Here is a 72,089-nt window from a genome sequence, read left to right as displayed (position 1 = left end):
CCACATAACTTGACCCCAACACAAATCGATTTTTAATTAGTGGGGACCGCTTCGACTAATCTAAAATTCAACAGCTCCATCGAGAGTCAGTCACACTCACACTTGAAGTGAAATTAACTACAAACAATGTCATCTTAGCCTAAACGTAATGTGATTGCATGTTCAACAAATCGTATACAATAGCAATTACAAAACCAGACACAACACCAGTGAGAGATCCATCTTCGTCCTCTAACCTATTAAAACACAATCAACCGTAATAAATTTCAAACCCCAATTTATCATGACTTACATTCGAATCCTCCTTTAGATTCTCACCCGTTCTAAGCCACTTCAACCCATTCGTATCTCTTTCCACTTCTTACCATAATCAAATCCTCTATTCTCATCTCCCTCTAGTAATAGCAGGAGGACCTCACATCTTGCAATATTTCTGCATGAAAACTGAAACCCATTGCATGTGATCCTTATGCACCTGTCCACCTCCATAGCTCTCTCATGCAGTTTCTCCCATCTGTAACACCAACCCCTGCTTCATAACCTAATAAAAAGAAATTAACAAAACTAAGAATATTATCAAAATAAATATTTTATTTGTCCTACCGCATATTAATTTGACGCAACATCAAAAAAGCAACAAAGACACAATCTTCAATTAGAATTGGAATTCCCATAAGAAACTGGAAAAGAGATCATGTTGGTAATGAATCTAATGAGACAAAAAAATTATGTTTACCATAGTATTAGTTTCAAGCAATGAGTTTCACTCCATCCACAACTCGTCACTTCATAGATTAAGCTAAGCCAAGCAAATTTGAGCCAGTATGTACATAGATGCCCTATGAAAAGGTGTTTTGGCACTTTTGGCGTACTATGGCGTGGCAATGGAGAACACTGCTGGCAAAGCATTTTGGTCATTATATTCCAACAAAACGTATAAAATATGAAGGCAAGCAAATTCAAAACAAAAAGGTTCTAAACGGTATCATACCACCAAAAGCTAATCCTTATTAGACCACCAAAACCTGAGCCATATGATTTCTCTTACACCAAAAAAAATCATTTGTAAAATAAATTCATGTATGATATTAAAACTTCGAAGTCATGACTGAATGTAAATGTAATATAATAAGGAGCATCTCTACCTAATTAACTTACCGTAATACAATGGAGTCTTCGGTCAAACTACAAAATTAATGCTGAAAGCCATGTAAGGAAATATAGAATCGCAAGACCAAAACAATTCAGTCTTAATGCACACTCCAATTACTTTGTATTTAAAAGAGTTCCAAAATCCTTAGCAAGATGTGGGCACAAAACAAAATTAAATTTCGAATTAATACGAACTATGACTTCAAACTGAGTCGTCTCAATACCTACATTAGGAAGCATTTCTCTGACAAATCCTCTAAAGTTAGATTGCCAAATCTGTTTATTTCACCAAAGCCATGATCAATAAAATAACCCTCCTACTACAGTTCACTAATTAATTCATGGCCTTTCATATGGCACCCATTATACAGGGCCTTGCTATGAAAAAATATAATGTCTAATTAGTTGGCGACAAAGCGAAACTATATCAATAAAATGCAGTGGACTATAATAGTGATTACATAACATAAACATAAAAATATCTCACATACCTTGTTCAAAGATAAGTTTTCGGTATATACATCTGGATTGGGTTTCACTGGTAATGGTTGTTGAAGACAAATGCTAATGAAAAAATTGGAGTTACAATTGGAGATCTCTTGGAGTTGCAATAGGCAGTTCCTAAACGTGGTTTGAAGGGGATAAAACCCTACGGAGGATTTGTGGATGCTTTTCCGAAGGCCAACTCTTCATTTTCAAAAAGGAGAGGGGGGGGGGGGGTGTTTCGGGGGTGGGGAACCAGCAGGTTTTTTAAAAATACTAAGGAGTACATTTTACAAAACCAATGAAACCAAAGATGTCTTATTTCTAAGTTCATTTAGTATCTAACTTATATTCAACAATGTCCACCCCACAACTTACCAAACGAAAGAAATATTAGAGGAAGCAGAATAAAATGATAAGAAATATTGGCATATGAAAATTCTTTTCATCTTTCATTCCCAATGAGAGGTTCCAGGAGACACAAAGCATTCAGTTGTAGCTTTACTTCAACTCCGTTCTTTTTAGAACCTTGTATACCAAAACAAACATAAATTTAGTGATTCATCACAGTGAGAGTTCACAAACATAAATCAAAAAATAAAGTGGGATTGCACCTAGAGAGGTAATATGTATTTAGAACAAAAACACGTTGTTTGTTTGACTTCAGAAATTTCAAATTGATTCTCACCTACTTGCCCACTGATAGTTGTCTAATGCTTTCATTGAATATTCGGCATAATTTCACACATTTTTAAGGCACAAATAGATCTTGTTGCTCTAAATATCCTACTTTAAAGATGAATAATCCGATTTCTAATTTGGATTTGAGAGGCTTCGTTCCAATCATAGACCGATTTTAGATGTTTGACTTGCCCTTTTCAGTATCCAGTCCGGCTACTTTTTTTCATGATTTTAACGAACACTTTTTTATGCCCACAAAAAAAAAAGGTTTCATTTTTAGCACAGATATCACAGCAAATTCCATATACTTTTAGCCCCACCCCGAAATTAATTATTAGTCTACTTGAATTACCTGTTTGGTTGGTTAAAATTGGGATACACATCCATTCCGCCTCTTATGACCTCGCCGGACCCTTTAAACCCTTTACTCTCTCTCATTTCTATTTTGAAAAAAAAGAAGGAAGAAAGTAGCTGATTGGAATTACCACAGAGGGAAAAAACCATATTCATTAGATCAGCCTCCCCTCCCTTTTTTGAACAACATCACTAAGTTTTGCAAAACACTCTTATTATGAGAAATTCATCAAAGATGCCTTTTATGTTAAAAATCACATGCGAGTACACTTATCAAGTCTCCAATAAAATAACCAAACAAACTAACCATTTGTTAAGGTTAATCTTAACAAAGATAAAATTACGGAAGAAGACCATCGGCTATACTCCAATTAAAATTGCGAAAGATAAAATTAGAAAGGAAATAGAGCTAATACTACCTAATCAAGAACTTAAATGTTTAGACAACCAATATGAGTTCTTCACCAAAACTTTTTATCACACATAGCGATCACGTCTTTTTATCAAAGATGTGTTTTTTTTTTTTTTTGTCTACATTCAAAAAATGAAAAAGCAGATTTAGAAGAAATAAAAAATCTCACCAAACTAACCGTCTACCTTCAATATAGTAAAAATTCATAAGCATGCGAATGGATAAATGTAAACAAAAACTTTAAGTGTACCTTAATTTTCCTATAAACTTGTTAGGTAAACCTGCTGCAAAACAAACTCAAACATCATAAATTAATTTAGAAATAATCCCTATGTAATCGAGTTTTGATACGATTAAAAAAAAGACCTGAACAGAAAGACCCAAACGGGAGCACCGGAAGAATAGAACTTTGTTGCCATCGACGTTGTTGGATGAACTCATATTCATGTTGCAAAAATGTGAACAAAAAATCCTAACTAAAGCTCATATTCATGTTGCAAAAATGTGAACAAAAAACCCTAACTGAAGAGGTAAAGGACCTCTCAATTTTTGAACCACGGTTTAGAGAGAGAGAGAGAGAGAGAGAGAGAGGGAGAAGGTTTCAAATTTTGAACCAAAAAGAGAAGGGAACAAAATTAGGTTTTGGAAAAGGAAATAAAATTAAATCAAAATCATACCTCATTACTGATTCATATCTAATTCTATATCAGGGAAACATTTAAGACTAAAAAAGGAATATAGAATGGAGGGCAGAGATTTATGCAGAAGGAGGGGATAAATCTAGAGCGTTGGTTGTCTATTGGATTCAAACACAGCTCTGTTTTATTATATAGATTTGAATAAAGCATGCAGAACATAATCTCAATTACCATAAAACGTGGCATTAACATAAACCTGGCATAATCAAAATAAAACATCTCATAGACATAAAATCAACAATATTTTTTTAACTTCCAGGCTCGAATCCGTAATGGGCGTAATACCGGCAGTAGCATGGGGAGCAACCCCAGCAAAATAAGGGAAATGATATCAAATCCAAGGGGATACCCGACAGTATCCATCGATAGGTGCCAAAAGCAACTTACTGCCCATAATAACTCACTACCCACATATAACTCGCTGCCCAGATATTGCCACAAAACTTTTCATTTTCTTTTTAAAATTAATCCCATGTTCCTTTAAAAATTTCTTTTCGCAAAAAGTCGTGTTCAATATGAACTATATACAAAACGTCTATTTTTAATAATATTTGAACATTACATTTTATAAAAACAAACATAAACAATCCAAAGAATTATGTAGCCGGAGTATATCCGTAACTTACCTTGCCCCCGAAGCACAAATTACCGTACAAACAATCATTGATTAGTTTACAGCACCTGTCATATCAATTTACTATTAACATTAATTAACTAATTTCTAGTATAATCTTTTTAACAATCATAGTATACAGAATTTTCCCAAGGCCCATAAAAGTACTCGGAGACGGTATAGTCATGTGGTCTGTACCCGAATATTTTTACTATTATGCCTCCATCAATAGTATTGCTGTATTGGTAATTGATAATTTGCTACTACTATCATATCATATTAGAGAGAGAACAGGAGGGTGAGAAAGGCTACGAAAGAGATAGTTAAGATTTGGAGATGTTTGGTGGTGATAACGGTATATGGTAGTACGAGAGGTGAAAAGTGGTGGTGATGTCGGTGGTGGGTGGTCCGGATGTGGTCTCGGGATGGCCTAGAAGTGGGCGGCGATGCATGATGGTGGCGCGCGGGTGTTGATGCCGAGAGTGAGAGAGTTGCAGGGTGGTGATGGTGTACGGTGGTGTACCGAAAAAGAAACAAGTGTAGCTCTCCTGCGTGCAAGTGCCGTGGCGCGGCGGCATTAGCTTTGTTGTTTGGCCGAAAGGAAGAAGAAGAATTGGGGAGGAAATTGAAAGAACAACATGGCTGCTCATATATATGTATACATATATTTTTACTTCCATTTCCATTTCCTTGTTTTAATCTACTGTTTCTTTTTTTCTTTTTAAAACCGTGAGAGGGAGAGAGGAGTGAGAGGGGCTTTGTGTTGATAGTGTGGGCCGTGTGTGTGGTGTGGGTAAACAACAGAAAAAGAGGCGAAAACTCACCAAGTTTTTTTTACCCCTCCTCCTCTCTCTCTCATCTTTCTTTCCTTCTCTCTTTTGTTTCTTTCTTGCTGGTGTCGTGTGTGTGTGATGTGTGTGCTTGTAGTGTGGAATGAATGTGAAGAGTATGCCTATTTATACTAGGTAGGTAAAGAGTTTGCCTATTTATACTAGGTAGGTAAAGAGTACGTTCTAGTTTGTTTTAATCTTATCTAAACAAATCGTTCTTTATCTAGTAATATCTAATAAAATCTAAACAAAACTTTTATTATCTAGGAATATCCAATAATATCTAGACTAAATCTAAAAAAAATCCAACTATATTTATTGAATATCTTATCCGATTCTTTCCGGATTATTCCTTACGCCTTGTGAGAGCACGTACCGCGTTGTTGCTAACAGGGTAGAGGCGATATATAAAAATTGATAGATCTATATTCTGAAAATACTCTAATTTTTATAAATTTTGAGTCACGACTAAGTATACTTTCTAAATCCTAATGGTAAGCGGCTTGCTAAATGTTAGATTTTATTATTATTTTCTTCTAATTCTTTTTAGCTTCTTATTTGTTTATAAAAGTCAGAGTATTACATTTATTGAATTGAAACAATTGGGTTAGATAAATCATTGCACAAGCTTCGCTAGCTTCTGCCATACCTCTAGTCTTAGTCTCTGTAAATTGAGATCGATAATTGAGAAATTCATGAATAGACATAATGTTGGGGAGAAGAAGAAGAATTGAGAACAACACATTGTTCTTTTTAAAAATATATATATATATCCTTACCCCAAAAAAAAAAGTTTCAAGAAAAAAAATCTACTCTCTGTATGGTTCTTACTAAGTTTATTTATCTATCTCTCTCCACTAATTACCACCATTACATCAATTTTTTTCTCAAAATCAAACAAAGTGAAAATTAAAAAGAAAATAAGTGAAAAAGTTGCTATTTTAACCTAACCTCTTACTACTACTATTTTTATAAAACAACAAAAAACATGTTATACTAATATACTATACAAATTTTGGAGTATCATCCTACTGTCACCAATTTTTCTATGATGCTCCAACGCGCTATTGGGGCATGATGCCCTCATTTAATATGAACCATTAGATCAGGTTTTAGGTTAATCTGAAGCCTTAGATCAAAACCACCACCAAAAAGTAAGGTGGTTTTGCATTTTTTTAGCCAAAAAAAATCCATTATACTTACCATGAACACTGGCTCTTCTTTCCATATTTTATGCTAATACTTACCACAACTAAAGGCTGTACTTCAACATTTTTTGCCCTTTCTCTCTCTAACTTGTTTTTCAGGTAGCCGGTTTGGGCGCGAAAATGAACTTTGTTGGCGGAAAAATTTACCTTTTTGCAAATTTTTTTTTAATTATTGAAAATTTATAAATTCACTCCACTTTTTGTTCTACTCACCCTACTTTTTGTAATTTTCCTAATCATTTGTGTAATAGACTATCAAATATTGGGTGAAAATATAAATATAATTTAATAATATTTAATTTGTAAACCAATTTTTTGAAACTAGGTCCTTAAGTCAAAAAAATTTCTTCATTTTAAATTCATGTTGTTAATATGTTTCATTAAATTATTATTAATTAAAAAGTGTTTTACAAATATTATTGAGAAAATAATTATTCATTTATTATTTTGAATAACTTACAATTAATGTTGTTAATATATTCCATTAAATGTTTACTTTTTGTATATATGTTTCTTATAACAAATTTTTAAAATAATAAATATAAACTATATAATTGTAATAATCTCCTAACTATATTTAAATAGTTTATTTGAAATGATGTATGCAATCGTTTAATATGATATTGTAACAATTAGTAGTTATAATTGACATTAGACTATGCAATTAGTGGTAGAGTGACAATTAATCTCTATAATTGACTATAGTAGTCAGAATCATTTGATTGAGAGCTTAATTGATTGATCATATTCAATAATTGATGATATAGTGATGATTGAGTATTAATATATAATTGGCTAAAATGAATTGATTAATGTAGGTTAATAGTGATCAATGTTATTAGTAGATATAGTAGTTAATAGTAGTCTAAGTTGCAATCAATGAGTGATTGATATAATTGGCTAATGTAAGAGTAACCACTAACTATTGATCTCTAATGACTCATTCAATAAATTATTTAGTTTCATTAATCATTAATGTATTATGCTTTAATTACAAGGTAATTCAAATTAAGTAGAACTAAGTAACATCACATTTATTGTTGTAGTTACCTTATTAACTACCTTCATTATGGTGCATTAGTTATATTACATAAATACGTACCAACCCGTCATTAATGTCATACTTACCACAAAATCAGGCTATGCATACCACACCATCTGATTTTTGTTACCATCACAATATTCAGCTATTACTTCGTGGTATATATGTACATACCACAATTCTTGCTAGTACTTACCTTTTGAAAAGTATTCACTTACTTTCAAACTTGTGCAATAAATGCTTACCTACCCAACATTATGCCATTAAAGATACGAAATTCCTCTCTACCTACCTTAAACTCCTTAAACTTATCCATCTGATTTTTCACTTTTTCACACATATTCTTTCTTGTCTCAGGAAATGAATATTGAAGAACCTTTTTAACTTTCAAGAACAATAAATTGAAGAATTTGACCAATTAAGTTTATCCATATTATAGTTGTGACTCTTAGATATTGAGCATAATTTGTTTTTTTTAGCAAAAGATCAATGATTATGTTTTCGGTTTGTTGGTTTGTCAAGATAAAAATGACCATAATGTATATCAATTGATTACCACGATATATGAAAATAATTACCATAAACTATGGTCGTATTTGACCAGATTCAGAATTATTTCCATAGTGTGTTGCATTTTTTACCACTATATATGAAAACACTTACCACCGATTGTGGTCCTATTTTACCAGATTTAGATAGATGGATGACAGCTTGAAAAGGAAGAATGTAGTGATAGACATTAGCGATGACACAAGCAATGATGACGGATATGGCAATGGTGACAAACATAGCAATGATGACGGACTTGATGATTATCGGTTGGATGAACTAACGGAAGAAGATGTTTATGAAATGATATTCGATTTGGATGAGGATAGAGAAAGATTCTATAATGCATATGCCAAAGTGAAAGGGTTTAGTGTCTAAAAGGATAATATTCACAAAGGACAATAAGGGTATTCTAACTTCAAGGAAGTGGGTTTGCTCAAAAGAAGGATATCGAAAAGCTAAATACATGGAAAGAGAAGATCGAAAAAAGAGCTGATGGCACTAACTAGAGTTGGATGTCCTGCTATATTTTATCTCAATTTAGATTGAAAATCTAACAAATACATGGTAGCTAACTTTGTAGGCTTCCACAATCACAACTTGATGGGGTCTATGGGTGTGCCCTTTCTCCGCTCTCATAGGAAGGTTCATAGTCCTGATAAAGTCTCGGCCAATGCAATGCATAAAGTTGGGATTAAAACAAGTCACATTATGGATTTTGCTGCACAACAATCTAGTTGTTTCTTCCAAAAACTGTGGTAAGAATGTCCAGTTTTAGTTATGAACACCCTGTATTTGTGGAAAGAATGTTTTTTGACATGGCAAGTATCTTGAGTCACTATTTTTTTCTTCCAAAATCTGTGGTAAGAATCTCCAGTATTAGTTATGTACATCCTGTATTCGTGGTAAGTATATTCTTTGACATGGTAAGCACCTTCAGTCACTATTTTTTCCTTCCAAAATCTGTGGTAAGAATATCCAGTTTTAGTTATGTACACCCTATATTCGTCGTAAGTATGTTCTTTGACTTGGTAAGTACCTCCAGTTTTATGACATGGCCACTAAAATGGTAGGGTATCCCTCCATTCACAATAAGCAGGCATAAAATTCCTCAAAATTCCTCAAAACAAAGAAGGGCCTCGAAGACTTTGAATACATATCATAAGTTTTTAGCAATTCCGGATAACAAAAGGCAGCAATCTACATGAGCCACAATATTATTAGTAGCAATCTACATGAGCCACAATATACATCCAAAAGGTAACCGCCATGTTAACAAAAAGGCAGCTTCATTTACATCCAAAACACTACACAATTAACACCAATATGAAGAGTTTTTCCTCCACAATATCATCACTTTTTCCTTTTAGTGCTCAGACATTTCTTTTTAGCCTTCTCCATAATCTTTTCCTTGACATTGTTCCCTTCAAACATGATCAAGTTCAAAACTAAGCCAATCCTACTCTCTGCAGAACTGAACTTCAGCTACAATTAAGAAATTAAACCAAAAAATTAGGAACAAGTGTTGGGTATATAATCTGGTAGAAACGACATTATATGTAAAACTAGTTTGTTACCATAATCAATTCATCTTCAATAAATTGCACCAACCACTCACAAAGATATTGATCTAACTTCGTACATTTCAGTTGTAAGATACCTCCAAATCCCATAGCTTGTACACTCTCTACTTGAAGCAGATCAAGTTCTTGCATCCTACTATAAGTCACCTTAAGTTGAGTCCTTGAAATAAAGGTGTTCTAAACACAAAATCAACAACTCTAATTAATTTCACGAGAGCAATAAAAACTGAAATGCATATGAATGAACATAGATACTATTACCACCTTCGGAACCTTTGGAAGATCAAGCTTAATTTTGTGCTCTTTGTATTTCTTGGAATTTCGGATAGATTTTTTCTTGTACTTGCACTTAGCATGGTCTCCTAAATCTTTTCACTTTTCAGAAAATTTCCTCCACTGACTACAATTATTGAAAGAGTACAAATTGCAGCTTGAGAAGTTCAAAACCCACATAAGTATAAACACCCATATAGCAAAAATTAAATAATTACCATTGGCTTTAACGAACCATCATCCTTCAACTTGTATTGTTCTTGACTACAACCAACAAATTACAAATCAAGCTAGAATATCACAAATCTATGCCATTGCATTAACAAATGCACAAAGCTGCAAAAAGACATACTAGAAAAGTATCAATGAATTACGAGGGTGCTTCGGAATTTCATTACAATATTCTTCATCCATTTCTTTCAACTTAGCAGCCATGGGATAGACCGAGAGCTAAAAAACAACCAAGCTAGAGCTGTGTACGAAAAAAAAATCAACCAAGCTAGAGTTGTCTAGGAAAAAAAAATTCAACCAAGCAAGATACCCATAATTATATACCCTCAAACGAACAACCAATCTCTTCCTTTAGTTCCAACAAAGAATTAAAAAATAGTCCAGGGAAAAAAATCTAGAGTTATACCCAGTAATTATTTTGCAAGAGTTAAACCGAAATACTTACAAGAGTTATACCCAAAAACATTCACTGCAAAAACAGTCTAAGAAAGTTTAAACAAAACCCTAAATTTGCCCCGATTTTCACAAAATCCTAAATCTTCTCCGGTTTTCTCTAGCAACCCACACTATGTGTGTGTTAGGCCCAGAGGGCACACTCTATGTGTGTGCGTTTTGGCGAGAGAGAGGGAGAGGGAGAGGGGAGGTACCTCGCGTGATGAACTGCTTAGGAGGAGAAGATGAGATGCTATGGAGGAGTTAGTGTGGATGGGCTGCTATGGCGGAGGACAAGAGGAGGGAGGCACGACCATGGCGTTAGGGATTTGATGTGGGGCGTGAGGAAGGAGAGAGAGAGAGAGAGAGAGAGAGAGAGAGGAGTGCCGCCTAAAAATTAGGTATTTTTGAGAGGAACGCCGCCTAAAAATTAGGTGTTTTCAAAAAAAATTAACCGATGTAGGAGGTTAATAGGAAGGTGAGAGAGAGAGAGGGGATGGATCCAAGGATTGATATTGAACGAGGAGATTCTAAGGTTTTTAAAAATGGACTGGGGGAAGCTGCTGTGTAGCTTCGTGCTGCATAGCGTGCTGCGCACCCGCCGGCGAGGTCTTGCTGGCATCGGTCCTACGATCGGAGACGTTCACCGCGTAGAGCTCGTCGAGTTCTACGTGCGTGCCAAGAATTAGCTCAACCAAAAATCGATAAGTGCCTCATCCGAACACATATAACTTGAAAAAAAATAGATTCAGTGGTTTTGATCCAGTGTTTTGTATCCATTAGGATTTATTTTTTTTCAAGTTATATGTAAGTGCCTCATCCGAATACATATAACTCGACGAGCTCTACGCGGTGAACGTCTCTGATCGCCGGACCGATGCCGGCAAGACCTCGCCGGCGGGTGCGCAGCACGCTGTGCAGCACGAAGCTGCACAGCAGTGCAGCTTCCCGCAGTCGTTTAAAAACACGGGGGCATGATGCCCCCAATGCTGCTTTGGGGCATGGTAGCCGGACGACTGTCACGCATGCACATGGACGAATGTTTGTAGATTCAATAGTAGCTGCGTGGGTGGGACCATACGGGTCCCAAAGGCACTTTGAATTATTATTTTTTTTGATCCGCAAGGCACTTTGATTTGATTCGACGAAAATAATCTCCATTGAGTCCATTCCCAAAAACACCGACCTTTTATGGGGTGTCACGCGCCGATACAATTCTCTTTCAAAGCCAGAAAGTCTACTACTACAGAGGAAAAATCTGTACCAGTGAGTACAAAAATAATTTTGATCTATTTTGGGTCTAAAAAAATGATCGGAGTCGTTTATTTTGTTTAAAATATTTTTCCTATGATACCTAAAAAAATTATTACTTGGGTGTCGGTAAGGGAGCAAAGTTTGGATGTTTCGTAAATACTCTTACCGATTCCGGATTAAGCTTATTTTTGGTAGGAACTATAAGCAAAGTATTTTAAATAAAATGAGCGACTCCGATAATTTTTGTTTGATCTAAAATGGGCGCAAAAAAAGATTTGTACCCACTGGTACAGATTTTTTTGTCTATACCCGTAGCACACAGTTCCACTCCCTTTCCTCTCCTCGCCTTGCCAGTCCCCTCTCCTCTCTCTCTCTAACCATGAGTATCAGCATCGACGACTACCAGTTACCCTACGACACCCACAACCTCTACGACGTCAACTTCTACCACAACAAGATCCACACCCTGGTGACCCACACCCCGTCCTTCGTCGACTCCTGGATCTCCGAAACCCTATCCCTCCATACCCCCGACCCCTTCCGCGCCCCTTCCCTCCTCGTCGGCCTCGACATCGAGTGGCGCCCCAACCGCGCCTCCAACCACGACAACCCCGCCGCCACCCTCCAGCTTTGCGTCGACCAACGCTGCCTCATCTTCCAACTCATATACTCCCCCTCAATCCCTGGCTCCCTCATCGACTTCCTCACAAACCCCGCCCACACCTTCGTCGGCGTGGGCATCCAAGAAGACGTCGAGAAGCTGACGGGCGACTACGGTCTGACGGTGGCGAATGCCGTTGACTTGAGGGTGCTGGCAGCGGACGCTTACGGCGCGAGAGAGTTGAGGAATGCCGGGTTGACGATTCTGGCGAGGCAGGTGTTGGGAGCGGAGGTTGTGAAGCCCAAGAGTGTTACGATGAGTAGGTGGGATAGTGAGTTTCTTTACCCTAAACAGGTGCAGTATGCTTGCATTGATGCTTTTGTTTCTTTTGAGATTGGTAGGAGCTTGAATGCTGCTGGTAGTTAGGTATTTGGGTTTTAATCTGTTAATGGAATTGGGTAATGGAAAAGGGGGTTTGTGGGTTTCGTGAATAGGGTTGTTTTTTTGGGTTGGATTTCGGGATGATTTGTGGTTATGATTGATGGATTTGGATGGTTGGATTTCTGGTGAATGTTGAAGCTACAGTATATGTGGAGAACTTATGACTGGTTTTCATTTGGAAACTTTGTGTTATACTGTTATGTTAGGTCATTTTTTGATCCACATTATATGAGCATGATTTCTGGTGCATGGCTGATTATCTTAAATTAAGAGCAGGAATTGATATGTGTTTTGTTCATTAAGTTTGTTCCTTAGCTATCAATTTGATCTGGCTTCCCGGTTTACAAGATGCAAGTAATCATATTTTATTTTTGACTTAGTTAAGAAGTTTGTTTATTTACTAGGGTAATTGATTCGAGTCTCTAGCTTGCTTTCTCTTATGCCTTTCGGCTTTGATTTGGGGTCATGGTTTTGCAACAAAAGCTCCTCGGTTGTTAGAGGTATAGGGGGGTGATGCAGGGCAGCCTCCTTTTACAAAACTATTTGCAAGAAGAGATCACGAACTTGCTTATGTTAAAGATTCTCTCTTTGAAATATAAACACAAATAGGTATGAACTAGAGGTACTCCCTCTTCGAACACACGATAATGAGAAAACTCTCCATTTTCATTAATTCAATAAACAACTCTATTTTAATGTCACCCTACAACTTATTTTATACTAAAAATCTAAGACCGAAAAGGAATCAGCAAAATAGGAAGCTGAATCCTGGTGAATCGCTATTTGACTCAATATTACCAAAATCAAAAGATTTGATCTCAAAATACTAAATATTAAAAGAAAACTTGCCAAAACAAATGGCACTCAAAGCGGAATTCAAAAATAATTTATAACCAAAATAATAAAACTAAATATCTATTTCTTAAATAATAAACCATTTCCATTCTGCATCAGGGGGCCACTTTTCAGTTGTATTTTGAGAGCAGTGACTTTGTGCATATATTACCAAAGGTTAGGTCTGTCTTTAATCCTCCCCCAATGATAAGGACTAGATGAGTTATCTACTTCTTGTTGTTGTGTATAATCAAATACTTGGTTCATGTGAATTACTACGGGCAGCAGGGGTGGATGCCTAATGAAGTTTTGGAAGGTATTGCTAAGATTGGTGGCTCAGATTCCACGGAGTGTATAGATGGACTAGCTTAAGGATGATTTGGGAGACAATGGTGTTCTAAGCACATGGAGATAAGTAGATGCGAAGGTGCCTTGAGTAATCACCCCCTCTATTGATTGGTGCAAACGGGTTGCGGGTCTGGTTGGCAATTATATAGTGGACCTAGTGACACTTCTCTAGTGTTATGGTGGGAAGGTTGAAAGGATCGGATGAGGTTTATTATTGGCATTATAGAATAGTATTTTAAAGTAGGTAATGGTCAAAGAATAGTAGGTATTATTGCTTTTTGTTCTCTTTTGTGAGCTTGTAAAGGGCTGTGAGTTGTCTGTAGCTGTTGTCTTGTATCAACTGTTAATGTTGTGGGGATTTACTATCCAAATGGGTAGTGGTTGGGTACGTATCCCTGAACCTCTTTGTTTTGATTGCTTTATCCTAATCCGGGAAGGTTTTTTGTCAAGTCAGAAAATAATTAATATTGTACGACTTATCTAGACCATTATGTTTATTGCTGGTAATTCACAGACATCTTTGGAATAGGATACTTGTCTGAACTCTTGTTTGGAAAGAGAGAATATTTCTACTAGAATGGAGGAAAGATTACTTGGAGTCTAGGAATCAGCTAAGGAGCATGGACCTGTATGGCGGCCTCACGTGTTAGCAATGGAAACGACACTCCATGGACACGTGTTGGATAGGCAAAATGCATGTCCAATACTTGTATTATAATTCTTTACTCGGAAACGTCGTGGACTTTCTAGGAGACTTTGGGGACACCCTTGGACACTTTAAGGACACACCATGGGATTTAAATGAAAATTTTAAAACTTGGTCCAGAGTCAAAATTTCTATGAATGTTTAGTTCATGATTACTTACATTTTTACCATTATATTCATAACATCAATTCTATTTGTGTCCTATCCCTTGTCTATATTCTTATGTTTTAGCGGATAACAGTTGGCTTAGTCCTATTCTTTGAGATTGAGAGAGGAATTGGTGTAATGAATGTATTTGGAATGAAGGATTCATTTCCTGAAATAGACATATATTAATGATAATTTCTACTTTGGTTCCAACTAATCCAGTTTGACTTGTATGAGGACAACGTGAATCCCAATTCCAACCAAGCTGCCCGCCCTGCACGTGCACAAAATATCAATCGTCTTTTTTCTTTCTTTTGAACTTAACTATATAATGCAGATACATGTCTACAAATGGCCATGGACTTGTTAACACAGGCCAATCCATTTTGAAAATCCCCAATGGATATACTGATCTACATCTCCTTTCACTTCATGAATGAGAGAGAGGAAGTCTTAGTGAGGAGTGCAGGGGTGAAGGCATGATTCTTGTTGAATGGGCCAAATTTTGATCTAGAGCTATGCAATGGCATATTTTTCCGGAGTCAAAATTTACCCCTTCAACGATCACACAATGTCACGTTCCCTTCATCAATCTAATTTGGATTAACTTTTGGCAAGTTGTTATCCCAATAGGCGGAAAACAGTTGTTTGATTTGCACATGATTATGTAGTGATTAAAATTAGCTCTTAACAACTATAGCTACATAAAAAATTGTACACGAGAGTGCCTCTTTTTCCCCCTAGTATACACACAACAGGGGGTCTTTCTGCACTTCTTTAGGCAAGACTTTATGGTACCTTTCTCCCCTAAACTCCCGATCGCTTTCCCTTTACCTTTACAATTAGTTTTGCTCTCCCTCAACCTATCAGTCTTTTGGGGAAGTATCCCCCTTCATTCTGCCACCCCAATTCTCGGTGTGACTGGAGATACGAAGTTATTATGGGTGTTGCTTTAGATAGAACGAGGGAGGCGGGGTGTGAGAGAGAAAGAGGTTGCTTCATGGGTGTGGGGGTGTCGGCGGTGGTGGATAAGGGAGGGTAGGTTTCAGAGTAGTCAATGAGAGAAGACATAGGTTGGAGGGTAGAAAGATGCTGCTCTTGTTAGTCGATTAAAATGTTTCTTTAACACTGACTCATTTTTAGTTCATTTCTTTTTGGAAAAAATTTTGGGTTTCCTTTTCTCGATTTTTGGCGTGCATTTGAGCCCGCTATTCCACTGAAGTTTGAGACTCGTGATTTCTACTGTCTGATTGTTAGCCTGGGTTTTAGGGCACTGATTTGGGATGTTTTCATCTTGGTGGCATTTAAAGAAGGTTGATTTATATTTATGTGAGAAGGTGATTATTTGGGGTATTTTTCTTTTCATTCTGAATTCGAATTGCTTTAGAAAATTCTGCAGAAAATCTTGCTTTGTTTGACTGACCGGCAGTGGGATTGGACAGTCGCTGGGGTTGAGTTTGGTTTGGTTTCGTCTTTGTACCTATGTTATCTGACCAAGAAATTGCAGCAGGAAGACATCGGAACAATATCAACCCTAAAGAAACTGAGCGCAACAAAACCTTATCAGATGATAAAAAGAAGAAATTTTCCCATTCCTATTTTGAGATGCGTTTGAACCTAAACAATCTCTCTCCATTGATTTCTGGGTATGATTGCTGTGTGCTGTATATATATGTCTGTAGAGTATGTGTTACCGAGTCTTTAATGATTTGTATTTGAGGTCGAATGGGGATGGTTTTCTTGGTTGGCAGCTATGACTCTAATTGCCATTTATTTCTCGAAGAGTCCATAAATAGAAATATCTTGTATTTAAATAAATCTTATCCTTTAAGAGTACCGAGGTAATCAATAGAAATACCAACTATCCTTTGCAGGATGCGCGTTTGTTAAATTGTGTGGTGGTAATTTTTCTACTTGCTGTATTTCATAGACCAAAAAATCAAGGTACACACCTTTCGACCGCAACTCCGGACACAAATTAATGGTCATCACTTCCACCAAAAAACAGGTCATTAACTTTAACTCTCAAGAATCAAGATTCCATTTTTCAAGATTTGGCTCGTCACCATAAAAGATGACCTGCTTTCAATGCATGAGATTGCAGCAGATTACTACAATTCGAAATAAATAATCTCTAAACAATTATTGTCCTCTACTGTGTGCTTTCTGTGCCCTTTTGAGTCTTATTGGGCTTATGGTGTCAACACCATTCACCAAATAAAATGCAATTCCTTCTAGAAATTGGTCACATCAAGAGAAATCTCATTTCAGTTTCACTACCTGCAAAATCACACAACTTATCTTTAAGATCCAAACATTTAAGAGGTGCAAATCCTCACATAGTCAAACAGTAATCCCAATTATTTCGGCTTTATGGCTAGGCAATATATTTATAGGAGGCACAATCCAGCCCCCATCATCCAGATAAAAAATGCATAGGAGTGCGAAGGAGATCGTGAAAGATGGCCAGAAGCTATTGTTGGTGACCCTAGTGCTCGTGGTGGCTGTAGCCCTTGTCGGAACCCCTGTTGAGGCACGAAGACTGAAGATGGAGATGGTGCACCATGGTGAGGTTTCTCCCGCCACGATGCACCCATTGGGTTACAAAAGATTGAGTTTTGAGATGCTTTCTAGAGGCCCAATGCCTCCGTCAGGACCAAACAACCTGCCGGAATTTGTGATGCTTACAAAGGGACCCGTTCCTCCATCTAGGCCATCTACACCACCCCCTTTTTAGAACGGTTCGCGATTCTCCTGTAACTGTTAGAACCGTCCAAAACTGTGTGAGAGAGGCTGTGAGTTTCACATAGCGTGCCAGATAGTGAGACCCACAACCTCCCACACAATTCCGGATAACCCTAACATTAGTGGGGAGAATTAATTTCCTTATAGAATGCTCAACAGTTGAAAATAAGCAATGAAGTCTATCTAGAGGCTGATGCTAGTGCTGTTCAAAAAAAAAAAAAAAAGAGGCTGATGCTTGTGGTGTCCAGTAATTCGAGTCTGATCCCTATATCTTTCGCTAATAATTAAGCTCTGTATTCCCCTTTAGCATCTCTATTTTCTTCTGCCACTTAATTTGGTTGTCTGATGCGTTTGAAGCATGCGCTTGATCGGTAACCAATGAACCACACAAACGAACCAGCAACTGCAATCTTTGTCAAGGAACTACGCATTAGGGCCTTCACATCCGCTCAGCCCCGTGTGGGACACTGGGAGTTGGGTTCTCTTTTTTGATCTGAGGACATCTAAAAGTTCACTAAAAGACTAAAAAGGTGAAGTCCACAAATTTTGGACTAAAAGCTGCAAAAGTTCACAAAATGATTTTGGAAAATAAGTTGTCTGTTCATGTTCTTGCTTCAACTTATTGCCTACATAACAAACCCAGCCTAATGTTTTGTTATTTTGGAACTTCTTATGCTTCGGAGAATTTCTCAAATTTGGCTGGCATTGGTAGGTGTTAACAGAATGTCTAGGCGACCCAGAAGTAGCCATGATATTTTCATCTCTATCAAAACCTAGGTCGCAAGGAATGCCACTCTAATCGTATATACACAGTAAGGAACTCTGAATGCCTATTTCTAAAAACTGCATGTATATCCACTCTTACTGCACTGAATAAGTGCGAAAGAAAGATTTGATGATAACAAATGCATATATAAGTTTTCGTGAGTCCATCTCTATTCCTGTTTTTCATGAGTCATGACACGTTGCTGAACAGAAGAGAAATGGAGGGAAAAAAACGTACACGAAGAACTATTTATGTCTCATCAGGGTGTAGAACTGAACAAACAGGGTCAAGAAGTGAACTGCTAAAAACTGGTTAGATTGTCTTCATTCTTCACTGTATGACATATGAGAGGAATAACAGATAGACTAAGCTCTAAACATATGTTTGTTGATTGAAGTAAAATTTTCAATCATACATAACAACGGAGTTGCTCCATTCAGTAGCAAATCACATTGCACAACAGAATAAGGATTTGTCAGAAACCAAAAATTGGATCCACATATGAGCGTTTTACACCATTACATCTTCCGAACGAAGGCATCCAACAGGGCACCAGTTTGATGATCAGGTTGTCCATCAGCTCCACAATCAGAGTCACATCTTCCATCGGTAGACCAAGTTCTTGAACCATCTCACCAGCTACTGATATTGTGGTATCTGTATCCACACAAAACTCAAACTCTATATTTGTCACCCTTCCTCGACCACACAAGTCAGCAATGCGTAACACCAATGAAGCTGAGTTTCCATCTCTTCTTTCTCCTGTCAATCTGAATTCGTTTCTCTCGTTCAACGCCTTGAATTCCATAACTGAAACCGGATGGCAATCAGCTTCCTTGACCATGTCCATAGCAAGACTGGTTCTGTTTTTTTCAAGGAATGGATGTTTCAAGAGTTCCTCCACCGATGATGACCCCATTATATATGATGCTGGAACAAGACACTTCTCTATGAATTGCCTCACTTGTATGTCCTTCACTTTCTCAAGCAAAATCCTAGTATCAACGTTATTACCCTGATGCCCTTCAATTTTCAGACATTCAGAAGCACTGCTGACCAACTCCAACATGCAAATCCCAAAAGCATAGAAATCAACACTTGGGTTATTTTCTTCCTCTTTCAATCCTAAGCCTCCGATTTTGACTTCTCCGGTATTCCCATTGACGAAAATGTTTCCGCACGTCAAATCTCCATGGATAATAGGAGGATCATGAGTATGTAGATAGCACAAGCCCTGAAGAATCTGCCTAGCCCAGTTCTTGATTGCCACAACATCAACGCTTCTATGCTTCTTTCTGAATTCCCTCAAATTCCCCGAAGTGAACGACTCCGTGATCACGTTGATACTTCCGGTCTCATGGTCCACCCACGTGCTATAGGACTTAATGATGTTCTTGTGCCTCAATGGCTTCAACAACGTGTTCAATCTTTCCTCCACATATTCCGCGGCTTTCGACAAATCATTAACACGGAGTTTGTTCCAAGTGACTTCCATTCCGTCACCAACATCAAATCCTTTATATGCTATCTTGCTTGTTGCTCCAAATTCTCTATCCAAGACTTCATTGTACCTTATGTAACGGCCGTTGGGGGATTTCTCCGCGATCTCAGTATCATCATATTCATCATTGGAGTCCTTCATTGGCGAAAACAAAGCGAAACTTTCCTCTGATATCATGGCGAAACCGAAATTCGATTGATACCGCAATATTCGAAAGACTCAACAAATTACAGGTGGATCAAAGGAGACCCAGTTAAGAAAAGGCCTCACACGCAACCAAAAACAAGTCAACAGCTGATCGAAAGAAAGATGTAGTAGTCGTCATGTTGGAACCCAAGAAATCCATGTGGGCATTGGGAGTATCTGTATCTGTATCTGTATGTATGAATGAATTGGAGAAGGAAAAATTTAGGAGGCGCAGAGAACAAAGACGCCCTAGGTAGAATCAAGAATGGATAGGTGATGAAAACAGAAGATATCAGGGAGGATTGCGTGGGTGGGTGGGTGTATATATATAGAGTAGTACTAGTAAGCAATCTGGGGGAGGTAGGTAATGGATCAAGGGAGAAAGTATAGGTCGGCCAGGAGACTGAGTCCTAAAAGGCATGTTTATTTCGCCGCCCCATAACAGTTGTAAACAAGTAGGAGTAGTTTTCTTTAATATGGAATTGGCTGGCTTCTCTGGACTGCACTGTGCGGTGCGGTGCGGTGCCTTGGGGACAACTTGTGCGTTGGGCCCATCTGAGTCGTCTGTGTGCTCAGTAATGGACAGCTCAGATTTCATCTTGGCTGAATATATTTTAGCCGTCTGCCGAGATGAAATCTAAACCATCAATTGCCGAACATAGATGGCCCAGATGAGCCCGACACGCATGCTGTCATGCTCCCTCAATTCCCCCATTTCAGGGCCCATAATGGGGTTTAATTTGATGATCGGAATAGGGATCATTCATTTTGTAAACTCGTTGAGAACCTTTGATAATACCAAAAATCATGTTGTTCGGATATAAATCAATACCAGATCGAAATACATTTACTGATTCATAACAAATTGAGCTGGGCACACTAGATTGAACCTATTTTTTGAAAAGTAAACGTGTATAGATCACCTATTGATTAGAATCCAAACAAATGATTTTTTTTACTAGCATACCTTCTAGACGAATTTTACAAAATGACGATTCTGATCATCAAAATAGAGCCGTGATGGGTCCAAAATGGGCAAAAACTGCACGGTGCAGTGGACTGCCGGGAAGCTCGTCCTTACCATTTTTGGATATTCTACCCTTGCTTTTCTTCCGTTCCTAAAAGGGGCAGGATAATGGTAGATGAAGGTAGCTTCTAGCCTTCTATAGAGTGTGAAGTTTGCCTATTACGGGTTCACCTGGGCCCCCTCATTGATGATCCGCGTTGTTTATGTTGTAGGGCTCTTCATATAGAAATTTGCCACACAATTTAGATAGATCGGATTCCCGCAACTATTTCATAACACTTTTGTCCGATGGTCTAACCATTTTTACGATATTAATTATTTTGTTCAAGTGATTTTGGATGTCCAATCAACTTGAACTTCTCCGTCGACGTTCTATTGAACGAGACGTATTATATGAACGACTCGAATCATCAATAAGGGATCTGGGTGAACCCAAATTGCCCATTGTAGTTCCTCGTGAGCTTGTAGAGGGATGATTATATTGCTTGATCAACTTGAATGCACAAGGGTAAGAGAAAAAAACATTGAACAATTCAGTCTAAAACAGTCCCCACCGAGCAGTTATGGTTAGGTTTTCAATTAAGTCTATTGACACAGAACAAAAACACAGATCTTACATAAATTCTCTACGTGGCAGCCATGTGGAAAAAAGTTAGCAGGCTCAGATTTAAGGAGAGAGTATAGGGCTTGCTTTTTCTTCACATGGCTGCCATGAGAATATGTGCAAGATGTGTGTTTTTAGTCAGTCTTTATAGACTTATTGTTAGGTTTTTCAGTGATTTGGTTAGGTCATGGTTTAGGAAAAGAAAAACCAAATTAGATGATTTTGGCTTGTGGATTAATGTCATTAGTTTTGGTGCAATGTTAATTTTATCTACATAAACGCAATATAAACAGACTCCACAGACATTCATGACTTTTAGTGGAATATTTCAGTTTGGTGTAGTGATTTTAATGAATGGTTCAACAACAAACGTTTACACATCGATAGTTATACAATGAAGCATATTTGTTACAAAGAGAAGTGAACGGTAAAATTTAATGGACCATCAATTCCCTTTTTCCCATAAATATGATTTGACCAAGACCAAGCTTTATCAATATTAGATGATCATTTCCATGCACCTAAAAAAATGTTACGGTAGATCATTTTATACTTTAACATTTTGATTCTTTAAATAGTTTGTAATTAAGAATTCATCACGCTTAAGGGGTCCACACTGGCCGCCCCTTCGTAATAGTTTTATTGAAGAAAATAAGGCAAGACCACGAGAGTGATCTACACGATCTTGATTTCTCTTAAACAAAATCAAAGTGTTGACCAATAAGCATGGCAAATGATGCTGCCCGCGAGAACAAAAGATAAACCACAAAGTTAGATATTCTGTTCATGCGGTTAGACATTCTGTTTATTCGAGGTGCTCAAAGGCAAGTCAAACATGGAGAACTTAATTAGCTATTATTTTTACCTTACTTATTTAGGTGCTTATCCTGATGTGTTTAAATACTTATCTTTACATCTTCAAATTCAATTAAATTCTAAGCTACCCTTTTTTTCCCTAATTTTTCAAATCTTTCTTTTATATATATATATATATATATATTCTAATTATCTCAATTCTCTCTCCTCTTTCGAACATTTCTCCCACCTAATCTTTTGAATTTTCTCTCTCATAAATCTTAAAAGAAAACACGACTCTTACAAAAATAGATGTGTTAGCCAGAAAACATGACAAAATATGATCAATTCACAAAACATGACAAAGCCTGATCGAGGTAGATGAATAAAACAAGATCAATTAAAAAACATGACAAAATCGGAAAATATGTCAAGTTTCAAAAAGTGTAGGTTTCAATTGAGGTATATGAACAAAACATGATCAAATAAAAAACATGACAAAAATCAGAAAACATGACAATTTTTAAGAAGTGTAGGTTTCAATCAAGGTAGATGAACAAAACATTATCAATTCACAAACATAATAAAAATAAAAAAACATAATACCTAAAAATGATATTCCAACAACGGAATCCGGTAACGACAGCGGAGGATGGAACCCGGGAACGGCGGATGAGGTGGTTAAGAGGTCGGAGGCGACGGTGACAAAAATACTACATCTGGCTATATAGATTTTTTTTTCCCCATCATGAGCAGCAGAGAAAAAGATATAATAAAAAAAAACTACATATTGATGCAATAATACCCGAACATCAAAAGAAGAAAAATCTAATTCTATACACAACCTTAGAATCAGGACATAATGCATCTCTAATTTTTTATTTCGGCCCCCTTTCTTCTTTTTCTTCGGCCTCCTTTCTTCTTCGAACTCTTCTTGGACTTGTTATTTTTTATCTTCACGTTTCACGATCCATCAAAGAGAAGGTGGGTGCCAATTGGTTTGGAGTTGGATGCTTTAACATGGTATTAAAGCTAGGCTTTCGGAGGCTTTTCCCCTTTGTTTGTGCCATAGTTGCACTTTATTTCATTGTGATTCGTGTGTTCCGAATCCTTTGTTGACCTCTCCACGTGCGAGTCAGGGGTCGCACGTGCGGGAGAGTATTGGGATTTGTCCCACATCGGTTAAATATCTCCTCCAAAACTAGTATATGAGCTTGGGCAGCCTCTCCACTCTTCGCCAATTGGTTTGGAGTTGGATGATTTAACAGGTGTTGCCAGCGAGGGCCGTCGATTCGAAGGGAAGAGAGAGAGGGGGTGGGTAGGTCGATCGATCGATCGATCGAGAGAGAGAGAGAGAGAGAGAGAGAGAGAGAGAGAGAGAGAGTGTGTGTGTGTGTGTTTTAGGGCCGAGAGGGTTTTAGCGCTTTCAGCGTAGGAGCACTTGAGGGGAAAGGAGGGTAGAAAGAGCTTTTGGCTTAGAAGCAATGGTGCAGAATTTGGGTACCGGAAATGGTGGATATCGTTGATGGTAGGGAAGAGATAAACATTGATTCTCTCTCTTCTCTCTCTCTTTGTTTTGTGGTATTATCCAGATATTCGGATAATCAACATATTAAATTAAATACACAATATCTTTATTAACACATATAACTAAGGGTATAATTGGCAACAAAGTATTTTGAGGATGACAATATAAGTATTTGAAATCACTAAGATGAGCACCTAAATAAGTCAGTCCTGCTACGAGCAGGGACAATTCGCAGGAACAATCTGCAGGGACAAACGCGTTTGGCCCCATTTGGACCCCGAAAAAATCTAAAAAAATATCCATAAATTTTTGAATATTATTTTATGGGGCCCTGTAAAAAATCAGCTCCAGTGGATATCGGTAAGTATTACTTTTGGATAAGTAGGGGCGAAAGATTTTTTCGGGATCCAAATGGAGCCAAACGCGTTTGTCCTTGCGGATTGTCCCTGCGAATTGTCTCTGCTCTTAGTTTTTTTGTAAATAAGTTCTCCATATAGAATGTCTATTTAATTTTCTCATCAAACATCTATTATAAATGAAAAGAAAAACACTCGGTTTATTAGGATGACATGCTGTGTTTAATTCTGATCATGGATTGTTACTGTAACGCTCCGACTTTTCGGAAGCAAAAGAAAATAATATTTTAAGAAAATTTGTTAAATAAATATAATTTTTCAAAATAAAGTTTAGCTATTATAGTCACAAGATAAATTTACTGATTCAAAATACATTAATTTCAGAGCTGACTCTAGGCTTGATACAAATCCGAAACATACTCGATCTTCGTTCCTGATATTCTTTCCGTGTTGAACTGCAACATCTTTGAATCATTTCCATTGAATCCTGCGCCCACTGGCAAATTGATCGCCGAAGCAAACGATTTGCCAGGATACAGACGTATCCGTGAGTGATAAATCACCCAGTAAAATAATTCAACCCAACTACCCCTCTTACTTTTCAGTTAGCAAGCAGCAGGATAAATATGGTACGAAGAAGTAAAACAGATATTCACAAACATCAATTTGTTACTATTCATTATTCTAATGTGAAATCTAATATCTCTCCGCAAGATATTTCCTCCCCAACCGCTAGCCATGTCCTGTCCCATGAGATCACTTTCTTTTGTTGTTGCGGATTGCACCTCAGTTATGTACCTAGCGTGTATCCCTCTCATTACAACAAAAGGAAGCTTATCATGCCCGAATCATAACTAGGGTTCGCCTATCTTATGTACCACTTCACAATCATCACAATCATCATAATTATCACTGGGCTTACTTTGCCAGTCTATCAATTCATCACTGGACACCCGCCAGTCTATCAATTCATCACTGGGTTTACTTTGCCAGTTTCAAACCATCACATCCAACTCATCACATCTCAAAATCTCGCCTACAGACATTCTAAATAAAACAAAACTTTTCAATTCATCCATTACCTAGCATCGTCTAAATGAACTCTATTCGCATACCACCCCATGTCTCTAAGGTCCAATCTAACATTCAATCAAGCAGTGGTGTAACATACAATTAATCAAATAATAAACAAAACAATCAGTAACTAACGTAATCACGCATCTTTTTATGAATGGGCCGTTGCCCTTAATCTCGTGTGAACAAGATAATAATAAGTAAGAACTTTTTTTTTTTTTAAAAAATTTAAATTTTTTTTCTAGGCTCTCATTAATTGTTTCTAAGTAATTAGATTAATTAAAAACTAATTTAATGCATTAATTAGGTAAAAAAAATTAAAATAATTAACGTGACCTGATTAAGAGTCCGAGAGGTCCTATGCAACCAGTTGAGTATCAAAAACTGGGTTCGGAGGGTCGCGGGATTATTTTAAATAAAGACGTTAAATAAAGGGGCCAAAAGTGAAGTAAATAGATAATAAATAATTTACTTATTAAAATATGTTGAGGTTAACAAAGTTTCATCTTCGGAATGTAGGGAGTCTAAATAAAATTACTCGGGCATTAATAATATGGTTTATAAGGTCGTAAGGAATTTTTGATTGGAAACGCTTTAGAAATAACAATAAATGGTAAATTAAATAAAAAAAATTAATTTAACAAGATATCAACTTTGAGATGCAAGGAGTTTAGGAAAAATTAGTTTGGGTGTTAAAACGTTGTTTGGAAGGTCGCAAAGAGTTTTCGTTAGTAAACTTGATAGATAACTACTCCCTCCGTCCCATAATATTTGTCCAGTCCGCAAAACGGAGACATAAAAATAATACAATTTTTGTAAGAAAAGTTAAAAAAAAATTCAATAATTTACTAGATATTGACGAGTTCTTTTAACTTATGAAAAAAATTTGAATTTTTTTTTGAAAGAAATACATTATTTTATAGTCCCCGTTTTGCGGACCGGACAAATATTATGGGACGGAGGGAGTAATAAATAATTCAATAAATAGATAATTAAATAAAAAAATATGATCTTAACAAGTTATGATCTTTCAGGTGTGAAAAGTCTAGAAAAAATAGTTCGGGCGTAAAAAATGAGGTTTGGAAGGTCGCAAAGTTGGTTCGAAACATTTAAAACCAACTCAATCTACCAGATAAATTAAACTGATATAACTAATACGTTTTATACTAAGATGATATTATATTGTAAGAAAATAATATTAGATCAGTAGTTTTTTATAATATTAATATCAGACAGATTGTAAAACAAATATCAGAAGGGTCATCTTCTTCGTAAATAATTACAAATAAAGTGTCGGGCTCAAAAATAATATCACATTGGTGAATACGACAGAAAACGCGCATTGAACTATATTTTTTTCGTTTGGGATATAGGGTTAAGCATATAAACATTTAATATACTTGGAGAAGAGGTTGGATAGGATTATAGTACCTTGAATTGGATCGGGTTGATTTTAAAAACGAATCTTGAATTTTGAGGAAGAAGACTTCGGGTTCTTTGATCGGGAGACTTTGGGATCGGATTGAGGCTTGTTTGGGGATGCTCTGGGTTGTAGGAGGTGATCGGGATGGTTGAATTGAGTTTCGGTTGAGCGTAGTTATGAAACCCACTTTTCTCTCTCTTTTTTTCTCTCTTTAAAACTCCATGAATTGAAGCTCCGTTTTCTCTGACTTTTCTCTCTCTTCTAGAAATATTGTGGTATTTTCGTGGGTTAATGGGGTGGGGTATTTATAGGAGAATTTTGGTAGAAGATGATAAGAGTGAATTTAATGGGGTTGGGTTCATGGAATTTGGAATGGACGAGTTGGACTTGATTTTAGGGTTAGGGAGAAAGTAGAGACTGAATAGGAAACAGAGAGACGGAAGGAGTTTGTATTTGTGCATGCATGTAGTTTGTGTGTAGGAAAAATTTAAAAAAAAACATGTATATATTGCATGCATAATTGTATTAAAAAAAATTGCATTAAAAAAAATAATTCTAATAATATTATATTTAAGAAAAAAAATTGAGTCGAAAATCCGATTCGTTACAGTTACACTCCACCACTTAGATTAAATATTGCTATCATTATGCTCCTAAGTCCTATCCGTAAAGAAAGAATGCTGCCGGCGCAAGTGCTGCACGTCAGCAAGTATTAGTCAGATTCTTCAGGAGCGCGTGGTGGCACCGGCACACAAGTCCGTCCCTCTCCTCAAAATTTTTTTTTCCCCATTGCCACAGTGATAGCATTAGTGGGTTTAGACCAATGCTGCTCTATTAACTCAAACCCGTGACTTCTCTCATGGACACTGAGACCCTCTCAACGACCACTTGGGCTAGAGCGCCCTAGGACCCCTTTCCTCAAAGTTAAAGAAAGTGTGTATTGTTTATTTTTCTCCTGATGAAAGATTAAAAATTAGTTGGCCGGCTGCATGTAAACGTCATAACTCCATATAAGCCAATTGACCTTCTCTTTCTTCTTCTTCTTCTTGTCTTGTCTTGACACACCTCTCTTTACCTCTCTCCCACACATACGATCATGTTTAAATATGATTTGACCAAGATCAAGCAATAGTTGATCAATTTGATTTTAACATGTTGAATCTTAAAATGAGTCCGTAATTAAGAGTCTCTATGATCACGCTCAAGAGTCTATTGCCCCTTCTGATAATTTTTATCGAAAAAAAAGTACCATCCAAGTGATCTCTGCAATATTGATTCCTCAACTAAAAACTAACGCGGACATCAAAGTGTCCAATAGCATGGCACATGATGTTAGAACGAAGGATAAGCCAATGGTAAGGAACTCCATTAATTAATTAGAATGACAGTTTGGGTTTAATTCTGATCGTGGAGTGTCATTCTCCGCTACCTACGTAAGATTAATGTCCTAATTATATTGTATTCATTCTGTTCGATAAAGAAAATCTACTAGAAAAGTCGTGTAAATTCATTATGCAAAGCTTGACGCATAGAACAAACTTCCAAAAAATTAAATTGATTAGAAATTGATAACTCAGCGAACAAATCACATTCACAGTGCCCAAAATCACCAAATAATTTTCCCTCTCTCCCACGCATACGTTCATGTTTGTTTGCAAAATACCTCTATATTGTATCCACTATCCATCATACACACACATGTACCCTGTTTGGTTGGGTAAAGCGTTACCACCAAGATTTTTCTTCCCTTCTAGAAGTATCATCTTTACCCATTCCTCCGGAGGGCTTCTGAATTTATTCTTTTCACCAACCCTTCCTACAGTTTAGCTTCATCTGCTGTCATAAGTTCTTAATCTCCAATTCCAGGGGATCAAGAAGGCAATATTTGGTATGCTATTTATTTATATCGAGAAATGCTATTAGCAAGAGGATCAAAAAAAAAAAAAAGAAATGCTATTAGCAAGGATGTCTGCAAGGAAGACAGCAAGGAAGTACGTGGAAAGAAGAGTGGGGTCCCACTCTTCCCCCTTCACAACGCGCAGACCCCGCACTCCCGCCCCACTTCTCCTTTAAATTGGCTTGAAAATTCAAAATTTTTGGTTTCAAAATTTTGAGGATGATGGGACCCACACACCCGTCCCTTTAACTCAGATTCAAAACAAAAATTTTGGTAAAAGGGCACCCCCTCTCTCTATCTCATCACCGATTCCCCACCACCACACTGCCCACCAGACATCCTCGTTTCATCCCGTTCCCGTCGTCGCCAACATCTACAGTGCCGTCCCAGCACCGGAGTCCCCCACCAACGCAGAAATAGCCACCCACAACAGATTAGGCTTTCGTTCGGATTCTCAGCCCATCAACCGTCGCCGTCGACCCCCCTTCGTGATTGCCAACAGCCGATCTATTTTTCATGTTTCTGGTTCGCCATCTGGTGTCGCGGTTCAGTTCGATCTGTTCTCGCTACACTGCCGCTGATCAAAGCCTCCATCACCGCCGTCGTTCTGACCCCCGCCACCGCCGTCGATCTGTGCCTCGCCTCGCCTTTGTCGTCGTTCGTGTTTGCCCTTTGTCGATCGGAGCACCGAAAACCGAAATGCAAATAGGAGTACTTCACAACAGCTTTTCAAGAACTGTATGTTGATTCGATCATGGGAGTGGTACTCAACAGAATATTTGGATGTGTAACTGTACAAGCCACAGGCATTGGGCAGTCACGTTGAATTTTTATTTGAGTTTTTATGATTTGCAGCAACAATTGTACATGGCTTGAAGTACTTTCAATTATTTTGATTTGTATTCGCTAAGTTCCTGTTACATAGCTTGAGTTGTCCAAATTAGATGAAAATGATGTGCTTTTATGGAAGATGATATTTGAGTTATTGGCTTTTGAATTTGGTGGGACAAAATTGGAGTTTTTCCTAACTTCTTGCCATCAGCCACAATCTGCTCATGCCATTAGCCACAATCTGCTCACCATGTGTTTGTAAAAATGCCTATGTGAAACGCATTATTTCCACTCGTTTCTGAACTATGGAGTAATGGGTTTAGGTTTGCTTGAGGTAGCTCCTAACTGGTTACATCGTCATGCTTGTAGTTTTTTGTACACGTAATTGCAATTTTTATGTGTGCATGTAATAAGAAGCAATTCTGAAATATTTGGAACTTTTTTCATTACCCTTATCTGCACTTTGAACTACAAAGCAGGTATAATTTCATCAACTCAAATGATCAACAGAAACAACCAACTTTCAATACCAAGAGTGGTTTTGTCAAGTACTTAATCACCACAGCATATGAAATTGAACTCCAGGGGCAAAATTAAATCTGAAATTTCCGCAATGTATTGTCAAAACATGCCCTAATCTCCAGAATACATTTCCACGATGCTTTTCTAACTACTCTTTGCTTCATTGCATGTTCACCATCAATTCTCCACATAATTAGGCAAACCGAATAGGGGAAACGGAGTTAGATATCACTGACCATCGACGCAATCACCGATACCACCGCTAAACTCCACGGCTCCCATTTCTCTCGATGTTGGTATGGGGATGCTGAACAGCTGTATTATTTTTTGATTTTCTGCCTTCATAACAAAACTCCCATCCACCAACGCCCTCATCGACACCGTATCTCTCTCTTACACTGGCCTAGTTATCACTCCCACGGGCAAAACCAACCTCACACATGCAACAAATGAACAAAGACAGTCGATAAAAATAACTAAGATCAACTCCCAAAACCCTTACCAAGTTTGCCAGGAAAAACCCCCAAAACCCATACAGTGGTTGGGTCCCCTTTTCCTTTTCTTTTTTTTCCGATCAAGCGGAAATTCCCTTTTCCTATTTGCATGTCGGTTTGCGGTGCTCCGTTTGGCAAAGGGCAAACACGACGGCGGTGAGGCGAGGCACAGATCGATAGAGGTCGTGGGGCTCAGAATGACGGTGGTGATTGAGGATCTGATCGACGGTGGTGTTGCGAGAACAGGTCAAACTAAACAGCGATACAAGATGGCGAACCAGAAACGGAAAAACAGATCGATTGATGGGCTGAAATCGTGACGGGAAGGTGCTGGTGGTGGGCGGGGAGGGAGGCGGCAAAAGCCTAGTTTGTTGTGGGTGGCATTTTCTGCGTCGGTGGTGGTCGATCGGTTGAAGAGAGGGGCGGTTTGGTGGTGGTGAATCGGCGATGAGAGAGAGCGAGAGGGGACCCTTTTACCAAAATTTTTGTTATGAATCTGAGTTAAAGCAAGTTAAAGGGACGGGTGTGTGGGTCCCATTATTCTCAAAATTTTGAAACCAAAAATTTTGAATTTTCAATCCAATTTAAAGGAGAAGTGGGGCGGGAGTGCGAGGTCTGCGAGTTGTGAAGGGGAAAGAGTGGGACCCCACTATTCTTTCCACGTAAGTACTTCCTTGCTGTCTTCCTTGTAGCCTTCCTTGCTAATAGCATTTCTGATTTATATCTATGAAAAAACTCTCACTTTTCATAGAGTATCAGTTACAATAAGAACTGGTTTCTCCAGTTAAATTATAAATCTCAATCAGGGTATTTTGCTGCTTCATTGAGTATTCGCTTAGTAGTACTTTTTTTTTTCTTTTGCAAAATGCCCAGTAATTCATTGATAGTGACATAGTGTGGCTGATTCTTCCATGCATGTATGGGTTTATGTTATTATCCCTGGAGAAATTGTTTTTCCCTCTACTTGTAAATCAGTGGTTGAGACAAATTGTCTCTGTTGCTGACTGGTTCTCCACTAGATTGGAATGGATTCATATAATGGTTGAGGCTTTAAATTTCTTGGTACTTCATTAAAAGCATCTCGAAGCATTTTTTTTGTTGCTCGGCAACAAGGGCAAAGGAAGGGGCACGCAGGTGTAGGTGTGTACAATCCTCCCTTGGGCTTTGACCATAAGGACTCTGGACCGGCGGAGGATCCCATAAGAGAACAAAAAAACCATAGCAACTACTTTTCCACCCAAGGCAAGTGTCCAGTAGGCAGGAATTGGAGGTCCGGTCAAGGGGTGTAGATAGCACGACGCAGGAATTGGAGGTCCGGTCAAGGGGTGTAGATAGCACGACTTGAACCTGTGACCTCTATGGGCCCAAACCCTGTGGGGTAACCCACTGACTACCAAGCTACGACCTTGGGTGGTATTTCAAAGTATTTACTCCTATCATGAATGGTTACATTTTGAATGCTTGCTTTCATGGCACAACACAGTATTAGAGAATTAACCCAGGTGTACGGGAAAAAAATCTGCTTAACATTTGTTCAATGTCTCTTGAGATCAACGCATGTGCCTTCTTGCCGGAACCCACAAGACACCCTAAGCGCACCTTTGCCTCTCATCGGCAAAGACCCTCCGATAGTTAGTATTTTGTACTTCACAAAATCCTAATTCAAAGTAGGAAAAACAGCATATAACCATATATGTACCTCTACTTTTGGGTGGTACCTCTTATTTATAGGTGTAGACTTACTTGCTCCCCGAGAAGACTTGCTGCCAAAGGATTCCTTCCACATTAGGAATCCTTGCCCATAGGGAATTTTCTCCCATAAAATAACTCAATCTCAATCCCTATAATCATGGGATACTTTCCTATCACGTAGGATCCTTATTCTAGGACCTTCTAGAACATTATACTGCCACACCACTTTAGGCGATTCACTTAGGGTTTAATTATCTTATGCACATTATGGCACATGCTAACCACTGTGCACCTACATCACATGTTATAGGCTACATCACGATTTTGGCCATACCAACCAGCACCTTTATGTGGTGTTGCCGACCAGAGCACGTGTTCGGTGTCACCTAGTAACCTCACATCTCTTATATGCTATGGAGCACACTAACCACTGTGCACATACATCATCTGTTCGGCAACACACTTAACAACCTTAGTTGTTGTGTAGGTGTTCAGCATCATCTCCTAGCACCCTAACATGGTGCCGTCTACTAGGGCACCTGTTAAGCATTATTGCCTAGCACCCTCAAATGGTGTCGCCTACCAGGGCACCAGTTAAGCATCATGGCCTAGCGCCTTCACATGGTGCCGCCTACCAACGCACATGTTAGGCATCATCGCCTAGCACTCTTACATGGTCCCGCCTACTAGAGCACCTGTTAGGCATCATCACCTAGCACCCTCACATGGTGCCGCCTACCAAGGCACTTGTTAGGCCTCATTGCCTAGCGCCTTCACATGGTGTCGCCTACCTGTGCACCTGTAAGGCATCATCACCTAGCATACTCACATGGTGTCGCCCTATCAGAGCACCTATTAGGCATCATAGCCTAGCACACTCATGTGATGCCGCCTACCCATTTGTTAAGCATCATCACCAAGAACCCTCGATCACATGGTGCCGCCTAGCAGGGCATGCGTTAGGCCGTACCATGCACCCTCACGTGGTGCTCCCATGCAGACATGGGTTATGCACGTGCTTGGGCTGTGTTTCCTTTGTTCGGGAAAATCCCTCTTCATTAGGCATCTGGTGCATGTGGTAATAGCCCGATAATGTTTTCCCCAAGAGTTTAAGTTCTTTTTCAAAATCTTTGTTGCTTCTTAGTTCAATAGGCTTAGTACATTTTGTATAGTTTATCTTCTAAATATGTTTCACGTTATCTTCCATGACCAAGGGTTTCTTGGGCTGCCATATCCTACTAGCACGGACACACAACATGACAAGTTCATGACACTGGACACACACAATACACTGGAAATGTTTCAAAAAATGAAAGACACAAAACACAGATGGTACATGCTGCACATGTATTTATTTACAAACATGATTTCGTTTAATATGCTTTAACTCATGTAGTTAAGTACTTCATCGAAACAAGCAACGCACCACTAGTTAAGATCAAATAGATATTGTATTCCATAATTTAAATGCCAATACGTCATTTTAAATGTAATTGCTTTCTATCAGAAGTCATGTAATAACGTGTACATTTGTTTTGAGAAGCAGTTTTTTTTTTTGGGTAAATATTTTTGAGAAGCAATTGTTCGATCAATCCTAATGTAGATGGCATATGCCATCTAAGTACATAACACATCACATGCATAGTTATAGTTTACCGTCAACATGATTCTTTTTTACGAGTGTGTATATGGAAATTTCAAAATTTTAAACGGGTTATTTTCCAAAAATTTCTCAATAAGAAAAAAAAATGAAGCAATTTTTGAAAATCGTCAACTGACCAAATGTTACATGTTTCCAGACAATGAATCTTGGAAACATATTCTGGAAATCGCAATTTACAGGCTCTTATTTTTTTCTACTATTGTACTATCTCTACTACTTCGTATTGTCATGACTGGCTACATGTTGCCTTATTTTTGTTCACAACGCTAAGTATAAGGCTAATTTTGCTTTCATTAAGTCGTGGGTCTCTCTTAACTCTTAATACCTTGTTATCAACAGCATTTAAATATGGATGGATCCGGAGCTAGGCGGAGGGCATCATCTTCAAACATTTTGACAAATTATAAGCTTGGGAAGACCCTTGGTGCTGGTGCATTTGCTAAAGTGAAACTTGCTACTCACATCCCGACAGAGATTAAAGTTGCTATTAAGATCCTAGAGCGTCGATCAATTAATGATTCTGAGACTGAAAAAGGTGTGTCATACATTAGATTTCTGTTGTAGTGTTCGAGAATTTGACTGGCGCATTCGTCACTCTTTCTTAATTCAAAAAAGGGCATGGTAACAATAATAACTTCTCTATCAAAAAGCCGACATGGGCTACAAGAATTCAGAAATTGTAAAGGAATATGCAGCAAATTTGGTTTCGTCTTAATCCTTAAGACTATCTGATGCATTTTTAGGAAGATAACAAGTACTCACGATGATTTTTCATATCGTTGATATCATTTGATCAAATAGAATTTCAGTATGTTCCGGTGCTGTAAAGGTAGTCCATTTGTGTAGGTTTTTGGTGCTGGATATGCAATTCTTTGCCAATGACAAAAAAGTTTTTGATGCCTAATTTAAACATCATTCAGCACACACTAGCTAGGGCAGCTTACTAGTATTGCAAATGAGAAGATTAACTCCGTAACTCAACTCGGTTTAGAATTCCATCATTTTCGGCAAATGAAAAAGAACTAGCAATCCTCAACGTGCGCAATAAATAATTTCACATCAATGTGTCCAAGGCATTAGGCATGCTAATGTCCAACTTGATTCTTAGGACAACCAAAATGCAATGTCCTTGTTTCACAAATGACACCAACATTTAGATGCTTAAAGTGTTTTTTTTTTTTTGGGTAGTATAAAGTCTAGCGGAACTCTGCTCAAGGCATGCAAATGTCCGACTCATTTGACAACAAGTACGCAATGCCCTTGTTTCACAAATGACACCAACATTTAGATGCATAAAGTGTTGTTTTTTTTTTGGTAGTATAAAGTCCAGCGAAACTCTACTCATATTGTGCTTAGCATTTGATTTCTTACTCAACGAGTCTCAATCCAAGAGAAAGGGGGAGGGTTGTGGTAGTGTGGTTGGTTAACAGCCAATGGAAGCTTTGTAGGCTCACTTTAGGAACGTAGATAGTAATAAAGGAAATGGATCAATCTAGTGGACCCCAAGTAATTGTTCTGGAAGTCTGTTGAGTTGATAACAACTACTAAGGTGCTTTTAGTGTTTATTTGCCTCTATGTTGCACCTATAGGATTATATTTTTGTTCTTATCCTTCTTGTGTTACATTACCTCTGTGTGAACTACAGACGTGGTTTTTTCTTTTCATTATGTAGCGGTCATACAAATATTAAATTCTTTGTCTTCTAGAATGTTGATTCCGATGAAGTTATTTTGGCCTCTATGCCACTATTAACATATTGACAACTATTATTTATTCATGTTGTGTTGTTGTAGTGAGACGAGAGATCAACAACCTAAGGTTGTTTTCCCATCCACACATAGTTCGCCTTTATGAGGTCATAGAAACCCGATCAAGAATTTATCTTGTCATGGAGTACATGAATTCCGGTGACCTTGATGATTATATCACGTTGAGTGGTAGACTCCAAGAAGACGAGGCTCGCCACTTCTTCCAACAGGTACTTGAGTTCTAGTTTATTTCATTTTGGCCCTTTTTTCTTTTCTCTTTCCTCATTTTTCTCCTTTGCCTAGTATCACTACGGTTCCTATTTTGTTTTTTGGTTTTGTTTTTCAGAAAAAAATTTACTTTTTATGAAACTAGCGTTTGGGTGCGATGCATGTGCAAATGAGCGGAGAAAATTCGCGGTTGATTCTCCTTTCATTATTGAACAAGTCAATTGCATAAAATGAAAGGAAAAAAGACCCAAAAAAAAAAAATTGCAGTGAAGGTCTTGAAATAGAATTGATTTCGAATCAGAAAGCATATAACAAACACATGCATTATGTGGTTGCGCGCAGTTTTGTCATAACCCTTGGATGGTTCTTTCAATTACAGGGGGAGGAAGAGAGAATTAGATTAAATGTAAATGGAAGAGAGTGGGTTAACTGATCAAAGAGAGCAGTTATTTGATCAGTTATGGAACATGGAGTCTCTTCCAAATGGTGGCTTGTTTTTTTTGCACTTATCTTCCAAGTGAAGGGTTCTTTATTAGTCCTTATAGTTGAGATCGGTAGTTAATATATTTTGCTAAATTCAATTAGTGTTGGAGGGCTTTGTGTTCACTGAAAAATCCATACATATGAATAAATGTTCTTAGGACAGGTCACGCAATACTGATTCTGTGAATCTTGTTGGGTGGACAATGTTCTGTGTCAAACTTCACAGCGGCAGTTTTAAAGTCCTCTTGTATCAACTTATTTTTCTGTTAGTTCTACTTGAATGACAAAAATGTGAAGTAGATCATTTCAGGTGTCGAATGTTGCCACCTTCACATGGTGGTCCACCGGGACCTCAAGCCACGAAACCTACTTTTGGATTCGGAACACAATATCAAAATTTGTGACTTTGGTCTAAGCAATATCACGAGAGATGGTCATTTTCTCAAAACATACTGTGGAACCCCAGATTTTGCAGCTCCTGAGGTAATGTAATTGGTTTAGAAATAGGTAGAGCCATAAAAGCAACCTTATGCTTCATTGGTTTCATATTACACACAAGGAAAAGGAGGAGAAACTCTTGCTCTAGTGTTAATCAAATTACCTTTTTCGTGTAGGTTATATGTAACAAACTATATGCAGGTCCTGAGGTTGATGTTTGGAGCTGCGGCGTCATCTTATATAATCTTATGTGTGGAAGGCTTCCTTTCAATGCAGAAAATCTTCCTGGTTTATATGCAAAGATAAAAGTTGGTTCAGTGAGTTGGTATTTTGAGTCTTTAATTAAGTTAGTTTCTAACTTTTAATAAGTTTCTTTTATCAGAATGGAGTATACACCTTCCCACATTATTTGTCTCTTGCTGCACGTGATTTAATTTCGCGGATACTCATTGTCGACCCCATAAACCGTTTATCAATCCCTGAAATACGTCGGCATCCTTGGTTTCAACTACATTTTCCTCGATATCTGCTTATGCCCACAGTCATTTCAGTGTACAACACCAAAGAGGTAAGCATGATTCCTTATACCTGTTTAATGATTTTTCTTTGTGTGTGGATTTTCTCTGAGATTTCATCTTTTGAAGTATGTAATCTATTACAATCGCTGGGAGCTAACATCTATAGTCGAATACCTAAATCATATTATTTGGTGTGTATCAAAGTATTGTGGTTTGTTTTTTATTAGTTATAGCTCTACTCACATTGTAGTCCAGCTTAAATGTATTCCATCTTTTTCGTTTCAGTAAAATCGATAAGTAGCTTGAAATTGAAACGCTAATACAAGAACCAATGGAGGACCCAAAGGCATATATAACACAGTATTGGGGCTTTGTACAACCAAGCCGAATGGGGCCCATCCTATAAAAAAAGTATTCATTGAGATCAAATACAAACTAGACCAGCAAGCCATTACATACAGACATATAACAACACAAGGTCCGATAGACTACATAGTGCATAGATTTAATTGTTTAAATTGTATTAGTAATTTTATTATTCAGCCAAGTATCCTTTTCGGATACATTTTCGGATAACTTTGTATAACATTATTTGGTCCATTTTCTAACGGCTTAAAACTTTTGGGGACAACTAGTGATATGTCATAGTATCATCTTATAGGAGGTCTTAGGAACACTCTCCATCTTTATTTGCTCCCCATTGGTGTTCTGCTTGTGCACTTTGAACTACTTTTTTTTTCTTTTCCAATTATATGCAGTAGGGGTTCTTGTGCTAAGCACCGGAGAATCATTCTAGAACATCATGATTAATGTCAAGCACCAGATTCAAAATCAACTAGGTGCCTTTTGCGAAAAATTCTAAGAGCAGATTCTAGAAGTAGCTTCTAAAAATCACCACATTTTTCACATTTCCTTTTTAGGCGCAAAAGCTGATTTTTTAGAAGCTACAGTTTTGATGCTTTTACAGATTCCTAGAAGCTATGATTAGTGGGAAGACAAAAATATTCTTTAGCATTCTAAAAATAATTACCTCTTGGTCACGGACAAAATAGATTAATTCATAGCAAAATAATATTTTGCAGCTTTTACTGCAAACACCACTCTTGAGCTGCAATGACATTTACTTCATCCAAAGCTACAGCAAACACTCTTCATAACTTCTCTAGAATCTAAAAATCTAGAATCTAAAGCAGAATCAACTACATAAAATCTAAGAAGGAGCTATTGCAAATACACCCTAGCAATGATTGGAGAGGACTACAAGCATCATCAACTAGTTTTAATAACCCAAAGTGGCAAAAGCTTTAACAATTAGGTAAGGACATGCCAAGTATGATCAATTAGGTAACAATAATCAACAATAGTGTTGTATAAATTCGTAACAAGCGACTGTAACCTTGATCCTTACCAATCTTGCATGAGTGAGTAGTTTTCTTCTAATAATTGTGAGCGTTTGTGTGTGCGCGCGCGCATGTGTTCAGTTTCAGTAATCACCTAATCATGACAATTGAGAATGACATACATGGCTTTGATATAATTACCATATGAACTCCGAGCTTGGTTTGCTCACCAGTTGAAATCTCTTATAGCAATGTTCTTAGCATTACTACCAGAGGAGAAAGGCACATTGATGGTGGCCCTCTCTTGGTTTATCTACTAGAGTTAGAAGCACATGATGCAAGAGTTGTAAGCTAGGTTGGGAAAGGAGAAGAATTCCCAAAGATAAATTGTTAAAACAGGGAATTAGGCTACTTTTTGTCAATCTGAATGGGCACCTTTGTTTTGGAACATATATTTTCTCGAATGGGTCAGGTTGATAAACTACTGATTTTCAATTTTTTCTTTTTTCTCTAATCTTAGCAACATCTGGTACATGAGGATCATCCTGAAAGATACATGAGATCGCTGTCTCCTAATCAAACAAACTAGGCACTTGGGTTTCAGGTTATAATATATTTTCCTACTTTATATGGTTTACTGCATGAATATGTTTTGTGTGTTTTCTTCTACTCCCTTCGTCCCTTTTTAAATGTCCTACTTCGTAACTCCAACTTATTAAAAAACATCATCATTATACCTTTCACATCAATTTTTTCCTCCACTTTCCCTACTTACCCATCATCATTACACTTTTTACTCACTAACTTTTCAAAATGGAATATACTTTTAGGGACAAAATAGACAATGTACCAATTTTTACCCACTAACTTTACCAAATGGACACTTATTAAGGGACAGCCCAAAATGGAATACTGGACTATAATAAGGGGACGGAGGGAGTATTAAAAGCTTTCCACTGTAGCTGCTTTGACATCATTATGGTTATGATTTTGTTGGTTTTTTCTTTTAATTCTTATCTTCAGTCTCAGGCAAATCCCCGTGAAATGATGACAGCTGTGTTAAAGATTTTTCAAAAGTTAAATGTACGATGGAAGGAGAATGGACCTTACAATATGAAATGTCTCTGGTTGCCTCTATTTGCCTCCAGTCCCAAGGATACAATTAATGATGGCCGAACTAATGTAAATTCCACAGACAGTCTCAAACTGTCAATTACGAGTAGGAGCAGAGGGGGTGTGAGGGTGCAACATGCGGTTAGATTTGAAATCCAGGTATTGACATGCTTCTTTTACCATGCTTAGATTATTTGACCCATTCTTTGGTTGAATTACTCAACGTCAAGGTAGGAATTGGAATTTACCTTCGTGTGGCTTGAAGTTACTGAATATCATGCTTGGCTGGTGTAGACATTAGAGAGTATCATAATTATACATGGCAGTATCAAACATCGTATACTGTCAACATTTCTTTCTTTTTTCTATGGGAAAAAGGGTATCAAAAGCAAGTTTATATCAGTGTGCAATAATACATCAAAGTTTTAGCTCTTATGCTGACTGAAAAGATCGCAATCTCATGTATTGACTAATTGCTCTTCTTTTGGGCAAGTAATGAGGCTTTTCTTTTCTTTTTTTTTGTTTTTTTTGGGAACTTAACTCTTCTTATTTTTGTGGCTGATAAGTTCGGCTAATACCATGTCTTCAGCATACAGTGGTATCTAAGATTATTCATGATGGCATTGGTTTCTCTGAACTTAAAACAAATTTTTGAACAGTATCCTAGTAGTATTATGTGGGAAAAAAATATTCAGATCTCGAAAGCAGTCTTTGGTACATCGCATCATTTGTATTCAGTGGATATTGGCATAACCTTAATTTTGGTTATAGATACTGGAATCCTTTGTTTTAAGGTGTCTTTGTCTGCTTAAGATACAGTATATGTTCCAGTATCATAATTTGCCATGTCTACCATTTTTTACAGCTCTATAAAGCAAGTAAAGAATCGTATCTTCTAGATATGCAAGTGATTCATGGGACACCATTGCTCTTCCTTGAAATCTGCACTATGTTCTTCGCATATGTGGCCACTTAATTTTGGGCCTAGTGTAATATACCAAGTACGCATTTGGAGCTCTGGAATAAACTGAAGGATTGGAGCTATTACTTCTCCGTCTCTTATAGGTTCCCTTCCGAACGTGGGTATCAACCTTTCACTCGAATTGTTGTAATTTGACATATAAATAGCTTCTCGTTACTGATTACTCCAACATTTTTACCACACAAATCGATTTGATGTGTTTGTTTGGCCTTGTATTTTGGGCTATTGGTGTTTCACCTACATCGAATGAAGGAAATAGCTCATTGGATATTTGTGGACGTCTTATGCAAGAACATCTACACGTCTAGAGAGATTCAACCATTTGAAAGGAATTCTGAATGCTTTTCCTAAGAACTGCATGTATATCCACCGTTACTGCACTCTATACATACCAATGGAAGATCGATCGTAACAAATACATATATAAGTTCTCTACTTACCATTTCTCATGAGTAACGAGACTCCGCCTCAACAAAAAAAAAATATATATATATATATAGAAAGAGAGGGAGAACCCTGTGGTGCAAGGGTGCACTAGAGGGCTATAGGGCAGCATATCAGCCGTCCAAAAGTATTTTCAATGTTCTGGACCATTGATTGCTGAGATGGACTGTAGGATACTGCATGTTCTGGACCATTGATTGTTGAGATGGACTGTAGGAGTAGCATAGCCCGATTGTCTTCATTGTATGACATATGAGAATGAGAGGAATAATAGATAATAACTTGCAATGAATTACATGCATATCAATCCTCTTCAAGATGCTATTAGTTGCAGGCTGGTTGAAGTTCATAAAACTGCACAAATCAGAAAAGGAAAAAGTTGTGTACATTTAATCTTGTACAACATACCTGATACCACATGTGAGTTTGGTGTGGCAATGAGCTGTGTTGAGAATTGCATGCAATATGAAACTCACGGAATCTATTTTCTGCAGTAAACATCAACTAAGCCTCCGTATTTACGTTTGCCGATTGAAGAACAGTTATTTATCACAGATACAACAAAGAATTTACTCCATTCAGTATTCGGTCCAAAAACTTTGAACAAGGCAACAATCAAAAACCAAGAATTGGATCCGCATACGAGCTTTTTACACCTGTAAATCTTCCAAACGAAGGCATCCTGCAGGGCACCATTTTGATGGTCAAGTTGTCCATCAGCTCCACAATCAAACTCACATCTTCCATCTGTAGACCAAGTTCTTGAACCATCTCACCGGCTACTGATATTGTGGTATCCTTGTCTACACAAAACGCGAACTCGATATTCGTCACCCTTCCTCGGTGAAACAAGTCAGCGATGCGCAACACCTTTCATCCCTTCTTTCTCCTGTTAATCTGAATTCGTTTCTCTCGTTCAGCAACTTGAATTCTGTAACTGAAACCGGATGGCGATCAGCTTCCCGGACCATGCCCATTGGAAGACTAGTACTGGTTTTTTCAAGGAATGTATGTTTCAAGAGTTCCTCAACTAATGGAAACGCCATTGTAGATGTCAGAACAAGGCACTTTTCGACGAATTGCCTTGTATGTTCTTCACTTTCTCAAGCAAAATCCTATTAGCAGTTTACTCTTATTCCCTTCTTCAATTTTCAGACATTCAGTAGTAGACCAACTCCAACATGCAAATCCCAAATGCATACGTATCCACACGTACGTATCCAATATGCAGATCCCATTAACAAATATATTTTCACAGGTCAAATCTCCATGAACAATAGGGGGATCATGAGTATGTAAATAGCACAAGCCCTGAAGAATCTGCCTAGCCCAGTTCTTGATCACGACGACATCAACACTCCTATGCTTCCCTCTGAATTCCCTCAAACTCCCCGAAGTGAACGACTATGTGATCATGTTGATACTCCCACTCTCATGGTCCACCCATGTCCTATATGACTTGATGATGTTCTTGTGCCTCAATGGCTTCAACAAACTGTCAAGCCTTTTCTCCACTTGTTCTGCAGCATTCGACGAATCATTGCCGTAGAGTTTGTTCCACGTGACTTCCATTCCATCAACGACATCAAATCCTTTATACGAAACCTTGGTTGCTGCTCCAAATTCTCTGCTTAGCACTTCGTTGTACCTTATGTAAGGGCCGTTGGGGGAATTCTCTGCAATTTCAGTATCTTCATACTCATCGTTGGACCCTTTCATCGGCGGAAACAAAGCCAAACCTTCCTCTTATCTCATGGTAACAACCAAGAACGAAAGACTACCAGATTATGGGGATCAAAGGAGACCCAGTTAAGAAAAGGCCTCGCACACAACCAAAAACAAGTCGACAGCAGATCGAAAGAAAGATGAAGTAGTAGTCATGTTGGAACCCAAAAAATCCATGTGGGTATTGGGAGTATGGATGAATGAATTGGAGAAGGAAAACACATGGGTTGTTTGAATAACGGAGGAATGAAAATCAAGATTGGTCTTTGGAGAATAAGGAGGCGCAGTGAACAAAAAAAGCTAGCTAAAGATTGGACGCCCTAGGGTAGAATGGATATATAGGTGATGAAAGGAGAAGATAAGGGACGAAAGCGTGGGTATATATAGAGGAGTAATCTGTGGGAGTTAACTGTGGGAGGTAATGGATCAAGGGAGAAACTATAGGCCGACCAGTAGACTGAGTCCTAACAGAAGAAGGTGTGTTTTATATAGCCGCCACATAACAATCGAAAACAAGAATTACAAAAAAAAAACAGACTATTTGCAACTGCGAATTTTCCATAGGTAGCTTGTATTAAACCAAATTCATAAATCTTGTAATAATTTGTTATATATAACTTAACAAATATCTATGAATTTTTCAAAATACACTTTCCACCCCACCAGTCATCTTCATCCTTCTCCCCTTCCCCCTTCTCTCTCCCCCCGTTCTGTCTTCTCTTCTCAACTCACCACCACCAGGCACCAGTCATTTTCCTCCTCCTCCTCCCCTTCCCCTTCTCTCTCCCCATTCTCTCTTTTCTCCTATTAACACCACCACCATCACACGCCACCACCACCACGCAGCACCAAAATTTAATAACTTTCCCTAAATTGTGGTCGACGAAAATTTATACTCTCCGTTGAAAGAGGAAATTACATGGCCAGCGAAAACTCCGGTCGTGGCAAACAGAGTTCGACGAGGTTGACAATTTTTTCTTTGGAACCTCCAATTCGATATCCAATCCCGAAAATATCTACCAAAATCGGAAAGTTAATTTCCGAAATTATTCAAAGAATTCGGAAGTTAGAGTTTATCGCGCATTATGGTAATGCGTTTTTAGCACAATCCGATGTCCGAAACTGCATTTCGTGCATACGCGATTGACATCACGCATTTTAGTAATGCACAATCAACTCTAACTTCCGAATTCTTTCACTAATTTCGGAAGTTAACTTCCGAATTAGTGCGTATTTTTCAGAAATTAGTATCCACAATTTTCTAGGCACGGAGAGTAGAATTTGAACCCGCCCTGAATCTGAAATCAAACAGGTACTATCTCCCAAAAAGAAATTCACCCCAGTCGTCTCCGATTATGGTAGATATCTTCGGAAGTTAACATGGAAAGTTGAAGAAATAAGTAAGGATTACTACCGATTGAAGAACTCGGAGACGACCGGGGTGAATTTCATATTTTCGGAATCAACCCTCTCCACCTCACAGGTAACCCCCTTCCGAAAATATCTACCAAATCGGAGCTCTACCGATTTGTCGATCTCTGTTCATTGTTGGAAATTCTCAGCAGCCATGGAGGAGCTCCGGCGAGTATGGTGGCTATGGTGGAACCGGTGGAACGGAGGGAGTAAGATGGGTGGATTGTGTTTAGTAATCTTAAAGGGTATTTTTGTTCATTTTTTTAAAGAAACTTTAAATAATCATCTTCTTTAGCTTTGCCATGTCAGAATTAATTTCGCACATTTTTTATAGGGTGTCGCTTTTCGCAGCCCTTTATTTTCTTCCGTAACCCACTACATTTCGATAAATGGTTGTTGAAAATCATAAATAACATTTCGGTAAATTGCCGTTGAAAACAAGATTATATTTCGATAACTACATGTCGAAAATATGTTCAACTTTCGGTAAACAACTGCCGAACATGCATTTTCGGTAAACATCTGTTGAAAAAAATATTATATTTCGGTAATTGGATGCTGAAAATATATCTCAATTTCGGTAACTAACTGTCGAGTATAATTGAAATTTTTTAACGGGCTATGGGAGTAAATAGAGGGTTGCGAATAGCAGCGCCCTTTTTATACTTATGTTTTCATCCTTCCATTATGTAAATTACCCTTATTACCCTTTACACTATTTTATAATACACACACTTTTACTGTTTCCTAAATTTGTGGGATTCGGATGAATATGAAAGCTTATACAATTAGGTGAGATATAAGAGGGGAAGATTTTCAAATTTTTAAATATTCCAACAAATCCCAATGATTTCTCGTTCAATTTAGCGCGTGAGTTATCTTAAGTTCAACCCGGTTTTAGTTTCATAGTAAATTATTTGTATCATTTACCATGAAACGGGTTTTTCTATTATGTCCATTTCATGCTAAATCATTCGCACCGTCACCATGACATGCATGTTCGAATCATGAAAAAAAATTAATGTATCCATGGTGTTTTACGTCTAAGTAGATTTTGATTTTCTCCCCCCCACTGCACTTATGATGGTTTTAATTTTCATGGTAAATTATTTGCATCATTTACCATGAAACGGATTTGTCAGTTATCCCCATTTCATTTGACCATCAAGTTGCACCACTTAACAATGAATTATGGTTCGCAATCTTATTTAATGAAAAATTGACTATTTTCCATCAAAACTGGCAAACTGGTATATAACATGATAAGTTGACTATATTTTTTGCATGTATTGATCATGCTAAATTGTTTATCCACAAAGGTCATATTTTTTAATTTCATGAAACATGGTTAGATTACTATCAAAACAAGTATTAACATGGTTAAATTACCATCATGATTCTAGCGTTTCATGACTATTCCTAATCTAGCTTGAAACCGATTTAACAAACATGACATACTCTCAAAATATTATTATTGAAATTATGAAATATAACCCACACAATTGAGAATCAAATTACATGACATATCTACATCATGACATGCTTCCAAACAACAAACCCAACACGAACTCTTTCAAACTCGACCGTGGCAACAATGTACGGGTGGGTCAACCCGAAACACGAACTCTTTCAAACTCGAACATGATGAAGCTCGGATCGACTCATTTTGCACCCCTTGAATAAGCAATCAAGCACATACACAAATCCAAATAACCCAAAACTATAAAATTTCTAAACCAAAAGGAACTGTAAAAAAAGAGAGGTTAAAACCCACCTCGGCTTGGTACTCGTGGTGCTTGTCGGAGGCCTCGGGGACTTCTTTCTCCGCAACAGCAGCTCCGGAGGCGGCCTCGCAACAAACCACCAGCCCCATCTCTCTCCTCTCGACCTTCCACTTCGGTCTGGATTTAAAGAAGCTGTTTCCGGTGGAGGGTGGGATGGAGGATGGCGACATGGATGCAGTGTACAGAGACGGAGATGCAAGGGATGGTGATGTGGATGCAGAGGACATCGACGAGGATGCGCGGTGAGGATGGGGACGGATTTGTGGCGGCTATGGGCGACGAAGTGTCCGAACTCATGTCCATTTATGGATTCCAAAACCCATTTCAAAAATATTCAAATTTCTAATGAGGTTTCCATTTTGTGGGGATCAGATAAGGATGGGAGGAGTAATTCATGGGCCTAATTTATTGCTGGGATTTGAAATCTTATGATTTCATCCCAACTTTCGGTTATATATAGGGAGGAGTAATTCATGGACCTAATTTATTGCTAGGATTTGAAATCTTATGATTTCATCCCAACTTTCGGATATATATATATATATATATATATATATATATATACAGTCATTTTCAAATAAGGTGGTCCTTATTTTAGTTAAAATAAGGACCTCTCTATTTCTCTCATTTTCCGTTTGAATTTTGATGATCTAAGCCGCTCAATGTGTTCAGAACGTGATTTTAAGGGTAATTATAAGGAATTGGCAAAAAAAAAGACCGGAAAAGTCTTCATCCGAGCAGTTTTAATTTGAACCGTTTGATAAAAAATAAACCAAAACTGCTCGGATGAAGCCCTTCCCAATCTTTTTTTTTGCTGATTTCTCGCGTGTACCCTTAAAATCACGCTCTGAACACATTGAGCGGCTCGGATCATCGAAATTCGATCGGGAAAGGGAGGTCCTTATTTTATTAAGTTAAGGTGGTTCTTAGGAGAAGAGGACTATATATATATATATATATATATATATATATATATATATATATATATATATATATATATATATATATATATATATATATATCTATATATCAGTAAGCTTCTAATGCGGACCTCCGCATCCAAGCAATATATCAGTAGGCTTCTAATGCGGACCTCCGCATCCAAGCAAAGTACGGACTACCCCATTTCTCCTCTTTTTCGATTGAATTTTGATAATCCGAGCTGTTTAATGTGTTCAAAACGTGATTTTAAGGATAGCCGCGAGAAATTGGCAAAAAAATGACCGGGAAGGGCTTGATTTGAGCAATTTTTATTTGAACCGTTCAATAAAAAATAAACAAAAACTACTCGGATGAAGCCTTTCCCGATTTTTTTTTTTTGCTGATTTCTCGCGAGTACCCTTAAAATCATGTTCTGAATACATTGAGCGCTCGGATCATCGAAATTCGATCGGGAAAGGGAAGGTCCACACTTTGCTTAGATGCGGAGGTCCGCATTAGAAGCTTTTATATATATAAGTTCTTTTCTTATAAAGACTACCTCATTTTAATAAAATGTAGACCTCTCTTTTTCGATCGAATTTCGATGATCGCCGCTCAATGTGTTCAGAATGTGATTTTAAGGGTACCCACGAGGAATCAATAAAAAAAAAGACCGGGAAGGGCTTCATCCGAGCAGTTTTTGTTTGTTTTTTATTGAATGGTTCAAATAAAAACTGCTCATTTCAAGCTCTTCTTGGTCATTTTATTTGTCGATTTCTCCCGGGTACCCTTAAAATCACATTTTGAACACATTGAGCGGCTCGGATCATCGAAATCCGATCAGAAAAGGCGAGAAATGGAAAGGTCTGCATAGAAGGTCCCCATTTTAATGTCCTTACTTGAAGATTTCTCTCTCTCTCTCTCTCTCTCTCTCTCTCTCTCTCTCTCTCTCTCTCTCTCTCTCTCTCTATATATATATATATATATATATATATATATATATATATATATAGGAATTTTCAAGTGAGGGATTCCTCATTTTGTTAAAATGAGGGACTTTCATTTTCCGATCAAATTTTGAAAATCCGAACCGTTCAATGTGTGCAGAACGTAATTTTAAAGGTCTCCGCAAGAAATCAGCAAAAACAATGACCGGGAAGGGCGTCATCCGAGCAATTTTTTTTGAACCGTTCAATGAAAACTACTCGGATGAAGCCCTTCCCGGTCATTTTTTTTGTTGATTTCTCATGGGGATCCTTAAAATCACGTTCTGATCACTTTGAGCGGCTCGGATCATCGAAATTCAATCGGGAGGGGAGTCCCGCATTTTAATAAAATGAGGGATCCCTCACCGGAACCTAACTAACTAACTAACTATATATATATATATATATATATATATATATATATATATAGTGGGGATGAAAACATAAGTGCCAAAATTGAGCAGGATAAAAACCTACAAAGAGTGGGTTCTGAGGATGATTTTTTAAGTCTCCCTTTTTTTAAAAGACTTTTTTGTCCGAAAGTGGTTTATTTTAAAACAGACTATTTATAGTAAACTTGTAGTTACAAATATCGAACCCAAAAACAATGATACCATGGGGGAAGAGTTCAATTTGAGGGGTGGGGCCAGACAAGGAATTGGAGATGGTTTAACATTATCCCATTCTCTTGAACTTAATTTAAATTTGGGAGTTTTATTTTTATTTGAATTTTTTCCTCATTTATTAGTTTTGCGCCAACTTTTGTGAGTTATTGATTCGTTTCAATAAAAGGAATCAGAAAAGTAAATTTTTTTTTTACTTTTACTCAAATATTTTGAGAAATAACCACTTTTTAACCTTTTTTTGCTAAAAAATGGTTATTTCTCAAAATATTTAGGTAAAAGTAAAAAAAAATTACTTTTTCAATTCCTCTTGTCGAGACGAATCAATAACCCACAAAAATTTGCGTGCAAAGCTAATAAATGCAAAAAAATTTCAAATAAGGACAACTTCCAGATTTAATAAGTTCAAGAGAACGGGGTATTAAAAAGGTTAAGGGCAAAAAAGATGTTAAAGAGACGGTTTTGGTTTGCTCGTTTGGATCTTTTTAGAGCACAAAGAAGATATGAGAGTATTCCCATGGAAAATTTGATATTTGGGGTTTAGTGATTAATTCATGTGGAAGTTATTGTAGGAGAGATTTTTCGTTAGTTTGGTATCTTGCCAACAACTCCACAAATTTTTTTTGGATTGTTTTATCTATTTCCTTTCTCTTGCAATTATTTTTATATTAATGGAATATTACTTTTCTTCGCTGTTAAGAAAATACAAAAACAAAGATGAGTACAGAGCAGTTATTTTTATTTTGTTTATGTTTTATTATTATGAATTTTTAATATTTTTACTCAAATTTTGAGTTTGGGTAGAAAAAGGATAAGGATCGGAGATACTCTAAAGTAAGAGAAATAGGAGTAGTTAAATATGCTTTTTCGGTCCTCCTGATTTTTGGATATTCTACTCAAGCATTTCTTTACCTCGAAAGGAAAATGCTAAAAAGAGCACAGTGGACTTTTGTTAAGTTTGAAAAAGTATATTGAAATGTGTGAAAATTGTATAAAGTGTAAACGTTTATTGAAATTTGTATTTTTTTATCATTTTGTTTAGCTTAATGGGCTTCCAATAACAGGAACCTTCTTCAAAAAGCTTGTTAAGCGTTATCCATATTAGATCAATTTATATGTTAAATCATAACATTAACAGTTAACAATGACACATCTGCATTTACTATTCAAACTAATGATAGTGTCCATGATTTTCTGAGTTTTTCCTACGCGACTCGTCGTGGACCATGTCTCCATTTATCACTTACCAAATCAACATTTTCAAAATCGTTTTAACACACCCAACCTTGGTTCCGCCGTTCCGGTCTCTCGAGTATCCTCACAATGGTTCCGCCGCACCGGGTTCCCATTGGCACACAAAATTTGCATTGACTCCTTTCCACGGATAACCAAGTCATTCCTCACCATGGTTCCGCTGCTCTAGGTTCCCATGGGAACGCACACAACCTCACAATGGTTTCGCTGATCCGGATCTCCATTGGAACACACACACACATTCCCACAATGGGCAAGTCCGGCCATATTGCGATTTCAAAACACACCTTGTCATTAACACACCCTAGGTGTCATGTTTCTATTTTTCTTAATTTTTGTGTCTCGTCACATGCATACACTCCGCGGTGGACTTTTCACGTATACATAAATCATTCATGGAAATCTTGAAACTAAACTAGCAAGATCATCCAACTCTATATTATTTAGCATGCTCAAATCACAATTCAAAGCATAACGCCACATGTACGGACGCCTTTGGAGCGAAATTCACTTATGCTTTATCACACCCCAAGTAATACAAGAAATTCATATATGCATGCTCATAACCATCCCAAAGATCAAAATACGAATACTTCAATGCATTTCGATATACAAACAACATACAATATACGTAGAGTAGGTAAGTAGAGGTATTCTACATATACTTAGAGATAGGGGATAAGAATAATCTACCGTTCTTCTTGGCGGTAGGGCGGCTACAGAAAAGTAAGTTGTCTATCGGACGGAGTGACTTCCTACAGTAGGCTTCCGGTAGCTTCGAAAGAGAAAGGTTTCTCTCGAAACTAGTTCTTGACTAAAAACTACTAACTTTTGGATCGAGAGGGTGGTCGGGTGGCGGTTTAGTGACGGCTTAGGATGAGTTTCAAGAAGAATTTCAAGAAAAACTCAAGAACAAGAAAGAACAAAGTAAAAACTCAAGAATTTCTAGAGAAAGAAGTTGAAAGGTTGGAAGGTGTGAGTTAAATGGCAAGGATGAGGTGCTATTTATAACAAAAGTCTTGGCTATTACCCAAGGAATAAAATTTTTCCTAGCAATTATTGTCCAATGGTTAAGATTTTCCTAGAAAAATAATAGGCCAAAAGGTACATGTACCCATATATAAATATATTTGTGTACTTAGAAAATCTAGTAAAATACTTTACAAGGTACTATATAATCTTTTAAGATTTTCAAGTATTCAATAAAAAAAATATAAGATCAAAATTTTCTAATAAACTAATCTAATAAGTACATGTTCCTATTATATTATTATATTAGAGTACTTTAGTACACATATTTATATATAACAATATCTTTAGAAAATCTAGGGCAATAGATTTATAAGGTACATATACATATTTTTAAAGATATAATCATATGGAAAATCTAGGAAATGACTATTTAATAAAATCCTAGTACTTGTTGGTAGACTAACCTTATTATCTAAGGGGTAAAGTTTACCCTAGCATGTATTGACCAATGGATAAAAGGAATAAAGTAATATATACTTTTATAATATTTGAAATAACCAAATGTCCTTTAGACATGTGTATATAAGTTTATATAGAACTATATATGAATACTTTATCAAATCTAGCACAAAATATCTTTGATAAAAAATCTAGGTTTCTTATTGTCCAATAGATAAAAGTTTTCCTAACTTTTATTGACCAATGGGTAAAGGTTCATTTAGGGTTAGGAGAAAATAACTAGATGAATTGGTAGTTCGGTTCCTCCAACTAGTTGATTAGAAGCTAATTATACTAGCCAAGTAGAATCTCCAGCCAAGAAATATAATTTAAGATTTTATTTTACACTCTAGGAAAATATACAAGCGTTTCTACAAGTACACTTGTCTTTTGAAAATGACTAGATTATCCGGTGCAAAGAAATATAATTTTATAAGTCTCAAATCTAATTATGACGGATTATTAAAGTTAAAAAGGAATTTTAAAGGAAATCCAAGTAATTAAAAATAAAATTTAGGGAAAAAAATTGAAATAGTCCCTGTAGTTAAGTGTTTGTGTCAATTTGGTCCTTGTAGTTACAATTGGCTCGATTTACACTCTGTACTTTCTATTTTGTTCCAATTTGGTCCAATTACTAACTTTCGTTAGTCCGTTGTTAGTCCTTTAAACAGCAAAATCATCTGGCCCCCTTTTTTTGGGTTAAAACAGACTTGTTCCGCTAAATAAGCCAACTGGCTTTTTTTTTTATCCTTATTCAAATTTTTTTCGTATTTGTTAGTTTTTTTGGGGTTATTGCATAGTCATGACGAGAGAAATATAAAAAGTAAAAAATTATTATCGAAATTCAATTTTTTTTGAATAAAGACGAAAAAATTAACTTATTGGTTTATTTTTGTCTTTATTCAAAAAAATTAGGTTTCGATCGTAATTTTTACTTTTTAGATTCCTCTTGTCATGACGATGCAATAATCCCTAAAAAATGACAAAAAACTAACAAATACAAAAAATATTTGAATAAGGACAAAAAAATAAGCCAATTGGCTTATTTAGTTGAACAGGGTTACTCATTCCCCTCTTGCCCTAACATACCTCTAAATTAAAACACAGCTCATTCTTCCATTCTCCATTGATAAGGAGGCAACTAAGAAGAAATTTGATTATAGTTTTCTGCGAAAAATTGCCCTCAAATTCATCATTTTCATAATCAGCCATGAAGTATCATAATTACTGGTATTGTCTACCTGTTCAACTTGTGGACAAATACTAAGATGCCTTATTTTTCTGCATAGTACTAAAAATGCATATAGAACCATGTCCAAAAGTTACAACATGATATAGATTCAAAAGTCACAATATGATAAAGAACCATGTCCAAAAGTCAGAGTATTACATAAACTCAGTTCCAAATTTAGCAAGTCATAACCTAATACATAGACATAGCAAATCACTCAACTAGGTTACAATAAACCTAACTTAACAGCCCAAGTGGTTACAAAGAATAGGGCCATGTCATTCCATTCATTTTTCTATACTTGGCCCATGCACTGATTCTTGATTAGGAATGTTGAAAAGTAAACCTAAGTCAATTTTTTCGTCTTTATTAAAAAAAATTGAATTTCGATCATAATTTTTTACTTTTTAGATTTCTCTTATCATGATGATGCAATAACCCCCAAAAAATTGACGAAAAACTAACAAATATGAAAAAAATTTGAATAAAGATAAAAAAATAAGCTAGTTGGCTTATTTAGCCGAACAGGTGTTTTAACCCCCAAAAAAGGGGGCCATATGATTTTGCTGTTTAAAAGACTAACGACGGACTAACGGAAGTTAATAATTGGACCAAATTGGAACAAAATGAAAAGTACAGAGTGTAAATTGATCCAATTACAACTACAGGGACCAAATTGACACAGACACTTAACTACAGGGACTATTTCAGTTTTTTTCCCTAAAATTTAAATATTTAACGAAATTTTTATTTACAAAAAATCAGGGTCGTTACAATTCAAGATGCGCTCAAGCTAACAAGACATCTGTTATATATGAAAAGAAAAGCATTCAAACCCTCAGATTTCTTAGGATGACCTTGTGGGTTTAATTTTGATCATGGAGTGTAATTCTGCACTACTTTGGTTAGATTAAATATTACAATGACGTGCTCCTAAGTCCTAACCGTAAAGAAAGAGTATTGGTATTTTTTTTGGTTTTTTAGTAATCAAGATTAATGCTGTGTTTGGAACTTGAGGAAAGTAGGAGAAAATAAGATAAAAGAAAATGAGAGGAAAATTGTACAGTGCACAATTTAAAATTTTTCTATTTTCTCTCATCTTTCTCTTCAAACCAAACAATGGGAGAGAATACTTTCTAATTTTTTTCTTCCTTTCTCTTTTTGTCTTTTTTCCCACAAGTTCCAAACAAACCTTAAAGAATAGTTGGCCGGCTTTAAACGTATCACTCACAAATAATTCTACTGACCAAGACCAAGCCTCTCTTTCCCTTTCAATACAACGGTTATTTATAACGTCTTCCACATGACGTAGGTCCCACCCCGTATGAGAAAAACGTTATAAATAACCGTTGCATTGCAAATTAATTGTCCCCTCTCCCACACACACATTCATGTTTAAATATGATTTGACCAAGACCGGCCTTATCAATAGTCGATCAATTTGATTTTAACATTTTGGAGTTTTTAATGAGTCCTGATCTCACTCTCAAAGGGGTATAAAATGGCCTGCCCCTTCTAATAGTTTTTTTTTTTTTTTAAAGGAAAAAAGGACCATCCGAGTGATCTTTGCGATCTTGATTCCTCTTATTATAGTCAACTAAAAATTAACTGGGAAAGCGAAATATCCAATAGGCATAGCAAATGAGGTCAGCATGTATTCTGTCTTTGGTGCTTTCTTGGTTCTTCGAGATTTTTTCAATGACTTACATTCTTTACTGAGATGAAATTCATTTGAACCTTGCGTTTCACTTCCTTAACTTTAAGACTATGCTATCTCAAGGTGTTGTTAAATGGAAAGATCTTAGCAATGTCAATGAAAGATAAAATTCGTTTTATTTGTCTAATTTCCCTAAAAAAATGCAATCATTTGACTAATATTCTTAATTAACTAATGATAACCCAAGCAGCAAGGCACTCCATTTATTAGGATGATATTCTGGATTTTAATTCTGATCGTGGAGTGTCACTCTCCACTACTTACGTAAGATTAATGAGTTAATTATATCTGACTCGAGGGCGTTCCACTTTCTCCAAAAACGTATTTTTAGAAAATGAAGATAATTTCAAGCTTAAAAATCATATATTTACGCAAATAATTTTCCTACCAATATGGATCTTGTTTGATAGATCTCATTAAGATTTTTTAAACGGTGCAAAAAAAATTAAAAAATTATTTTTTATTTTCATTATATTTGAGCTTGAAAATACCTTCTTTTTCAAAAAGAAGGTTTAAAAAGAAAGCGGAACGTCACCTCGCTCCGCCAACAAAGGTAGCCTACCACGGAAGACGTGTAATTTTTGGATCACAAAATGAGAAGTATTTGGGAGCTACATTTTTTTGGACTTGGGGCCTCTTTGGTAAAAAAAGGCATCGTCCCAACTCCTAAGCACTAAAATGTGATCTTAGTTGTTCATTGTGTAAAGCTTGACAATCAAAACAAAGTTATGAAAATCAAGGTTGTCGGATATAGTTAACTCATTGAACAAATCACATTTTTAAATAGTTATAACTGTCCTATATATTATACCGTGGTAAATAAAAGTGTTGGGACACCGGCACATGGCGGTGCCCAAAACCACCAAATGATTTTTCCTCTCATTATCTCATTTTCCCTCTCTCCCACGCATATATTCATATTTGCTATAAGTACCTCCATATAGTATCCATCATATACACGCATGTACCCTGTTTGCTTACAAAAATGCTACTTGCACAACCGTTGTGTTGGTTGTGTGCGTAATTTTGACCGTCTAGATGTATTTGGACGGTTTAGATTTTATAAAAGCTCTTCCAAGGAAAAGTTTAACTTTTATGGGAAAGAGTTTGAGCGAATTTTGGCTATTTATTACAGCAATGGACGGCTAGAGATTGGTTGTGTGTTGTGTTTTACACAACTGTTGTATATGTAGCACTTTTGGTTTGCTTAAGACTTAAGCGTTACCACCAAGATTTGTCTTCCTCTCTATCATCATCTTTAATCATTTGGCAGGCTTCTAAATTCATTCATTTTCATAAACCCTTCCTCCAGTTTAGCTTCATCTGCTGTCTTAAGCTCTTAATTTCCAATTTCCGGGGATCAAGAAGGCAATATTTGGTATGCTATTTTCGTATCTTTGAAAAAAAGTCTCAGTTCTCACGGAGTATTAGTTAGAATTAGAATTGGTTTCTCCAGTCTAATGATAAATCTCTATCAGGGTTTATTTCCACGGTTTGTATGGGTAATTTACTGCTTCATTGGGTATTCATTTATGTTTTTCCTTTTGTAAAATGCTCAGTAATTCATTGATAGTTAGGCTGATTCGTCCATATATGGGTTTTGGTCACTATCCATGCAGAGATTGGTTTTGCCTCTTCTTGTAAATCAGTGCATGAAACAAATTGTCTAAATTGCTGACTGGTTCTCCACTAGATTGGAATGTGTATTCATATAATTGTTGAGGCTTATCTAGGGTATTTCATGGAAACCATCTCGAAGCAAATTTCATTTTACTTTTTTGCTCGGCAACAAGGGCGGAGTGATACAAACTCATGGGAAGAACTCACCCTTGAAAACCGGGCTTACAAGAAGAGGGTGTTCAAGAGCTTGTTTACACAAGACCAAGCCTATACTTAGTTGATGTGGGTCATTAGGATTGAATCACTGAGAGAGGTCGCTCAGGTGTAGTTGTGTAGCAGCCCTCCCTTAAAAGCCATAGCAACTACTTTCCCATCCTAGGCAAGCGGCCAATAGTCAGGAATTGTTGGTCTGGGTTGAGGGGTGTCGATAGCATGCCTCGAACCTGTGACCTCTCTGGGCCCAAATGGTAAAAGCTACAACCTTGGGGGACATTTTGAAGCATTTACTGCTATCTTGAACGGGTATATTTTTATACTTGCTTTTATGGCACAATACAGTATAAGAGACAACCTAGGCATGTGGTGCTTGTGGTACTAGCCCAATCATGTTTTGCCCCAAGCGTTTAAGTTCTGTTTCAAAATCTCTGTCGCTTCTCAGTTCGACAGGCTTAGTACATTTTGTATCGTTTATCTTCTAAAGATGCTTCACGTTATGTTCCATGACCAAGGATTTCTTGGGCTGCCATATCGTACTAGCACAAACACACAACATGACAAGTTCATGGCACTGGACACACACAAGCCAACACTGGAAAGTTTCATAAAATGAAAGACAAAATACAGATGATACATGTTGCACATGCGTAGTTATAGGTTTTCCATTTACAATTTTACATGGTTCTTTTTACGAGTGTGTATATGGAAACTTCAAAATTGAAATGGGTTCTTTTCCAAAAATTTCTCAAAAGGAAAAAAGAAAAAGAAGCATTTTGAAAATCGTCAACTGACCAAATTTTACGAATTTCTCGACAATGAATCTTGGAAACATATTCTAACTTGCGGGCTCTCATTTTTGCCATAATATTGTACAAATCCTCTATCTTCATTGTATTGTCATGGCTGGCTACATGTTGCTTAGTTTTGTTTACAACGCTAAGTATCAGCTGCTGCTAATTTTTCTTATATTTTTCATTAAGTCGTGGGTCCCTCTTAACTCTTTAACTCTTAATACCTTGTTATCAGTAGCATATAAATATGGATGGATCTGGTGTAAGGCAGAGGGCATCATCTTCGAACATTTTGTCAAATTATAAGCTTGGGAGGACCCTTGGTATTGGGGCATTTGGTAAAGTGAAACTTGCAATTCATATCCCGACAAAGATTAAAGTTGCTATTAAGATCCTAAAGCGTCAATCAATTAATGATTCTGATGCTGAAAAAGGTGCGTCATACATTTGATTTCTGTTCTAGTGTTGGGGAAGTAGACTGATGCATTGGTCACTCTTTTGTAATTCAGAAAAGGGCATGGTCACATTAATAACTTCTCTATCAAAGAGCCGATATGAACTACAAGTATTCAGAAATTGCAAAGCAATATGCAGAAATTTTGGCTTTGTCTTAATCCTGAAGACTATCTTATGCATTTTGAGAAAGATAACAAGTACTCACGATGATTTTTCATATTGTTCATATCTTTTAATCAAACGGAATTTCAGTATGTTCCGGTGCTATAAAGGTAGCCCATCTGTGTGGGTTTTTGGTGCTGAATATGCTGTTCCTTGTCAATGACAGAAAAGCTTTTGATGCCTAATTTAAAGTTTAAACATCATTCAACACACACTAGTGTAACTTACTAGTAATGCAACTAAGAAGATTAACTCCCAAACTCACAAACCTCACCAACAAACTGTAACAACTCGGTTTAGAATTCAACATTTTTGGCAAATGAACAAGAACTAGCAATCCTTAACTTGCCCAATAATTAAGTTAATAAAGTATCAACGAGCCACATCAATGTGTCCAAGGCATGCTGATGTTCGACTCATATGACAACAAAAATGCAATGTCCTTGTTTCACAAGTGACACCAACATTTAGATGCCTAAAGTGTTTTTTTTCCTTGTAGTATAAAGTCTAGCAGAACTTTGGTCAAGGCTGGCAGATGTCGGACTTATTTGACAACCAAAATGCAAGGTTCTTGTTTCACAATTGTCACCAACATTTTAGATGCTTAAAGTATTTTCTCTTTTGGCAGTATAAAGTCTAGCGGAACTGGTTGCCTTTCCTTTCGATCAATCATGTTCCATTCTTTGTTGGCCTATTCTATTCCATTACTTTCGGTTGATTGATCAATCAATCCAAAGGTTGTTCTATCATTCAATCAATTTGAATGAAAAAAATGAGAATAGAATCAAGTTAAACAAAATTGACAAGGAGGTGGGAATTCGATGAAATTCGATTGGATTTTACGCGATTTAGAGTTAGTAAACTAAGGAACAGGGCTGATGTCGTGCTTAGCATTGGATTTCTTACTCAACGAGTCTCAATCCAAGAGAAAGGAGGAGGGTTGTGGTAGCCTGGTAGGTTGATAGCCAATGGAAGCTTTGTAGGCACAGCTTAGGAACACAGATCCTAATAAAGGAAATGGATCTATCTAGCGGACTGCTAGTAATTGTTTTGAAAGTTTGTTGCGTTGATAAGTGATAACAACTACCAAGGGGCTTTTAGTGTTTATTGGCATCAAAGTATTCTTCAGAAGATGCATTATCATTGCATGTATGTAGCACCTATAGGATCATATTTTTGTTCTTACCCTTTTTTGTTACATTTCTTCTGGCTTTTTCTTTTCATTATGTTGCAGTCATAAAAATATTAAATTCTTTGTCTTCTAAAATGTCGATTCCGATGAAGTTATTTTGGCCTCTATGGCATTATCAACAAATTGACACTATCATTTATTCGTGTTGTGTTGTTGTAGTGAGACGAGAGATCAACAACCTAAGGCTATGTTCCCATCCACACATAGTTCGCCTTTATGAGGTCATAGAGTCTCGATCAAAAATTTATGTTGTCATGGAGTACATGAATTCTGGTGAACTTTTTGATTATATCACGGTGAGGGGTAGACTCAAAGAAGACAAGGCTCGCCACTTCTTCCAACAGGTACTTAAGTTGCTAGTTTATTTCATTCTGGCCATGTTTTTTTAGTTTTCAACAAATTTACTTTTTATGAAATTTTCTTAGGACAGGTTACGCTTCCACTGATTTTATGTATCTTTTTGGGTGGACAATGTTCTTTGTCAAACTTTACAGTGGCGTTTTTAACATCCTCTCGTATAAACTTATTTTCTGTTCCACTTGAATGATGAAAAAGTGAAGGAAATTAACCATATAAAGTGGTTATCTAATGATAGAGTAGATCATTTCAGGCGTCGAATGTTGCCACCATCACATGGTGGTCCACCGAGACCTCAAGCCAGAAAATCTACTTTTGGATTCAAAACACAATATCAAAATTGCTGACTTTGGTCTCAGCAATATCATGCGGGATGGCCATTTTCTCAAAACAAGCTGTGGATCCGCGAATTATGCAGCTCCTGAGGTATGTAATTGGTTTTGAAATAGGTAGATCCATAAGAGTGACCTTATGCTCCAACTGCTTTCATACTATAGAAGCGGAAAAGGAGGAGAAACTCTTTCTCCAATGAATCAACTTACCCTTTTTGTGTAGGTTATCTCTAACAAATTATATGCTGGTCCCGAGGTTGATGTTTGGAGCTGTGGCGTCATCTTATATGCTCTTATGTGTGGGAGGCTTCCTTTCGATGATGATAATCTTCCGGGTTTATATGCAAAGATCAATGTAGGTTATATGGGTTGATATTTGAGTCTTAAATTAATTCTTTTGAGTCTTTCAATATGTTTCTTTTATCAGAACGGAGTATACACCTTCCCAAACTATCTGTCTATTGCTGCACGTGATTTGATTTCCCGGATACTTATTGTCGACCCAATAAGCCGCTTGTCAATCCCTGAAATACGTCGGCATCCTTGGTTTCAACTACATATTCCTCGATATCTGCTTGAGCCCATGGTCACTGAAGGTTACAACACCGAAAAGGTAAGCATGATTCCTTATACCTGTATAATGATTTTTTATTTTTTTTGTTGGATTTTTTCTTTGAGATTTCATCTTTTTATACTATGTAATCTATTACAATCACTAGGAGCTAACATTTATGGTCGAATAGCTGAATCATGTTATTTGGTGTGTACCATAGGTTTGTAGTTTGTTTTTGATAATTGATAGCTCTACTCACATTGTAGTGCAGATTCAATGTATGGCATCTTTTTGTTTCAGTAAAATAGATAAGTTGGAATTGAAATGCAAATACAAGAGCCAATGGAATACAGGTAGATATAACACAATATGAGGACTTTGTACAACCAAGCCGAGTTTAAGACTCAAAAAAATAATCATTGAGAAGTAACATTGAGAAATAATCAAAGACAAACTAGACATGTAAGCCATTACATGCAAACATACAATAACACAAGGTCCGATAGACTACATAATTCATAGATCTTAGTGGGTAAATTATATTAGTAATTTTGTCATTAGGCCAATTTTCTCAAAACTGTGGAAGAAGTCGGCTTAAAACTTTTGGGGACAACTAGTGATATACCATAGTTTCATTTTATAGGAGGTCTTAGGTTCAACACTTTCTATCTGTACTTGTTCCCCATTGGTATTCTGCTTATGCACGTTGAATTACGTCAATCTTTCATTATCTTATGCCAAGCACTTGAGAATCATTCTTGTACATCATAATTACTGTCAAGCACCATATACGAAATCAACGAGCAATGACTAGAGAGGCCCATGAGCATCATCTACTAGTTTAGAGGCTATTAAACCAATGTGGCACAAGGATATGCCAGTATGATCAATTAGGTAACAATCGTGAGTAATAGTGTTGTAGGAGTTCGTAACGAGTGACTGTAACCTTGATCCTTTCCAATTCCTGGTTGAATGAATAGTTTTCTACTTTTCTTGTAATAATCGTGAGCGTTTGCGTGTGTGTATTCAGTTTCAGTAATCATCTAACGTGATAATTCAGCATGACTTGACTTCGATATAATTACCATTAAACTCCAAGCTTAGTTTTCTCACCAATTGAAACCTGTGTTACAGCAATGGTTTGAGCATTAGTACTAGAGTAAAAAAGCTCATTGACAATGGCCCTCTCTTGCGTTAGAGAAGCACATGATGCGAGAGTTGTAAGCTAGGTCGGGAAAAGAGAAGAATTCCTAAAGATGAATTGTTAAACAGAGAATTATGCTAGTTTTTCTTAATCTGTATGGACATTATTGTTTATGGAATATATATTTTTCTTGAATGTGTCGGGTTGATCGTACATTGATTTCTGTTTTTTTCTCCAATCTTAGCAACATCTGGTACATGAGGATCGTCCTGAAATATACTTGAGATCGCAAACTCATGATCAAAGAAAGTGGGCACTTGGATTTCAGGTTATAATATATTTTCTTACTTGATAGTTGATACGTTTTACTACGTGAATATGGTTTTTGTGTTTTCTTCTATTAAATGCTTTCTCCATTATAGCTGCTTTGACATCATTATGGTTGTTAAAAGCATCCCAACTCAAAACCAATTGGCAATGAGTGGAGAGGCTGTCCAGGCTCATGTACTAGGTTTGGAGGTTATATTTAACCAATGTGAGACAAGCTCCAATACTCTTTTGCACGTGCGACCCCTGACTCAAACGTAGTGAGGTGAACAAAAGATTCAACGCATTAGACAACAATCAACTATCGATGACAAACAAAGGAGAAACCTACCATCAACGACATAGAGTCATGTCCAAGGCCTTTGAAAATCTAGCTCTGATACATTGTTAAAGCATCCAACTCAAAACCAATTGGCAATGAGTGGAAAGGCTGCCTAGGCTCATATACTATGTTTGGAGGTTATATTTAACCAATATAGGACAAACTCTAACAATGGTTATCATTTCGTTGGTTTTTGCTTTTAAATCTCATCTTCAGTCTCAAGCAAATCCCCGTGAAACGATGACAGCTGTGTTAAAGATTTTTCAGAAGTTCAATGTACGATGGAAGGAGATAGGACCTTACAATATGAAATGTCTCTGGTTGCCTCTATTTTCCTCCATTCCCAAGGATACACTTAATGATGATGGAACTGATGTAAATTCCAAAGACGATCTCGAATTGTCAATTATGAGTGTGAGCAAAGCGGGTGTTAGGGTGCAAGATGCAGTTAGATTTGAAATCCAGGTAATGACTTGCTTCTTATACCATGCTTAGATCATTTGACCCATTCGTTGGTGAATTATTCACCGTCAAGGTAGGAATTTACCTTTGTGTGGCTTGAAGTTACTGAATATCATGCTTGGCTACTGCAGAAACTGGAGAATATCATAATTATACATAGTATTATCAGATATTGTATACTGTCAACGTTTCTTTCTTTCATCTATGGAAAAAAAGGGTAACAAAACAAATTTGTATCAGAGTGCAAGAATACATCATATTTTTTGCTCTTATGCTGACTGAAAAGATCATGATATCATCTATTGAACAATGTTCTTTTTTGGGGCAAGTATGAGGCTCTTTTTATTTTCATGGCTAACAAGTTTGGCTAGTATTGCAGTTTTGGTGGTGGAGGAACAAAAGAAACGTGTAATAATTCATTTTCAACATACAGTGGTATTTAAGATTTTTCATGATGGCAGTGGTTTCTCTGAACTACAAACAAAATATTGGACAGTATTCCAGTAGTGCTATGTGGAAAAAAAAAATTCAGATTATTTGGTTCTAGTTACAACTGGAGATCATTCAACTCCTAAGGAATATTTTGAAAATCGTTTTTGCATAGTACATCTATTATTGGTATTCTGTGAATATTGGTATAACCTTAATTTGGTTGTAATACTGTGATATCCTTTGTTTTAAGTTATCTTTGTAAGCGTAAGGTACAATATTATTTCCAGCATTATAATTTGCCATGTCTAACATTTTCGCAGCTCTATAAAACTAGTGAAGCATCGTATCTTCTGGATCTGCAAATGATTTACGGGACACCATTGCACTTCCTTGAAATTTGCGCTGTGTTCTTCGCATCGGTAGTCACTTAATTTTGAGAAAAAGTTATCTGTCATAAACTGAAGAAGTGGAGCTATTACTTATCCGTTTCTAGTAGGTTCCCTTCCGAACATGAGCATTATCCTTTGCTGAGACTGTTGTAATTTGATGTAAATAAATTCTCGTTACGTGCTACACATATGCATCGGTGTGTTTACTACAGAAGACAAATCAATTTTATGTGTTTGTTTGGCCTAGTGGCTAGTACTTTGGACTGTTGGTGTTTTACCTGTATCCAAAGATGGAAATGGCTTAATGGATATTAATGGAAGTCTTAAGAGAGATTCAACCGTTTGTTTCAAGATCTACAAGGTTGAAAATAACTTGAAACATTCTTTTTGTTCCCTGCAGCTATTTTCTGGTTCTCTATGTAATACTTCCTATTTGGGGAGTTATTGAATTAATCAATAACGAAAGCTCGATTTATCCTAATAGTTGTGGAAGGGTGTGTTTTGAGCTTAAAACACTCGAGATTTCTAGATACAAACCGAGTATTGGGTGTTTCTTTTTCGGGATTTTGGTTCAAAATCTTTCTTCTTCCAGTTCACATGTCTTGCTTCAGACAGTTGAGAATTCAGTGGCGAAGCTCATGGTCTTGCTGCTTCTGTCTACTATTACATTTGGGGAGAAAGAAATAATAGAATCTTTCTAGGGCAGGCCTCGAACAAGAATAACGTAGCTAATGTTCAAAGGGACATCAGAGCATTTTTTGTTGATCTCAACATCAGAGCTTGTTTAGTATCATGGAAGAAGCTATTAGGGCGAGAGAACAAACACACAAGCAAAAGAAACAAGCAATCGAAAGAACAAGACACGCGATATACGTGATTTCAATTTAAGCAATTTGTCTAATCATACTCCACGAGGTGTTGGGGGGTTTCACTATGATGAAAATATGAACAAAATTACAATGGGAGAGAATCCTAACTTTGCTTTTATAGTCCAAACAAGTTAGCACACCAAAAAGCCCTAAAAAAGGCATTTCTCGCATCCCACTGGTCCGAACCAGCTTTACTTTGGTTTGGACCAAAATTCTGGCAGCTTCAAAACTAAATTTTGTTTGCGGTGGTCCGGGCTAGTCTCACAGTGGCTTGGACCAAGGTCAAAAAAACTGATCGTCTTCACATTCTAACAATTCTCCCACTTGAAGATTGATCAATGACGCTCCCCAAACTTCAATGGTCGTCAACAGACACCATGTTTCATCAACACCCACAACACCCATTTCCACAAGTGCCTCAAGCTTGGAGACCAACTGAAGCTTCGCACAGCTTCAGCTTATCAACAGTTACTGCCTTTGTCAACATAACCGTTGGATTCTCCGCACCACGAATCTTCTGAAGTATCAACTGTCCACTATTAATCAAAGAACGGATAAAATGATACCTCAACTGTATATGCTTCGTTCTAGAATGAAAGGCCGGATTCTTGGGGAGAAAAATGGCACTCTGACGGTCACTGTGCAACACTCCTTTCTCAATTGTCTTCCCCAACTCATCCAGAAATCCTTGCAACCATACCATCTCCTTTCCAGCTTCCGTGATTGCCACATACTCGGCTTTTGTAATTGAGAGAGCAACATTTTTTTGCAACTTAGAGCCCCAACACAGAGTTGTACCACCCAAAGTATACACAAACTCGGTAGTACTCTTCCGACTATCCATGTCACCCGTCAAGTCTGCATCAACATAACCTTTCAACTTTAGGCTAGCCCTCGTAAAACACAATGAGACATCTATAGAACCCCTCAAATACCTCATAAACCATTTCATTGCTTCCCTGGATTACTCATGTACCTACTCACTATTCCCACTACATGCGCAATGTCAGGACGTGTGCAAACAATAGCGTACATAAGACTCCCAATTGTTGATGCATACGGAACTTTACCCATGTAGTCCCACTCCTCGTCTGTCTTCGGTGAATAGTCCTTGGTTAGTCTAAAATGACTAGCCAAAGGTGTTCCAATAGGTTTCGCATCACCTATGCTAAACCTTTTGAGCACCTTTTTGATATACTCAGACTGCGATAGCTTCAAAGTCCCATTTGCTCTATCTCTAACTGTCCGCATCCCAAGGATTTGCTTAGCCACTCCTAAATCTTTCATTGCAAACTGTTTTGATAACATCCTCTTCAGATTGTTTATCTCCTTGATGCAAGACCCTGCACCCAGCATGTCATCCACATATAGCAACAAGATGATATAGGATTTGTCAAATCTCTTGATATAACAGCAATGATTACTTCGCCACAACCTAATCGCTGAAAAAGGTTGAATTACCCCAAGCGTTGGCCTAGGTCGTTGTCAGCATAAATACCAGAAAGTCCGGAATCGTTCCCACAGAGATAATCTTTATAGCTTGCTAGGATTTTTAGATGTAAGGGTTTGCGGTGTTTAGACGGCCAACTTTTGGTTTTGCTTTGAAAGGTGGAAATTACTCTTATGAAAAAGACTAGAAAATGAGTTTTTACTAAATTAAACAAGCGGCAAGGCATATAAGTTCAGAACACTCGTAACTTAAGTCATCTAACCATTCTCAACAAAAACTCGGTTGAATCGCATGACATAGGCTATCAACCAGAAGATTTAGCTATGAAACCATTAAAGACTAGAAGTGTAGTATGGAAAACAAGTAAGCTCTTTCATTCTTTTGGCAAACACGAACCGAGACATCGCTCCGGAACCATGTGAGCAAGCACATGATCACCGGAGATTAACATCGGCAAATTTTGTTACATAAAGGCGAGCCCTTCTTATTTTACAAGCCAAACTTCAAGTCTCGAGTTGAGAAAGGCAAGATTAACCTAAGTCACAAAGTATTATTCACCCCAAAGCCAAGCCTAATCGACTACTCGCACATAATCAAAAAGCTAAGCATAGCAAGAAATTTAGCCATAAGATTTAACCGATGAACTTGAAAATAAACTTGATATTATAAAAGATCCAATGCTTACAAACAACTTTAATACTCGAGAAATTAACGAAACGTAAATACCTTAATGTGTTCTTGAGGAATTACAACTTAAAAGCTTGAAAAGTTATGGAGGAGCTCTTAGATCTTAAAGACTTAAAGTAGTTTGTATCTAGGTAATGAATGAGAGAGAAAGAGAGGTAGTTTGAACTTTTGCGTGGAGATTCAATTTGACGAATTCTACAAGATGAATGGTTCGGATAATTGAGTAAAGAGCGTGATGTGTCGAACTACGCTCTGCAATGTTCGAGTGTAGAATATCTATCCTTATGCAAATGTTTTGGCCGACATCTAATTACTAATGGGTGGGATCGGAAAAAAAAAATTGATGAAAAGGAATAGGCTTGGTCCAGTGTTTGCTCGGGGGAATTTTTTGTCTTTGCCGAAAAAATAAGTTAAGTTTGGCAAGTTACGGAAAATTGGTGAGGAAATTGTTTTGCGGCACTTAAAAGTGCCTCATTAACTACTTGACGAGGCAGTTTTGTAAAAATACCTTTTAAAAAGTGCCCAAAATTCCCTAGCTGAATTTTAAAAAAATTGTCGATTACAAAAACGTCGTAGTTTTATATCTCCAAGCAAGTGCCCTATTAAATCTAGCTTTTCGAGGCACTTTAAACTGCCCTATCAAATTAGGATAAAAAAATTAAATATGTTAAATTTGGGATCAATGCTGACTGCCGCAAAAGGGGAATCAAATGAGGCATTTTAGAAGATGGTGCCGCATTAATAACTTGATAAGGCATTTTTGAAAAAATGCCATTTCAAAAGTGCCCCTAAATCCCCATTTTGTTGTAGTGAACCCAACCCTTCTCTCACAATAAATATCTCAGAACTTGCCAAAAGTGGCAAGTATTCCGTAGATAGAAAGTTGAAAAAGTAAACAAAACGGGGAAATTTTTTGCAGGCAGTACCGGTACTGGCCAACTCCCAGTATCGGTACCGGGTCTTCAATTTGCTGCCAAAATGGAACTTCTGGAGAGTGGGTACCGGTACTGGCCAAATCCTAATACCGGTACTGGGTTGGCAGAAAATTGCTTTTGGCCTCACCTTTGGTCTGAACAGCTCGACAATGACCCGATGCCCACTCGACACTCATTTAATCACCCGATGGGACTTGGTGGGGAGCCGCCACACGGCCTTGGACACTTGGATGCTTCCATGAGTTATCCTTGACGATAAAAACCGCCTTTAAACCACGTTCTACCTGAACAAAAACAACCTTTAGTGCAATATCAAATAAAAACGAAAACTTGAATAATAAAACACTACAAAGCGTAGACTTTTTCTTCTTTTTTTTTTCTTTTTGAAAACGTCAATACAAAGCGGAGACTTTAAGCACCAAGATTATGCAATCTTGGCCGCTTATCAATGATCCGCCTCTAGTCGTTTGAACCCACTGTTGCACATGAAGCTGTCAAACTTCTTGTATCATTGCGTCGGAGCTTGCTTCAACCCATACAAGCTCTTGCTCAATTTGCAAACCATCTTCTCCTTCCCTTTAACTGCAAAGCCTTGTGGCTGATGCATGTAGATATCCTCCTCCAAATCTTCATGGAGAAACGTAGTCTTCACATCCAACTAGTCCAAATGCAAGTCCTCAGCAACCACAATCCCCAATACCAACCGTATTGTCATCAACTTCACAACCGGAGAGAAAATATCAGTATAGTCAATTCCTTCCTTATGCTAAAAGCCTTTGACCACCAATCGAGCCTTGTAGCACTTGCTACCATCGTGCTCCTCCTCCAATTTGTAAACCCATTTATTATGAAGAGCTTTCTTACCGGCTGACAATTCTGTCAACTCCCATGTCTGGTTTGTCAACAAAGAGTTCATTTCATCTTTCATGGCTAACTCCCACTTGATTGAACTCTCATTCTGCAAAGCCTCGTCATAATACTCTGGTTCACCAACATCAGTGAGCAATATGTAGTACAAAGACGGTGAAAAATGCTGGGGTGGTTTGCTGACCCTAGAAGACAACCTTCTGATAACACTAGTTGATGTACTTTGTCTCTCTCTTGCAGAATAACAATCTCTTCATCTTCCTGGCTATTGTTTGGCACAAAACCCTCAGATAGCTCATCCAAATCGACCACATCCTTTTTCTCCACCTCTGGCACATAATCAACCTATTCTGTCCTATCACGATCCTTGTACATAACCTGCTCATTGAATATCACATTTCAACTTCTTACAATCTTTCGATTTTGCACATCCCAAAATCGATAGCCGAATTCCTCATAGCCATAGCCAATAAAAAAAACATTTATTAGACTTAGCTTCCAATTTATTACGAGCATTAGAATCAATATGAACATTTGAAACACAGCCAAAAACTTTAAGAAATGAAAGGTTTACCTCTTTTTTGCTCCAAATCTCCTTGGGCAATTTGAAATTCAAAGGAACTGACGGTCTTTGATTTATCAAGTAAGCCGCAGTGCTCACTACATCAGCCCAAAAAGTTTCTGGCAACCCAGCATGCAGCCTCATGCTTCTTGCTTGCTAATTCAGGGTATTGTTCATGTGCTTGGCCACACCATTCTGCTGTGGTGTCCCCGGAATGGTCTTCTCCATCCTAATTCTGTTAACAGCGCAATATTCCTTGAAATTTTTGTCCTTATACTCACCTTTATTATCTGACCTTAGACATTTCAGTCTTAGGCCCGCTTCATTCTCCACCAAAGCTCTCCACCTCCACCAAAGCTCTCCACTTCTTAAAAGTTTCAAAGGCATTAGATTTATTTCTCAAAAAATAAACCCATACATTCCTGCTTGAGTCATCGACGAAACTCATGGAGTATCTTGATCTACCAAGCGGTTCAACAGGAGCGGGACCCCACAAATTTGTGTGGACCAACTTCAACTTCCTTGACCTTAGAGTCCTGCCGTTTTTCAGAAAGCTAACCTTCTTCTGCTTCCTAAAAACACAACCCTCGCACAAGTCAAACTGAACCGACTTCAACCCTGGAAGTTTACCCTTGGAAAGAAGTACCTTCATGCCCTTTTCACTCATGTGACCCAATCTTTGGTGCTAAAGGTCTGCATCACAATTTGCAGTAGTAACTGCAACTATATCCCTTGTGCTTTGCGTCATGTACAACGTCCCTGTCTTGACCTCACGAGCCACAACCAATGCTCCCTTTGTAATCTTCCATTGATCATTGAAGAATGAGATTGAATGACCCTCTGTATCCAGCTGTCCCACAAAAATAAAACTTCTTATCAAATTCGAAACATGTCTAACTTTCTGTAGCGACCATGAAGACCTATTCGGCAATTTGATTCGAACATCTCCCATACCCACAATATCCAACGCTTCACCGTAAGCCACATACACCTTCCCAAAATTACCAGCAACATAGTTCTCCATAATTTCCTGATGTGCAGTGGTATGAAACGAAGCTCATGAGTCCAACACCCAAGAGTCTATCGGACTGTCAACTGAAGAAGTAAAGCATCTTGATTTTCAGTAGCAACAACATTAGCTGAATCGTTATTTTGCTTTTTCGGATCCTTACAGTTTCTCCTATAGTGGCCCATCTTGTTACAATTCCAACACTGAACCTCATGTAGAGGGGTCCTTGACCCACTCCTTCCCTACCACGACCTCGACCTTCCTCTATTAGAATCTTTATTCTAGCTCTTACCCCTAATCTCGGTATTCAAAGCGGAACCCAAACTAGACATATAAGATTCTCCTGCATCTCTCCTACAAACCTCCTCGATCACTCAAGATTAAAATCTCGAATGTCATCGTATTTGAGTTTCTCCTTGCCAGCGAAGTTACTAGCAGCCATTCTCATAGCCCAATTGAAATAGTAGACAATTGATTCGTAATAGTATTAAACTCGTTAAGATGGTTGGCAACTGCAGTGCCTTCTGACATCTTAAGATTAAATAACTTCTTCATGAGATGTACCTTATTGTTCGCCGAGGGTTTCTCATACATACTTGACAAGACCACCATCATATCCGCAACGGTCTTCTTCTTCGCGACGTTGTAGGCCACCGATTTTGTCAATGTCAAACGAATAATCCCCAAGACTCTCATGTCTAGGGTTTTCCAGTCTTACAACGTCGCGAAGAGAATAAACACACAGACAAAAGAAACAAGCAATCAAATGGACAATGTAGGTGGACAAAAACTACCCTCTATGAATAGTAATATATTGGTATAACAGTCTCATGTGCTGCTTGACCGAAAGCCTAGCTTCTTATCGAAACCCTAATCTGTAAAACAAACGAGGGGTGAGTGCACCTTTGCCTCTCGTGCCAAAAACCATCCGATGCGTCAATTAGTATCACGTACTTAGCAGAAAAACCCTAATTATCAGTAGGAAAACAATATGAATGCCATGTATTGCGTACCTTTTGCCTTTAGGTTTACCTCGAATTTATAGAATCATAGATGCTTGCCGCCTAAGCATTCCTGTTGCCCTAGGTTTCCTATCTCGTATAGGAAATCTTGGATATCTTGGATTCTTGGTCCCTTATCAATTTTATTACTTAAGAGTCATTTTAAGACTCTTTTCCATAACTGGCCGAACATCTCGTTTTCGTTGGGTATCTTTTCCAGATCCTATACTCTCGGGATCTTATCCCTTACGGGATATTATGGTTCTGGAATCTTCAGAGTACTTCCTCTGCTCCTACTTTTGACTGGAGTTCTTTCCTTGTTCGGCTATCTTGTCGCCGAACAGACCGCCTGAACCGATCACCTCATGTCCCTTTCTGCCGAACAAACAGCTTGGACCAACGACTTCTCATGCCATTTGTTTATATCGCCGATCACCGCTCATGGTGTTTTTTATCGTATTTATCCCATGTTCTTTCGCACCAAGTGTTCGGCCATTGTTTTATCTTGTTCGGGAATACCTCCCTACAATTGCTCCCCAGCTTTGGTTGTTGCCACTGTTCGGGGGCAATAGGTAAAGCAACAAGTAAATTTTAAGCCGAACTTTTTGATCCTGTGCAATCATGGTTTCGATTGTTTTTGGCGTTTTTGGCGGTTTAGTCATCATTTCCTTGAAGTAGTAATTCCACGTGGCATATCTTGTACGCTTTGCATTTAATTTCGACTGACGCTTCAGTCAAACGGCATCAAAATGGCTTTGTTTTAATCTTATTTCCTCGTTACCTTTCGTGTAATGGTGTGAGTAGAGGCGTTTCGACTCCGTCCCTTTCACTTAAACCCTCAAGAGGGATCGTTTTGGGTTTTCCACCCCAAAAATCTGAATCCTCTCTCTCTCTCTCTCTAAAACCAAGCGATTAATACTCACCTTCCGTCTGCCATCGCCGTCGTCTGCAAAACTTGGTTGCATCCTAGGGAATCTTCACAGCATCCTTGTAAGATTCTCATTCTTACATCATTTTTCTGAGATTCGTTTCCCAGATTTAACCTTTGCGTTTTAGGGTTTCGATCACCCCTAGTTTCAGATTTTCGTCTTGTTCATACCTTCTATATCCATGGCAGATGATAGTGAAAACCTTCCAAAACCCAGCAAGCTTAGAAAACTCTATGAAACCCTTACTGCCATGGCGGCATTCAGGGCTGAATATAGTGTCCCTAATAATGTGGGTCTGGAACTCGCCCCTTTAGGTGTAGATAGGGACGGTGGTTCATGGGATATGATGTGTATCCCTATTGTAGCCATTGTCGAGGGCAGAGTTCATTTCCCCCTTCACCCATTAGTTCGGCAAGTGTTGAACTGGTACCGTCTTACCCCTATGCAAGTTTCGACTGATGTCTTTAGGTTGGTGATGGAAGTTGTAACCCTGAATAGAATTCTGAGTACCCAGCTCGGGATATGGGATATTCAGTGGTGGTATAGCATCATGCTAAACCCTGAATACAATATGTATTACTTCAAGTTTAGAAGAGCAGAAAAGTGTCTCGTGCTAAATGTGCCAGATTCT

The 72,089-nt window shown here is 37.5% G+C and overlaps 4 protein-coding genes across 8 annotated transcripts; 3 read left to right on the top strand and 1 right to left on the bottom strand.

The window, feature by feature from the left end:
• The first annotated feature begins 12,103 nt into the window (after nt 1-12,103).
• Nucleotides 12,104-13,086, top strand: LOC131323232 (3'-5' exonuclease-like). Its single transcript, XM_058354922.1, has one exon. The coding sequence runs from the start codon at nt 12,175-12,177 to the stop codon at nt 12,820-12,822; it is 648 nt and encodes a 215-aa protein (XP_058210905.1). The 5' UTR covers nt 12,104-12,174; the 3' UTR covers nt 12,823-13,086.
• Nucleotides 13,087-18,858: 5,772 nt separating this feature from the next.
• Nucleotides 18,859-20,061, bottom strand: LOC131323756 (probable serine/threonine-protein kinase WNK4). Its single transcript, XM_058355600.1, has one exon. It carries the CDS (start codon nt 20,059-20,061, stop codon nt 18,859-18,861), a length of 1,203 nt encoding a protein of 400 aa, XP_058211583.1.
• Nucleotides 20,062-28,653: 8,592 nt separating this feature from the next.
• LOC131322881 (SNF1-related protein kinase catalytic subunit alpha KIN10-like) lies at nt 28,654-62,169 on the top strand. 2 transcript variants are annotated; one of them, XR_009198999.1, is made up of 9 exons: nt 28,654-28,765; nt 34,316-34,511; nt 35,770-35,954; nt 36,736-36,918; nt 37,050-37,181; nt 37,256-37,441; nt 39,252-39,335; nt 39,755-40,003; nt 40,710-40,992. XR_009198999.1 is itself a non-coding variant. In XM_058354433.1 (8 exons), the coding sequence occupies exons 2-7, from the start codon at nt 34,325-34,327 to the stop codon at nt 39,318-39,320; spliced, it is 942 nt and encodes a 313-aa protein (XP_058210416.1). In that variant the 5' UTR covers nt 28,654-28,765; nt 34,316-34,324; the 3' UTR covers nt 39,321-39,335; nt 62,083-62,169. The 2 variants fall into 2 exon arrangements, 1 of the variants encoding a protein (XP_058210416.1); XM_058354433.1 differs by lacking the exons at nt 39,755-40,003; nt 40,710-40,992 and adding an exon at nt 62,083-62,169.
• LOC131322880 (SNF1-related protein kinase catalytic subunit alpha KIN10-like) lies at nt 28,747-63,487 on the top strand. 4 transcript variants are annotated; one of them, XM_058354428.1, is made up of 10 exons: nt 55,322-55,374; nt 55,605-55,772; nt 57,260-57,455; nt 58,991-59,175; nt 59,432-59,614; nt 59,744-59,875; nt 59,948-60,133; nt 61,462-61,545; nt 62,083-62,331; nt 63,081-63,487. In XM_058354428.1, the coding sequence occupies exons 1-10, from the start codon at nt 55,357-55,359 to the stop codon at nt 63,189-63,191; spliced, it is 1,512 nt and encodes a 503-aa protein (XP_058210411.1). In that variant the 5' UTR covers nt 55,322-55,356; the 3' UTR covers nt 63,192-63,487. The 4 variants fall into 4 exon arrangements, with proteins under 4 accessions (XP_058210414.1, XP_058210411.1, XP_058210413.1 ...); XM_058354431.1 differs by lacking the exons at nt 55,322-55,374; nt 55,605-55,772 and adding an exon at nt 28,747-28,765; XM_058354430.1 differs by lacking the exon at nt 55,322-55,374 and having other exon boundaries at nt 55,645-55,772; nt 57,257-57,455.
• Nucleotides 63,488-72,089: the final 8,602 nt, after the last annotated feature.

This window comes from Rhododendron vialii, chromosome 4a (assembly GCF_030253575.1).
Source record: "Rhododendron vialii isolate Sample 1 chromosome 4a, ASM3025357v1".
NCBI lineage: Eukaryota > Viridiplantae > Streptophyta > Magnoliopsida > Ericales > Ericaceae > Rhododendron > Rhododendron vialii.
Note: the sequence above shows the minus strand (reverse complement) of the source record. Positions and strands in the feature narration are given on the sequence as shown.

What these genes read in the sequence shown, in the direction of transcription:
- LOC131323232 (XM_058354922.1), top strand. Translation starts at nt 12,175, where the DNA reads ATGAGTATCAGCATCGACGACTACCAGTTACCCTACGACACCCACAAC.
- LOC131323756 (XM_058355600.1), bottom strand. Translation starts at nt 20,061, where the DNA reads ATGATATCAGAGGAAAGTTTCGCTTTGTTTTCGCCAATGAAGGACTCC.
- LOC131322881 (XM_058354433.1), top strand. Translation starts at nt 34,325, where the DNA reads ATGGATGGATCCGGAGCTAGGCGGAGGGCATCATCTTCAAACATTTTG. An exon ending in TGATTCTGAGACTGAAAAAG is followed by an intron (nt 34,512 to 35,769) that starts GTGTGTCATACA and finishes GTGTTGTTGTAG; the next exon opens with TGAGACGAGAGATCAACAAC. An exon ending in GTTTATATGCAAAGATAAAA is followed by an intron (nt 37,182 to 37,255) that starts GTTGGTTCAGTG and finishes TTCTTTTATCAG; the next exon opens with AATGGAGTATACACCTTCCC.
- LOC131322880 (XM_058354428.1), top strand. An exon ending in AAGGTTACAACACCGAAAAG is followed by an intron (nt 60,134 to 61,461) that starts GTAAGCATGATT and finishes CTCCAATCTTAG; the next exon opens with CAACATCTGGTACATGAGGA. An exon ending in AGTGGGCACTTGGATTTCAG is followed by an intron (nt 61,546 to 62,082) that starts GTTATAATATAT and finishes TCTCATCTTCAG; the next exon opens with TCTCAAGCAAATCCCCGTGA.